Here is a 70,222-nt window from a genome sequence, read left to right as displayed (position 1 = left end):
CCGCCCAAATAATATTCTGATATATCGTGTAATCTGCGAATTCCCCCTCAAAACACTTTTCTTGAGGGAAAACAAACAAATTCGACATATTGGGAGCACATTACGCTGATACAAATGTTGTAATAAATTGCAATATGAAATTCTCGGGACAAATGACGTTTGTTTGTTTTACATTTTGCTTCATTCTAACCAATTATACCTATATTAAAATCTAGTTTTTATTTTCCATATTAAAGAAGGTGTGTTAAGAGAATGATGTTATGTAAGCAATCCGAGTCGTTATCAAAAAGTTTTGATTGAATGAAATGAAAGTGACTATTCAGTTCGTGGAATATATTGATTACGAGTGGCTTAAAAACAATATCATATTTATTTCCGATACAAATCCTCTCAATATTAAACAGTAAATACAACAGTAAATATATATAACAGTAAATACAACCAATCTGCATGACATAAACCTACCTTGGCCGTTCCCACCAACTGCTACTGAATTCAAAATCAGTATAATAGCTATAAAAATACACTTACCAAATAGAATGATTTGGAATCAAACATGACTTTATTGGAATCAATTAATCAAGTAAATTTACAACTCTAGCGATTCTGGAATCGAATGTAGGACCGGGTGCATCGGGACTATACGATCGCTATTTCTAATCGCCGCTCAGAAATAACGTCCGAGGAGATTTATTAGAACTCTACAAGTCATGTATGTATATCACTGTCCTTATTTCTATTGGATAAAAAAATGCAGTTGTCTGTATGTTTACCTACTTTTTAAAAAAGTGCACCAAAAATCAAAGTCGTTTTTTACGCTTAGACTTGGCGTGATATAGTAAGTTTCCACTGTCAAACCGTAGAAAAAAAAACATATGCATAGTTCTCTCTTATTCATGAACAAACTGACGTCTCCTAGTCCGGTATTCGCGCACATCGCCGCGAAACAAATACATCGACTTCAGGTGATTCAGAATAGATTCTTGCGTAGAGCCACGGGAGCCCCGTGGTACATGCGCAACAGCGATCTCCATATAGACTTGGACTTGCCCACCATTGCCCAACACCTGAAGTTGGCGTCGCGTCGTTATTTTGACTCTGCCGTCGGTCATCCTAATCCGCTAGTTGTAGGTGCCGCCACCTACAATCCAATCGCGCTCGGTAAGTTTCGTCGGGATTATCGTAGACCTAGGCACGTTCTTGACTTTCAAGACGATGCAATTACTATCGCCCAGGCTAAGCTCAAACATCACAAACAGATCACACGCCGCAGTCGATGTCGGCTGCGGCAATCATTCTCGCGATACGGCCTGATAGCAGGCAGGTTTTCTCCTATTAATAGTAGAAGCGTTGCTGGAGTTTCTTCCGCCACTTCTTCTCCCAGCGCTAACGCTTTCCGAAGTGGTAGTAATGTTAGCTGTATTAATAATAGCAATCAGATAATAGCAACCGATCAAGCCGAGGTTCGGCCCTCTCGGGCACCCTTGAATCGGAATGCTAAACGCGTAATGAGTGACAGCCCAAGCCGAGGTCCCTTCTCGGGGGCCCTTGCGCCCAGTCACTCTATGGAGCGTCCACCGAAGCGACCTAAGAGCTCGGTGACCTCCCAATCCGGTAATAATAACGAAGTAACAGCCCGAGCCGAGGCTCCTGAGGGAGCCCTCGAGCCTAGTTACTCTTAAACGAGGTTTAGGCTAAGCGCCATCTGCGCCCGGCCACCTCAAGCCCGGTGAAACTGTAAATGCCTCCTCAAGGCAAACAGTGACTACTCAGTCACAAAAAAAAAAAAAAACTGACGTCTCTCGGCAGAAGAAACTGACTGTTTTAATTCTAACATAAGCCAAAAAGGCGTCGAAAAATAACTAGATTAGAACTAGATAGTCTTTTATTCCATCGAAGTTATTTAAAGAGGGACAAAGTCGCGTATTTCCACTAGTATCAGTATAAAACGATAGTAAATCCCGGGTCGTCCACCGAGATACGCGTTCACAATTAGGCGGCCCAATTCGAGTCAACATAAGTAGCGTTAAGCAAACAAACTGAATAACATCCTTTCGGGAGCGATGAACGTCGACCGCTCATAGCTTACACTGACCGCTTTTATTTATAATCGAAGCACACAATAAATCCATACTGTTCACTCTATTAACAATTATTTTGTCAAATAGCAAATTTATAAACAAATAATTTTACCTTATCATTTATCTCTATCAGTGGTAGACGCCAGCAACAACAACATTAGTTGCACGAATTGGCCGGCTCGCCCGGTGACATACCACGACCAAACAGAAGACAGGCGTGAAGTGGAGTAATTCCAGGTTTCGTCTGATGAGTGTGTTGCCGGAGGCCTAATTTTAGTCTTCTTCCCCTTCCTACCCTTTTCTTATAAGGAAAGGATGGGAAGGGGAGGTGGATATGCATAGGAAGGTTAAATATTTTCTTTTTGTGCGTCTCCTCTTTCGTCGATTGAGGGTAGGCAACGCATCTGCAATTGTGAATGTCTATAGGCAGCGTTCGCTTCTCTATTTCGGCGAGTTCAGTTGGCCGCTAGCTCATTTTATGGCATAAAAAAAATCTACTGTAAAGTGGACGCACCGTTAAATAATATCTAGGTTTTGAATACCTGTATAGGAACAATAGACACCCGTGTCAGTCTCTGAACTGAACAGAGATACGCAAACGTGTACTTATAAATAGTAGTTACGACGATTGAAATTAAACTCTCCTTTATATTAATTTCGAGCATATAAATGTGTAATTCTTTAAAATAACCATAAAATTATAAATTAAAGAGTAATGAATTGTAAATAAATGCATATCGAGAAAGCGCATACATTGAGATAAAACACACATAAATATGTGGAATAAACGAAAAAAAGTGAATTGATTGCCTCCTCCCGTACGTAAACATGTCCGCCGCCCTGCGCCCTCGTAAACTGTAAGCGGATATTTTAACCGCATCGATATTTAATATTTATAGCGACACAGACATCCAATATCGACGTACGATTTACAACTTACAACCTCTCACTAATTGATTAGAAGTTCCTTGTAATGACCCCAAGTGTAAGAATTAAATACTTCATTGTTTTATATTTTAATGCGTTTTTTTACAGTTTTACAGAAAGCGATAATTACACAGAATCCTAAATTTTCAAATGGATAATTTAACTATTAATTTTTTTTTGAATTTTAAGCTAAAAACCATTGTATTGAAAAATGTACAAGCAAGATGTATCTGTTAATACTAATATTATAAGCAGAAATGATTTAATTATTTGATGATAATTAGAAAATTTCTGAATCTATTATAAGAATCTTTCACCTACAAAACATTTTCCATTAGAGTACATTGGCCAACTGGGAGACTAATATTTTTCATGACAGATAACACCACGACTCTTAGTAACCGAACAGAAATTAAATTCTAATAGAGGGTTGTTACAGAGAGGACGAAGGCAAATCCGCAGTTTAATTACGGAATATAAAAATAAGGACGTACCTTGCAACTTGTAAATAACTATAATATTGAGTGTTATAACTTTCCGGTAGGTAGAAACGTTTTGGTGTAACAGTTACCAGAACGCATTAGTCAGGTTTCTCACCTCGAGCTTACATATTGTTGGCGGGCATTTAAAGCGGCGTAAAGCGAAGGCGATAAATCCGGCGCGGGACGCCTACGACCCTTCAAACACGTATTAATATTTAATTGTAGGCGCGATATCATCAAGGCGCATAACTAACTATTAATAAACTGTATTGTTGACGTGAATTATCCTCATAACTCTACTCAACGAGCCCAGTTAACTCCCGGGTGGGTATTCTCAAACCATTCGACATTCATATAATTTATTTTCGTTATACGTAAATCCAGATATTAGTAGTTATTTACATATAATTTGTAGAATAGGACATACACTGAAACGCGGCCTGCCTTAGCGTGAATTTCCACTGCTGCTACACCTCTAAAACATATCTTTCTCATTCTCCTTGAAAGAAAAAACAGAGATAACGATATGTTTTTGTACAGGTGTTGTACAGTGGAAATTCACGGTTATTAGGGGATAGGTATGAAGCTGGTACATCTCACTCATCAGCCGAAATGCAAAAGCATAAATATCCACTTCCGCGGACTGCGGTGCTCTGAGATCCTGTTACAACAGTTATTGTGTATTTCTTAAAAACTTTTCTACGGAAAACTATCAACACATAGTTATTAATAATTTTAAAATCAGTATTATTAAAATAATAGTAAATAAATAATTTAGATTAATAATGAATAATTATTATAATGTCTTAGGCAAAGACTATATTCGATTTTCAAATATCATATGACAGATAAAAAAATGATTTACGTTGCTAATAAATTCAATTTATGCACGTTTCCTCACCGTTCAAGAACGAATAAAATGCTAATATGGTCAAAGAATCTATAATTTTTTATTTTTTTTTGATAAAATTTTATTTATAGAGATATCGTAAAATTACCACTCGATCACGAATTCAAATGAATTAATATTTAATACTAATGACAGCTGGATATAGACAAATAATATGACCAAGCAATATTTTGTAGTTTTAAAAAACACTTTTGAATTAGATAACCTAGTCGTAGTTACTGCGTAGAAAAATCTCTCTCAGAAGAGCTTACTATTGTTTTAATTTAAAAATTTAATACTTTTAAAGTAAAAAAAATGTTGCCAGAATAACGTCCCTGTAAAGCGCTAGAGTATGTCGCCTCGGGAAATTCTGGAGTCCAATAAACGTTATAAATAATAAAGTACCTATCGTGTGAGACTTGTCATAGGTAACAACAACTTACATTATCTGTTATAAGTTCGAGTAATAAAAAATAAATACGTTCGTATGTCGAAGTAACCGTAGATCACTTTTATTGGTTCTTGTAAATAAAAAGAGCAAGTATCCGGTGTGATCGGACCTAACGTGTTGTCGTATATTTATTATAATTAGCCCTCGGCCGGCGGCGCGGCGCTCCGCTCTCAGCGATCATGTGGCGAGACCATCAAATGCTTAAACTGTTTATTAAGAACTAATAATATTTGCATAATCGTGTTCAGAAACTATCGTCTATATGAAATTTAATATTAATCGCCCATTAAAATTGGAAATTAGCCTTAAGTTCAGGTTATTGTGATATTCGACTTCGATAGTTTATTGATTATGTATGATTTAGATTCATTCGTTTTCCGCTATGATAATATTTTGTCATGTTTTAATAGAAATTATTTTATTTAATTGGCCATATCAAATCATTAGTTAAGTTAAAAACTTTAGAAACAATTAAAAAGAATTAACACGAATATTTTCCAGAAGAAATTTTATTTTTATATACATTGACTTAATATTAAGCTTCCAGCAGAGACCTGTGTATAGTTATGTCATCAAATGTTTGTATCAAAAGACTTGCAGGTTACTTTCGCTCGAAGTACACGTCGGCAAAGCCTTTACATTCTGTGGAAACTACTTTAGAAGACCCTTTTACAGTTATAGGCAATTAAGTGCTTAAGCGACCCAAAACCTTAGAATAACCTATTTTTTGCTTATTAAGAGATCTTTCATTACAAAAGTCACGAAAACTTTAATCCAAACAAACAACATCGATTATTTTAAAACTACATTCACATTAAGTTCATTTAATAAAAACAAAACTTATAAGTAAGACTAATCGAGCTGATAACAACGGGTTATATGACTCTTATCTGTCAAATAAGACCCTTGAAGGTGTAGGGATCGTGCAGAATTGCAAAAAAGAAATATGAAAGTGGCAAAAGCTTGGTCCAGCGCAGCACGGCGTGGCTTTGCGCGACTAAATCACAATAAAAGTCCAGCGAGACGCCTGCGTGGCCGCGGAGGCTCTGTCAGGAGTTATGATTGCCGCAGGACGGCCGTAAACATCACACTGCTTTGTATGGTGTGCCCTCTTTACACTCATTATTTTTATTTAAGATTTTTCACATTACTATTCCGCTCATTGAACTTGAATTTTGGACCAACGATTTATCTATATTAAAAAGAGGTTAACTAAGTAATTAATATAAGCAATTTCGAAACACATCACGACCATTCACAGATCAATATTTTTATAATTTACATTTGTATTCGATAAAAATGTACTAAACAATTACAAAATATAAATTACAACTGTTTTGATAACAATAATTTGTTCCATTACATTAAAATATATTTGATGGGGCATTTGTATCGGAAATGGGACGTTTAAAGAGTAAGGTAATGGTGGCCCTACAAGGCAGTGGTGGGCGAGGAGGGAAGAGGGGGGGAGCGTGGTGTCCCGCGCAGCGTGCGATAAGGCAGGGCGCCGCGGGGTCCCTAGACCTCCAACATGGTTCAACCACTGAATATGTTAATGTGGACATACCATCTCTTACACCACAAATTCTTACTATTCTACATCTAAGCTTTACCTTCTATATTTTCTTTTATAAAGGACGATTAATATAGTAAAAGCCCAAATTATTGTACGTACTGCTTGTTAAGAAGTAATTACCAAAATTATGTTTTAAAAATTTTGCCCTGAGCATCATAACAATTTCAAAATCTATGTCAATTATTATAAATTAGCTTAATATTAACAAAGTCATGTCCACGCTACACTGTCTTGGCTCTGGGGTCCGGTGCACCGTGTAAATAATAATTAATTTTATTGTAAATGCTTATATTTTATTGCGGGATTTGTCAACAGAGTGCGCGATGTATTTTGTTGGCTGAGATATTTATTGTTGCTTACTTAACGTAATGCTTAAATGGCTACACTGGCGTACGTGAATGAGGCAACACAGGAACATTAGTTCGCATTTGATTGGTTATCTAAAATTTATTATCTTTGCAGCTGTTCCTGTAACATTGATGTTAGAAACCTTTCATATTGTATCTAAAAACATAGTTCTGATGTTATATGCGATTATTAAATAACGCACTTACGTATTGTTTTTATTACGGCCTATTTACATAATCGTAAATGAAACGAGAGAACATATTTCTTAGAACAACTTTTTCGGATTAAAGTCCATCCGCTTAACAAAAATCACGTTAAAATAAAATACATAACTAAACATAGTCTACATATCATTTTATATGATGATATAATTATAAAGGCTAATTAAAAACAAATAATTTCAGAAAATCACACTTGAATATTAATTTACCTTACATTTCGATGGGTCCTATGTATAAGGGCCAAAGTAACAAATTGATGATTTTTACTTTTATGTGTTAAAAGCTACGTCTTAGTTTAGGTAACAACATGCACTACACAAAATACACATTTATTTAAATGTTATTTTTTGCTGAAGTTAAAGGGCTTATGCGGTCTGTTTTCCTATATGGATGAAACTTTGAGAGCCTCTCCTGAAAAGTTGTAAATTTTCACATTGGGCCTTATTCGTAGGAGCCATCGATTTATATACTTCATCAGGCTTATCCACCATTACTCTAACGGTAGCTTATTAGTAACAATATTAGCATACCTCATGTCTCACATCGTTTACAAACAGCAGTAGGTACTAGAATATGTGAATATCTTTGCGTTTTAAGTCTGGTTTCGCCCTTGGTTTACTCCGCCGTGTGAGCATCTTACCTATAGCCCATTACAATATCTATGGCTAATTAATAGCTTGTTTGACTTTGTACACTGTAAATATGTTACTTCAATCTTTATAAGGTTGCTGAGATTTACTCACAAAATGACTTGAAACACTAACTAGCCTTGAACAATGAACTTTTCACAAAAATTTAATTACTCTTAAGGAAAATTGTATATAAACTCACAATACGAATAAAAAGCCTCAGTATGTGTCTATGAACTGAATTTATGTTGTAAAAATCCACTCATTTCAGCGCTATCTATATAAAAGAAAGTCGTGTTAGTTACACTATTTATAACTCAAGAACGGCTGAATCGAGTTGACTGAAAATTGGTGGGCAGGTAGCTTAGAACCAGGAAACGGTCATAGGATAATTTTTACCCCGTTGTCTATATTTTATTCCGCTCGGACGGAGTCGCGGGTAAAAGCTAGTTTTGAATAATATTCATCAAACAGTGTGACTATGATAATGAAATTAATATGGGAAATATTTTACAGGAATTCATTATATGTTTTTTTGTTTTACAAATACTACACAATAAATATAGTCAAAGTACAACTTTCATTATCGTAAAATACATTTTCAAAATAGAAAAAAAAGTTACTCCTTTTAGATGGTCTTCAAAGGAAAATAAAGTATAATCAAAAGAATAAAAAGCAAGAACAATTCGTTATCAATTTGACTGACTGATACCTATCATAAGGAAGTTAGTTCCTTTTTTAAAGGTTTGTGGTCACCCTACACGCGACAGCTTGAATCGTTCGACTGTAAAGACTCGCGATGAGTTCTTTTACGAGGCGATTTCGATTCAAATTCAATTTAGTTTAGAGAGTCGTCAATCGTAAACCTTTGACCCAAACGCCCCCACTCAGTCTTATCTTACTGCCTGATATCTGGTATTTATTGATTCCAATAAAACACTTCAATTGTAATTGCAAAGGTACGAAAGAACGGACTTAGGTCTTCTGTTATTTTGCAGTATCGTGACAATAAATTATTTCTATATATTTTACACTCCAACTTCAAAATCTTTTATCAAAAATGTTCAAAAGATGGTAAAGCTTGAATATAAATAATGCTAAAAAGTTGTGCAGTTCCCAGTGTAATAAAGCAATCGCTGCGAGACGTCATCGTCACCAACATGTGTAGTGTGTATAGTCCTTTATCTTACAGCCACCGGCGAAGCAGCCCAGGCCCACTGTTTTTTAAACTAAGCGTTAGTTAAACGCGGTTTAAAAAGTCACGGAGAGTTTGTCTATGAATACTTTAAACGTAAAACTACTCGTGTAAATTGTAACGGCCATGTTTATTCACTCACTACTCATTTGGTGCTTTCACATCTTCTTTTTAGTTCTTTTCTCATTCTTTCTATTCATGTGCCTTTGATTTTGATGTTCTTGATGGATTATTACTTGATATATACTTTTTAAAAATATGAAGTCATACAACTATGGATACAAGAATTTAATATTTAGTTTTTTTCTTAAACTAAAGAGTTACCTAACCGACAATGTATTAATAAACTAAACCTTTATACCCAATAGATGTAAGATTTTAAACAAAGTAAGTTATTTTTATAACAAATATGTTGAAGTTAACGAATTATGTTGGTATCGGGCGGTAAACAGTGGAACACTGCCGATGACAGATCTTAAACAGCACCCCTCATTACCGACTCTTATAAACAACACTGAATACTTACAACATACCAAAATATCATAAAAAAACTTACATACAACAAGCAATTTTACACTTTAATCTCTACACAATAGCAGTTATTATAGCAACGCATTATATCAAAGCGAATTATGAACGGGATTCACAATAGTATCTTTAAGACGAAGATACAGCTATTATTAGGTGCTAGCGTGATTATTTGACAGTTTGAAAACGTTTACAGATTGTAGGTATATTGAGGGGTAATCTGGTTTCCTGCTTTTAATATAAACACTGTTTTGTGGAAAACATTTTTTAAAAATAATAGGTATTTTGCTGTAGATGTGCTGTTTCCAGCACAATTGATTATCCTAACAATTAGATTACACTACAAAAATTCAGAAAATAATTGAACGCCGCTAAATTGAATGTTAGTCATTTATTAAACGATCAATAAAATAATATAAAATTTCGCAATCAATACAATTACAGAAGAAAACCTCTTAACTGACTCCATTCCATTTAGCATATCCCTCACATAGTTGTATCAAAGCTGTGAACAATTGTTCTGGTGGTAAATCAATTTCATTAGGTACTTCAGCTTCTCTTTTCTTTCGGCCGTATGATGCAAATGTTTGAGGTCGTTTTATCCCTGCATTCAATACAAACGTTGATTGTGGTACATTAGCCGCGCTGTAAGCATGCTTAGACTTCACAGCTTGCACTATCAAGCAAAGCAAGTAACCACCAAATGCGAGAAACGCTAAAGTTGTTAGGGACATCGAAAATATGTTACTTATTTTACTAACTTCTTTCTTATATCCATCTTCGTAATCTGTACGTTTGATAGGTGATCGTAAAGACATTGCTTGAGCTCCGAAGGTTTCAATGAACGTTGGTTCTATTACAGTAATGTTATCCGTTGTTGAAACTTCTTGTAAAGAATTCTTTATTCGTAAAAGCTTGTCTATAGGTAGTTCATTGAGGACTTGAATTTCTTCAGTCGTCATTTCGGCAAATGTAAAGTGAAATATTATAATAAAATATATAAATAATGTAGGAACTAACACAGTCATGATGCTCACAGTTTTGAATTAAAACTGGCGTACTATGATGACAGATCTTCATGGTCTACGAAGCGAGATAGTTATCTAACGGTTGGAAGCAGGTAAACTGGGACAAAAATATAGGAAAAATAACGTTTTAACACTTCACTATGTGATTAGAAATAAATAACAGTTCTCTGGTATTTTTAGAAATCACCAAGATTTCATCTAAATCAGTCCAGTCGTTTAGAAACATGTAGGGGTTTATAAAGAATAAAAAAAAAAATACTTTAACAAACGTCGAGAAATACATAAAGTTAAAATAGATTGGCTTACTAGAGATTCTGACTTTGATGTTTAAAAACTTTACAATAGTTTTGCAAATGTATCATTTCGTAAATACAAGTTTAAAACAATAGATCTGCTCGCTGTACAACTACTTTCTGTTCGTCACTTCACTTGTTTGTATACGGTATGATTCAAAATGTAAAAATTACTTACTTTTACTATTGTAAACAATTGATTAAAACTTTAAACTAGACATCTATAAAAATTAAAGGTATTTTAAGTACAAAGCGAAGGCATTGGAAGGCCGGGGATATTTTATCTCGGATAAGTAAAAGGAGAAGAGAACATAATCCATGCCGGAAAATCACAAGGAGCGCAATGAAGGGAGGAATGGAAATTGTTCCCATAGTTATGATTTGGTAAGACAACGCCATCTAGCGTCGACGAACTAATAGCCAAAATGTATAATTTGTAATATTTGAAATAGAAAAAACATAGGCAACAAAATAAAAAACACATAAAAACACATCATGTATCAATATATGAAGACTGTAATTAGTTATGAATTTAATGGTCTACTGCGACGGTTGCGTTTGCGCAGTCGTAGCCATTACGTCGAGAAACGAACCGTGCGTTTTGAACATCTCCACGCTCATTGTGTTCTCGGCCTTCTCCCCAAGATGGCGTCAGGTTCTCTGTTTCTTTTTATTATTTTAGTACCGCTAACTTTAGCCGATGAAAACTATAGAAGGGAAGGTTTTCTTGACAAATTGAGCACAGGAATGAAATTTGCACATGACTTTCTCGGTAAGTTGCGAGACTTTCTTTTGCCACATATGAAATTTAATACACATATAGTAAGTTTACGGTTGCTGCATGTTAGGTGTTACGGTGGTTAAATAGAATTTAAAATTTTCACTAACATTTTTTTCTTTTATTTTTTGTATAAAAGTAAGTATAACTTAAGGTTAAATTAACCAAGGAGACTTTACATCATTACGGCTACATAGCACAGTTCAAACACTAATATTAAAATGAAATCATGCGATTATCCGCAGGCGCTTCTATCACAGTCCAAAAAATTTTCAATAATAAAACAATAATGGCCAACAACTTCTAACAAATTAACGATTTTTTATATTAGAAAATACCTAATACATAATCTACGTTAATCCTAAAACTAGTATAAAATAATTCATTTCTGTACTTTTAAAATTACAGGTTCGGAGTCAGTAGCATTAAAAGTTGCCGATTTCGTAGTTCGAGCATTTAATACAGTTAACACTCCGAGTCCACATAGAAAACAACCACCAAATATGGCGTCAAATGAAGAGAGCAAAAGCGAAGAAAATTCACAAGAGGATCGACCGAGCGAAGCTTCAAATCCCATGTCACCGTTGCGACATGTAATTCGTCTATTGGGACTTCAACCAAACCAAATCAGCGCAGTAGCTGTAAATGCTCTAGTCTTTGTGGCTCAAATGGTAAGTAGGTACTCTAGGTTCTAGGTCCTCTACGTGTTAATAATTCGTAGAATATATTACCCATCTTAATACTATGTGTCAACACTAAAACGTGGTTCTATTTGTCTCTACAAAATTAGACATTATGGGAATACTAGCTGTCGCCCGCGACTCTTTCCGCGCGAAATTAAAACAAAAATGTTCTTCCAGACCATGCTATACCAAATGTCATCGAGATCCATGCAGTCGTTCTTAAGATACCTTCAAATAAACATCCATCCATCCATCTAAACATTCGTATGATATTTGTAAGATTATAAAATTCATGATACAATTTGATTTCAGATTTCAACGTTCTTAACTGGCACCCGAAGACCAGGCAGACCAAATCGTTCTGATGATCCCACAACATGGATTCTGAATAAAAATTCTCGGAGACTGCAAGATCTCATTGCAACGGCTAAAAAAGAATCTCTACCAGATCTAATAGAACAAATGATACAAAAACAAGAATCCACAGAAGAAACAAGCTGTATACGTTTATTAGTTTGTAAAATAACGCCTTTTATAAATAAAATGCAAAATACTGTTTTCGGTGTAGACGATCCAAACGACAATTCTAAGGAAACTTTAGGCGCCGCTTTTTTATATCGCCACCTACCGACATCAGAAGAAATTAATAATCGTAGCGATTTGTGCGAGAGACGACACAAGAATTGCAATTTGAATGAATAGTTATATAATATAATTGGTATTATACTAGTAGACAGTCTAAAATCGTTTCCAAGTATTTATTTTTAGCCTTCGTTGTATTAATATTTTTTATAGTTCACAAAAAAAAAGTTTTGCAATATTTATCAATAGTATTTAAGTACGAATCATATAATATGAAATGATACTTACTTTTAAAGTTACTAAAAATAAAGTTTGATCCATATAGCACCGCCATGTTACTGTCCTTAAAATTCCTGAAATGTACGCAAATTAAACTTTATAATAGAGTTCATGTTTTTACCAATAGTTTATGTACTTGTAAATATTATATTCGACCTTCACGATATTTAAACTAATATATAAGATATGTGGCAGTATTATTAATCAATCAGTCGTACGCAGGCGGTCGCCTGAGCTTTCCAATGGCCGCGCAACTTTCTTCATGTACCTATTTACGTTTTATGTAACGCCTCTCACATCCACAGCCACAGCGAACCACTATTACCTAATTATTGCATCACCTCTCACTATGACACATTAGTCTCTTTGTCTCTATTATCACTTTAACAAGCTGTTACAATTACATTGATTAACTTAGGACTAATACAATTTACCATTTTCCCCAATGATGAAACAAAGACGATAAAATACCCATAGCGTGGGTAGATTTAACTTAACCGTGAGTTTAGATTCATTCTCTCAAAAAAAAAAAAAAAAAAACTACAGGTGATGGAAAATCAATCCAATATTTTACGGCCTCTACTTATTTAAACGTAATTCTTTTGTCGATCATTGGAAAAACTATGTTCCTCCAAATATGCAGACGTCATTTGTATCTTTGAATCCGATTTGATAATAAAATCTAATTTCATACAAAAGATCTAGCTAAGTTGCTTAACAAGTAAATAGATGTCACAAGACAAAATGAATGTTGTGTAAAAATAACCCTTCTCATATCTATATTTTTAAATAACTACATCTGATGGACCTCCCGCCGAGCAGTCTCATGGGGCAGACGTGTTACATCATAATATTACGCAAATTAAATATTTAGACAGTCGATTTGTTGCCGGATATTAACCTTTGATTATATAATATCAGAAATACTGTCGAAAGACACTCATAGCAATATATCATCAACTTTGTTTCTAGTTATATTTAAAAATACATGGGACATAGTATTCATTTGACAGTCGCTTTGGTGAACTTAGTGTAGCACTTTTAATGAGTTTCGTTTCATGTTCACAAGTAATATTTTGTTATCCATTAAAGTTGAATAAAACTAACTATCGATATATACATGCATATATTCACAATTTCATACAAAATCAAAGGTAAAATGTGGCACCACGTCAAGTATTTATTAATACCCCATTGTTAATTTTGGGATCAGAACATGTAGTGACTACTGGTGTCAACCTACAGCGCCATACCAACAGTCTTAATCTTACTAATATTATAATGTGAAAGTTTAGATGGATGGATGAACTAATGGATGTTGGTTAGAAGCTATCTTAAGAACGGCTGAACAGATCTCGCTGAAATTTGGTGTAGAAGTAGACTGGAGTTGCTGGCGTCAGCTACGATAGTTGAATAAAAAACCACTAAAATGTATACTTAATAACCATTTTTTGCACTTAACCCATTTTGTCTCGTTTAATGAATGTAACTACTAGGGAGACATGACTATTTTAAGCCATGGATATAAAGCTGGAACTTTTAACAACGGACACGCCAGTTAAGTCGATTTGGGGTTGCACGCCATCTCTTGTCAAACAAGGAATTATTAAAATCGTTGTCATTTCGTTATCGCTAATAAACCGTTCCCAAAGGTGCGGGCTCCATGGAGGGTGGGAAGCTGGGGAAATGAAACCTTCTAAGACAGGCTATGGATAAAACAAGGCCAACTCAAAACAAAGCAAAGGCGACTGGTTCATTCCACGCCTCCACAAGCCAACCTGTAAAAGCAGGTCCGAGCAAAAGCTCAGCAACAACATCCAAAGGTGGCGGCAAAGCCTCGGCCAACCCAACACCTACAACATCAGCGGATGCGCAGAACAACGAAGCGGCACCAACAGCACCAGTTATGGCGCCGCCCTCGCCACCGCAAAGAATCGATGACGACCTATCAGCTGCCTGGCAGGTAGTCTCCAGACGAGCTAAGGACAAAGCACCGAAGCGTAATCTGGAGCCAACCAAGACCGGGACCACCGGAGAGGAACCTGCTGGCAAGCCAAAAAAATGGAAGCGGCCTACCAAGCTCCAACGGTACAGAGCAGCTCAACTCAAGGCACAGAAGGGTGAACTACCTAGGGTTACAGAGTCGCCAATCCCAGATCAGGTGTCGCCCCAAGCTGGACCTAGTGGCCAATGTGCAACTGGTTCAGGTCGTAGACCTCCAGAGCCGACCACTATCTCTGGCAAGGGAACGGCCCCTGTGAAAGGAAAGGCGCCTCAGCGACCTGGTAAGGAAACCCGAGCCGGAAAAAGAGCTTTGAATAGTTCAACGTCGCCGAGAGGAGACCATAAAAAACAGAAGGTTGAAAGACCTTCCAGAACAACAGCTATCAGCTACAGTGACGCAGTATCCTCCGACCTAAAAGTAGCGGTTACCTGCGCACGATCCGGCAACCTAACCAGGGAGATAGCTAATACCTTTATAAAAAACATGACGCAAGCCATGGTCAAGGTCGCGTGGAAGCCAGAAGGCGGAAGTAGTGACCAAATGCCGGTTTTCGTCACCAGACCGACATACGTCGAGGGAGCCATCAGGGTCACCTGCGAGGACCAGCTGACACTTAATTGGCTGAAGGGGATTGCAGCGGACCCCCAAATGTGCCAAGGAAACCAGCTGGTCGTCAAACCACAGGCTGACCTCCCACGACGCGTACGATGTGGCATGTTCGTCCCAGATCAGTTTGACCTTCTTACTGATACACGTGACATAGGGCGCTTGCTCTATAGACAAAATCGCTGGATAGACATCAAAGAATGGCAGTTCCTGGACGGTGAAAAACAAGCGGAGGGTTGGTTCATCAAGGTGACCATCCCCGAAACGCAGATCCCCACCGTCCTGGCTCACAACAGACGACTGGCCTGCACAATTAATCAGTGCTACCTTAAATTCCTGGGCAAAGGAGGGAAGTATTACGAGACTCCGCAGACCTCCACGCCAGCACAACCAACTGACATGCCCACTCCACAAGAACAGGAGCAAAACACCAGAGACAAAGTCGCCGACGATGCGTCGACCAACAGTTCTGCAGCAGAGCAAACCAAAGGGGATCAAACATCACAAGATCCCCAGGTAAGCATACCAGGCACGTCAGGCTTGCAACAAGTGTCCTCCCCTGCGGCTGGGGAGTCTCTCGGTACCCTATCGGGAGCCTCCCTCTCCGACGGGGATGATGCTGAAGCAATGCTGGCGAGCCTCTATCTCGACGAAGAAGGCAAGGACATCAAGGAACGTCAAAATGCCGTCCCTTTCGTCGAGTAACCACACCCAATTCCTACAAATCAACCTCCACCACAGCGAGACTGCCACGGCTCAACTACGTAAGTGGCTGGAGGCACACACCAACACCGTCGCCCTAATACAAGAGCCGTGGGTTAGGGCTGACAAAGTTCTAGGACTTTCTAAAATATCAGGTAAGATTAACCTATTCACAAGTCACGATCGGCCAAGGGCATGCATACTCACGTCTAAAGGTATACATGCCTTTCCGCTGACGGATTTCTGTTGCAGAGACAACTGTGCCATAAAGGTGACAGACACGCAGGGAAGCGAATTTGTAGTCGCCTCCACCTACATGCCGGAGGCCGATGAACCACCGCCGGCCAACCTCGCCAGACTGGTCAACTACTGCGAATCAGCCGGCCTGGAAATGATCATCGGCACCGATGCGAATGCCCATCATCAGCTGTGGGGCATGGACAAAAACAACGAAAGAGGTAAAAATCTAGTTGATTTCTTATTCACCACCAACCTAAACATTCTTAACATAGGTAATGAACCAACCTTCGTGACGAGGAGGTGCAGGACTATCATTGACCTCACTTTAGCAACAGACAACATTGCGTCTAAAATTGAAGCATGGCATGTCTCAAAAGAGGCGTCATGCTCAGACCACAGGTGGATACGTTTCACTCTCTGCGTTAACACAACAACCACCATGCAACCTAAAAGGAACCCTAGGAAGACAAACAAAAGTTTATACACTAAATCCCTAGCGGAAAAATTAAAAAAGTTAGACTCAACCGCACCCCTCAGAGGGTCAGAACAAGAGTACATAGAAACACAGGCTAATAGTATTTTGGAGAGCATCATAACCAGCTACCACGAAGCCTGTCCAGAAAAAATCGATGCTCCAAAACCTGGTCAACAACCATGGTGGTGCAAAGAACTGGACAAAAAGAGGAAGCTGGTTAGGAAAGCTCTAAATAGAGCCATGAACACTTCGTATGACACCGACTGGGACGCTTATAAAAAGGCAAAGTCGGACTACAAAAAGTGCATCAGAAAGCGCCGCACCGCAGGGTGGCGAAACTTCTGTAGCAACATAGACAAATGCGCTCAAGCAAACCGTGTTAGGAAAGTCCTTTCAAGCCAACAACTTGAAGGACCTCAAACTATACGCACCACGGACAATACTTATACAACCTCATCAGACGAAACACTAATAGCTCTACTTAATGCACACTTCCCTGGCTGCAAATTGAGCAGAACTACAGAGTGGTCTGATGACGTCAGTTCACCCACTTCCCATGATTGGGTACTTGCCGAGCAGGTCATTACAGAGTCCAGGCTCAAATGGGCCATTAATAGCTTTCACCCCTTCAAAGCTGCTGGACCAGATGGAGTTTTCCCAGCCCTGCTCCAGTGGGGGGAACGCCTTCTAAATCACAGGCTAGTTAAACTCATGCAAACTTGTCTAGCATGCAAATACGTGCCTAAAAGTTGGCGAGAAGTTAAAGTCATCTTTATACCTAAACCAGGTAAAGGCGACTATACCGACGCCAAATCCTTCAGACCGATAAGCCTAACGTCATTCATTTTAAAAACGATGGAAAGACTTATCGAAAGATACATCAGGGAAGTAGCCCTAAGGCAAAACCCCCTACACCCTTTACAACACGCATATAGTGTTAGCAAATCGACCGACTCGGCCCTCCATCTTGTAGTTAGCAAGATAGAGAACGCGTTGAATAATAAATCAATTTGTATAGGCTCCTTTATTGACATAGAAGGAGCCTTTGACAAAACCAACTTCAAATATATTGAAAAGGCCCTACTAAATCACGGAGTTGACTCCGCAATATGCCAGTGGGTCACACAGATGCTAAGTAAAAGGATCATAAGGACTAATGACTCTAAAATAGTGACAATTATGAGAGGGTGTCCCCAAGGGGGAGTCCTCTCACCGTTGCTGTGGAATCTAGTCATTAACGATCTAATTAGCATCCTAAACAAGAATAATTACTACACGGTGGGATATGCCGACGATCTAACAATACTGATCACAACTATCTCGGCTAGTGTCGCCTGCGACCTCACCCGAGCGGCGCTACGAATTGTAGAACGCTGGTGTAATAAATTCGAATTATCAGTCAACCCAAAAAAGACCGAGATAGTAATGTTCACCAACAAAAGGGTTCTTGGTGAATATAACCCCCCCTCGCTATTTGGCACAAAAATTCAAATATCAACTGAGGTGAAATACCTAGGCGTGATATTAGACAGTAAATTAAACTGGAACAAACACCTTGAAAGCAAGGTAAATAGGGCAACTATAACCTTCTGGCAATGTAAAAAGATGATTGGTAAAAGATGGGGGCTCTCACCAAAAACGGTGCTATGGCTATACACGTCGGTTATAAGACCAATCATCACATACGGAGCGGTAGTCTGGTGGACAAAAACCAAACAAACTACCGCATGCAACAAACTCCAAAGGTGTCAAAGACTAGCTTGCATGGCGATAACAGGCAGTATGAGGACGACTCCCACTACTGCTTTGGAAGCCCTACTAAATTTGACACCTTTAAACATCCATATACAACAAACAGCAACCTCAACGGCGCTAAGGCTGCGCACACTCAATCTATGGAGACAATACAGGATCCCTCATACGTCTATTTTGGACACGCTCACAGCAGCGCTGCCCATCGTAGATGCCAAACACGACCTGATCCCCAAACAATACATCTTTGACAAGAAATACAAAATACACCTCACTGAGTCTAAACACAATGACACGGGTAGGCACAACCACACCCACCTGATGATCTACACAGATGGGTCTAAGACTGACCAAGGTTCAGGTTCGGGAGTATTCTCGGAAGACCTGAACATTAAAATACACACATCCCTAGGTCAGTACTGTACCATATTCCAAGCAGAATGCATGGGTATAATCTTAGCAGCACACGCCATAGCTGCAAGGAAAGCAAAAGACGAAAACATCTGCATACTTACCGACAGCATGGCTGTGCTCCAGGCACTTAACAGCTACACAGTTAACTCAGGCCTTATATATGAGTGTCACCTAATTCTGAATGATTTAGGAGCAGTCAACAATATCAACCTTCGATGGATTAAAGGTCACAGCGGCTCCAGAGGCAACGACGCAGCGGACGAGCTGGCCCGCAAAGGTTCCGGTAGCCGAGCAATCGGCCCTGAACCCATCGTCCCCCTGCCTTTAGGATACTTAAGGTCGCAGGTAACAAGCAGAAGCCACGACCAGCACAGCGCGCTTTGGGATTGCATTAGTGAATGCAGGCAGACCAAAGAAGTTCTGCCGGAAATTAATAAGCGAATCTCAAACACGCTACTTAAATTAAGTAAGCCACAGCTCAGAATAGCTGTAGCTGCTCTGACAGGTCACGGCCACTTTAACAAACACCTTTTTAACTTAGGTATCACAGACAGTCCTTTATGCAGGGCGTGCATGGAGGAAGAAGAAACAGCATTGCACGTTATACAACACTGCCCGGCAGTGTCCGACTACAGGGACAGATACCTCGGTTCGCCGAGGTCGCCGCCAGAGATCACCAGCAACATTAAGGGATTGCTGGGGTTCTTTGGTGAGCTGGGCTGGCTGGAGTAACCTACAGCCTGCCTTCACGCAAAATACGCGCTTGTCGTGGAGTTGCGGAGAACTGAGCCCCTACTACTAACTACTACTAACTAACTATCGCTAATAAACAGCGTAGCAAGTATGAAGGGGGTAGATGTGTAAGAAACGTCCGCGTACTCGCGCAGTCAAATAGCGACTGACAACAAAAGAAGACAATCTTTTGATTATTGCCTTGTTTTTCAGCCTCTTTTGCAGACTGTGAATCTATGTTTTTAATATAATCGAAGTAGCTGTAATAATTTCAGTTAAATATCGACCATAATATACATACGTGCTTGTATATATAATACAATACAGTTTTATAGTTTCCTGTACTATTCGACCGCAGATCGATCTGTATTCGTACGGTCAAACCGCACATAACACAAACCTCCATACTTACTGGTGCATATAACTAAATAACAGGATTTCTAAAATGATATTAGATTGTGGCCTATGTTTAAATAAAAAAAGTCTTTTTAATATTAAAAAAAATTATTACAAAAAAAACTTGTTGCAATTTTAAGTATAAAATATTTGTAGCAATATTCAATAATTTCACTTTTTATGAGGTGAAAATATATAATAACGTTGTATTGATATTTTTTGTTGATTTATTGACTGAGTAATAAAATTAATAATAACGTGTCATATTCAGCGAAAGCAAAAAGATTCTTCGGGTTTGTTTCTTTCGAAAGATAACGTTGTGGATAAATCTATTTATCATAAACAATAAAAGACAACGCTTTCATATCCGAGGAATTTGAAAAGATAATAAAAATTCAAACGTTAAAACATCTCCTTATATGTACTTAAGAATACACAATTCAAATTAAAATAAATTCTATTAGTATGAACTTATTTCAGACAAATAAATCAATATTACGGTTTACATGCCAGCTATCTTCTTGAAAATTTAGGCCAAAGATTATTCTTTTTATATGATTAACCTATCGTCACATGGTAAGGATATATAATATGACTGGTGCGTTCCAATTCACATCGGGGCCAGTCTTCACTTTCTTGGTGACGGTAATTTGTGTAACATGAATTCGATAATTTGGTTAGTTTCAATTTATGACCTTTATTCAAGTATATAGAAACACGTAGTAGAAAATTATAAAATTTAGACATATGTACTAATTAAAAATATAAAAGAAGAACTGCCACAAAAGAGCTATTAAACTAAAAAAAGTTATTAAAATAATTTAAAATCTATGAAAATATTTTTCAAAATCTGAAACTAGTTTAGTACGCACCTGTAAGTTTGTGATTCGTAAAGTATCAAGATAGTGCGATATAATCGTAGTTAGAAAGCCGTTAGCAGTCAGTGGGTCAATCCGTTACAACGACCTTACATTTATTACATATTAAAATATTATAATTATAATAAAGTTACAATATAATTGAAATGCTAATGATCACCAACAGCAGACAACTCTACTAATGTTATGACTCTCGGAAGAAGCATATTACATGATCAAATGTATATAAAATTAAGACGGTTATGACAAAAACTTTATCATCGTCTCCATGTCCTAAGTCCTAGTTTAATTAAATTAAATTTAAACGAAAATTGTAGGCCGGCTGACAAAAATCTAAATATTGGTTTCTAAAATTGTTAAGTTAATTTAAGGCAAACATTTTAAAGTCTATGGGTTCTAAAGCAATGGCCTTGAGTAAATCATCTTTGTCTATAATGGTGATCGGAATGCGTGTCCTTGTAGGTCAACACGCGACGACCAAGCGGCAGGCCGCCATTGACCGGTGTCAACGAAAGCCAACATTTCGCTGTCCCACTGGCCCACTCGCGTCGCTTGAGTTTTACATTATTTTTGTTTACTATTTTATTACTAAGGTGTGGAACGCTGCTGTATTTTTTTAACGCTTGTATGTTATAAAATTTAAAATGGGTGTATTTTTATCACCAGTTGTAAGATATCAGTATCAATCACCAATAAATTACTAAAAAAAAGTAATTTTACATCTAAATATAAATTAAAAAACTATATTTTGTATATATGAATGGTAAAATGTTTTGGAAGTAATCCATCCAAGCGACTTCTTTTTTAACTATTTTTTTTTTCATTCACTTGTCTTATTTCTTCTATTTTTGCAATTCGAACTACATTAATACGTAACATATAAATTGTAATATTAATTTTAACAAGCGTATGAAAGTTTAATACATTATATTTAACATTTGTACATAAATGTAGGTCGTTTTAGGTGAAAACTGCGAGAAGCACGCATTCCAAGTTTACAGTTACCCTCAGGCGAAAAGATGCAAATTGACAAATATTATCGGACTCCGCTCTTCATGTACCAACTCTAAATAGAAAAAGTCTGACACGTGGTCACTGCTTGTCACTGGTCAGCAAATTGTGGAATACAATTGGAACAAACTTATCAACATGATGCTGAAACGAAAAAGGTATGGCCGAAATCTTTAGACGAGACGTTTGGCTTAAATAACAATAGTAGAGTAATAATCGGGAAGTACTAGGACTTCTTAAAAGCTTAAAGTACAATAGATACAATTTTCTATAGAGTTCTTTAATTCTGTTATCGTAAATATCTAATAATTATTTCTTTTTCCTTATTCTCCCCCTCTACATATCTATGAAACGTGAACGAAGAGAAAACAGCTGCACTTAATGTAATTCCAGTTTTCCAGTAAACCTAACGAGGACATTAGTCTACGAGGAAATAGTGTCTACCCCATCTTAATGTTTACCTGATAATTAAAAAATCTTTTCTCTGATAAAGGAAAATTAGTATCAATTATGTTGATATCAAATATTAAAACATATCGTTTATATAAATGGCACGTGGAATAACCCAAAAGAAAGTGTTGCATGAATCATTTCTCTGATAGCTTACTCACATTCGGATACGCGATCTCTCGATTTACCTCTCACAATATTATTATGACAATCAAAACTTTGAATAAGTATTTATAATGTTACTATTATTATTTAATTCATGTCATGATATATGTAGTACGATAAGAAATTAAATTAATACTAGTAATCATAATATTAATAAATAAAATGGCTTAAAAAAATAATGTGGCTAAAAGGCGAATTTACATTGAAGTCGATCAAATCAGCCCAAAAATATAAAGCAAGTAGAGCTAAAGGAAGCTATTTAAATCCTACAAATATTATCTTACTAATAGTATAAATACGAATGTTTAGATGGATGGAAGTTTGTTTTGAAGGTATCTCCAAAACGACTCAACGAATCTCGATGAAATTTGACTTAGATTTAGAGCATAGTACGGAAGAACACATAGGCTACTAATAAAGCTTTTTTTTATTCGCGCGGACAGAGTCGCAGGCGACAGCTGGTTATTCATAAAAACAAGTCAACTTATTTATTATTAGTTATTTTATTTTTTATTTATTTGTAAGATGATTAGCATGTGTTACATGTAAAGTCAATCCAGCGAAAGTAATTTCTTCGAGCGTTTTAATATTCGACTCACATTTTTAGTTATGATGTAATTTATTCATGTGTTGTCTTTATGACTTATTTAAAACGGCCACATATTTCACTTGGCAAGATATCTGTGGCATAAAAATTTAACCATCCAAACTTTAATTGTAACATCGGTGCTCAATTCGTGTAGTAATTCAAACAAACGAAGGGTTGCTATTTTCGAAACTCTTGCTAAAAAAACCTATTTTTATCCCTCAAAAATGACAAAAATGTATTTTACTACAAGTGTCTTGGTAACTGTTAATTATTTCTCAAGTAATCCTAACAGATCCATCGAAAGTAGGTAAAATAATAATACAGACAATTTTTAAATAAATTTATTTATTTTCAGCATTCAATGAAAAAACACATACATCTAAATACTCAATCTACTTACCTGAAATTTTACAGTCTGTATCCGTCGTATCTTGATAACATGTCAAGAAAGTCTTTTAAGTCAAATATTCATGCAGTAAGCTTGGAGAAGTTGCCCTAAACATAATGGGTGATGACGATGACTACAGTTAAAAAGCGGGAAAAGACAACAAAAAAGATTTAGTTTTACTGCAATTTCATAATGACCTAATACGAGACAAATATCTAAATTTGTTTTGAATAAATAAATTGAATTAACATACTCAGGATACACAGGAAGTCACCAATTACGTTCATAGTACGTCTGCTAATACAAATGACACGCATTTGTCAACTTTCTTTAACTGCGGACTTAATTAAAACTAATCCATACGGCTTAGAATTACATTTCTCTGTATAAATCAAATTATAATAGATTTCATTTTAATTGTAATTTCGATAAAGATGTCAAATATGTAGTAATAGTTGCCATAAATTGCGAGTCACTTATTTTCGGTGTAAACTTGCATTTCTTCAATACCTTGAATGTATAATATTGTCTCTCACACACGGCACTATACCTATATCTAAAATACTAAGTAAAAATCCGATGATTACTTTTATAGATACAGATCAACCGTTGCCCGAAGTGAAATCATAGCCTTATTTAATTCACATGTAACGTTACTAGTGCTTTACTTTCCACGGAATATAACAATTATTCTAGGAAAAAGAACTGTGAGAATGTCATATTAAGTGTTTTAACAGACAATAAGTACATCACGCACTTGGAGATGCAATTTTTTCAATGTCTCTTAGTCTCATAGTTTCGTATTTACTTGAGAAACTTTACTCAATAAATTAAGTAGACTGTTTCAGATACTTAAGAACTTAGAATTAGTAAAGTGAAAGAGGATATAGTTAGGTTATATCAAGTTTTAAAACAGAGGCATCGTTGAATATAAAGGAAAATGTTAAAGGAAGAAAGAATAGATAAATTCCTAAATAATAATTAAAGTGTACTTGCGTTTCGATGAGTATGGTGCAGTAGGTGCAATAATAGTTCTCCTCCCGGTCCCATCCTTAAAAATAAATATTAAAAAAACCGGAATGGATAGGATAAGGAATATGCTTTCTTCTATTTATGGTCTGCACAATCGAGTTAGGGAATATAACATCTGCAAGTCAGTGAAGTAATTAGCTTGTCGCAGGTGCCTATAGGCAACGATCGCACATCAGGTAACCTGCTTGCTCATTTTTTAAGTGGAACAAACACATTTTATAATAAATCAAGGCAATTGGCGAAAAATATAAAACATCACTTACCATTTCAATCTTATCAAATGCATCGTACCTGTAACAAGCAAACGATAAAACATTAGTACGAGCGTCCTCCAGCATTTCTTATTCGTGTAAACAAATGATGTCCTTGGCAAGGTCCAAGGGCCGGGCCGGGATCAAGACATTGAAACGGGATGGGGAACAGGTTGGAGACGCGGACAGACGGATACACAGTTAGCCGGTCGACGTAACTGGGTCATACTATATATATGTGAAGTCGAAGACGCAACACTCATTGCAAGTCGAACAGTCGAGCAAGCAACACGCACTTTCACTTCAGTGACGCTCCAACCTCGTGGAAGATAACGATCAGTGTTCAGTGATTTAGTGAATCCCAAAGCCGGTGCGAGATACAAGGTAAGGAATTCAATTCTGGCTAAAACGTCCCGATAGCGTGACCATCTTACAACCAAATCCTGGTGAAAGTTCCAGAAAAATGAATGTACATCTAGTTTCCTGGATATAGTGGTGAAAGATTTGATATAATATGTGAGAAGTGATTTTGAAGTAAAGCCAGCTTTTCCCGCGCGTTCGACTTGTGCGTTGACTGCATACTCCGGCGTGCGCTTGGTACGGCGAGACGAAAGTAAACAACTTTCTCTTTGATGATAACGTGGACTTGTATTTTTTGTTGACATCATTTTTTTTATGAGTCTACGGAATAACTTTCTATAAAATTATAAGGCCGATAGACGGACATTAAATGCCGCTTTTTGTATAAAGTCTTTATTATCTTGAATAATTAGGGTGAAAGCACGAAATGTGAATGGTCATTTTAAGAAATAAAGTGAATGTACGAAAAAAAGGAAGATAACTTTCAGGTTACGAACTGTGGGCAAAGACGCCGTTCAATATGGTCTAATAAAATAACTGTTTCATTGGACTTATGAATATGTCAAATTGATGGATTGTTTCGGGTATAATGTTTGTTGCAACTAAGTATCCTCCTAAAATGCTTTCGTATTAGTATAATATGTATATTATAAAGAAACAAATAATCACGGTAATGAGCTCAGTACATAGTGGCTATCAAATGATGTACTTGTTCAGGTATTTATCACTTTCACCGGCGCAGTGCAAAAACACAAGTTCATTACCCTGCCCCTTGTATACTAATCAAGTCAACAATTCAACGTCCGTTCTTACAAAAACTTAGATTACTATTTTTAGTAAGTATTGAAATACTGTTATTAGCATATTACTAGAAATTATGTAAGTTTGCCTAATTCATTGTAATGTTGAAGTTGTTGACACTTAAATTGAAAAAAGCACACAAAATACAACTAATAGTTACAAAATGCCTTGGATTAGTCACGAACATTTCACGGCATTTATCTTCAAAAGCGCTCTAGCTCGTCTCCCACAATGGACATGTTAAATAAACCTTCACTTTCTAAAATATGAAAAGAAAAGAATCGTTTAACCTTGCAAACACGACAAGTTGGATTTGTGACGGTAATGAAATTAAGTAAGAAAGATGTGAATTCAGTTACGACGGCTGTTAGAGATACACGGAAGAGGACATACTGTGCTAATTACCAACACTTCAAAAGATAGAGGGCAGGAACATGATTGATATTGAGTGAATTACAAAAGAAAATGCAGCCAATTTTGATAATTTCGATACTTCGATGCGGCAGCAATAATAAAATCTTACGGTTTACTTAGTTAATAAGCCCATTCACTAAATAGAGCGAAACAAATGATTAAATACCGAGCTATAAAAGCAGAACTTGAACTTGTACTTGAAAGTAAAGGTTAAAACGTTAGAACATTGAACTGTTGCTCGATATAAAGGATATAGTGCATCTTTCGTATCGTAGTTCTTAGAAAGAAGATTCAAAAGGAGAAGTTTTAATTAGTTAATTAATTAATTAGTTAATAAACCATAGTAAATAATATCAATCATGCAAGAAGTAGATGAAAAATATAAGACGAGGAATTTTTTGATCTTTTATGAACGATGGAAATGATGTAGTACTAAATTATTCTAGTGAATAGAAGTTCATGTATGATTAGATAACTTTTGTCAAAAAAAAACTAGCAAAAGGCGAGACTAAACTTGACTATCATCATAGTGCATCATCACCATCCCCCCTTATTCCACTCACGTGGGGTTGGCGCACAAGGCTTAGTCAACCTTAATGTCTTGGCCTAATTTTACGGCCTAACGCCTACTTGGTCCAAAACTTCATAAATAACTGATTCTCCTAGTTGATTTGAAACTTCTAGTTGGATTAGGTAGTCTAAAAAGTAGGTTTCCCTTTAAATTTTCATAATTAGATTATTTTGTTATGAGTTAAAATAGAGGCTAGTGTGGAAAGCGCGAAGAAAGCCGACTTCAAATAGTCAACAAACTTCTCGCGTGTCATTCTAGCAGCTTCCGTCCATCGCGTAGTTTCTTGAACGTTCACATATAATTATTGTCGTCCTCAACGATATTTATCGAAGAAAGTCAGTAATTGTTTAAAATTACAAACCACTAGGAAATTGCAATATGATTTTACTGCAATCCCAAACGAAACTAAATGACATTTAAAATTTAGTGAAAACTGATAAAAAGACTTCGATTAATTAAATTATATAAGAAAGTATTTCCGAATGCAAATATATTTGTGTATCGTCGTAAAAATTACGTCAGAGTATACTATTACGTATAATATTGTCATTTCGTATTATAATTTATCAGCAAATTGGTTAAGTTAAATTCTTCCGCATCCTATGATGTAAACTATACAGAATATTAATCAAAGACAACAAGTTCACATAATTTCGAAACATAACTTTAAAGGAACTTAATTTTCAAAAACAAGTTAATAAAACCATGACAAATTTTAAGCTTGTCACGGAAATTAAACATATTTGGAACTTATTAATATGTAATTAGTTTTATTCTAATAATAATAGTAACAAAAACAAACACAACATTTTATTATGCCTCTTTAAATCGGATGTCCCAGATTATATTTAGTTTATTTAATTTTTCGGATTACATTTTTGAAAAAGACTGATTAATTATTTAGGTATTAGGTGGGATCTCTACAAACGAGACACCTACAAAATAAAAAAATAAGCTACTATAAAAAAATTGGTTTGAAAACACGTTTGCTTTCAGATCATTAACTCTAGCATTAATTACATTGCCCCAGGTTGCTTCGAGTAACTGACTCACTGTTCCTTTCATGTCCAAAAAACTCGAAGTGAAAGTTGTGAGGCCGCGAGAGGAATCTAGTCATTCACCGGCCGGTATTGAGTAACGAAATATTAAACAGGTGATAGTGAACTTTTACCAGTACAAACTGAATGTTATTTTTTATTCTTACCGTAGAACTCCAATGTTTTGTTATAGAGAATGAACGATATGCATCAACAAGTCTCACGACAGTGGAGTTCTACGGTTAACTTTTCCATATGAGGTTTAATATTACTAATATTGTAGACGCAAAATTTAGATGAATGAATGGATGTTTGTTAGAAGGTATCTGCAGAATGGCTAAAGCGGATCTCGCTGAAATTCGACAGAGACGTTGAACATAGTTTAAAAGAATACACAGGCTACTAATTAAGTTTTTTAAACCCGCGCGTACGCAGTCGCGGGTAACATCTAGTTGGTGATAAACTTAATTCTATGAATCTATAACTAAAGTATGTATGCCTTATCCTAAGCCTTCTTAAACTATTGCAGATTTGATAGAAATGTTGATAGAAGTTCTGAGAAAATTTGTTCTATTCTGAGAAAAAATACAGTGGAATTGATAACCTCCTTCTTTTTGAAGTCGGCTAAAAATAGTACGAAAACATGACTGTGACTTTATTTGATATATTTAGACTTAATTCAACATTGTGTTAGCAAAACAATAAATGTTGAATGCAAGTTACGTCCATAAATAAATGTCTCTTGTTTCGAGGAATTCTATCTAACTGTACTAAAATTTCTAGCTAGCAGTCCTAAATCTAGATTTAAAGTTCTTTGAGCAATTTCGGTTGGGAGTTATTTTTTACATCACATATTCAAAATATGAAAGTCATCTCCAAAACAGTGTTTGGATTATTATTACAAGACAAGAATCATGATGAATTTCATAAAAGAAAAAAACATCACCTATATGACGAGCAAAATTACTTTCAGACTGTAGGTCCAACGAACCATATCAACGGCCAGAATTTTTTTATTAAGAAGCTGTCAATCTCTCCTCTATCTTACTAAATGCAAATGTTTGGATGTATGGATGGATGTTTGTTAATAGGTATCACCAGAACGGCTGCAGGGTCTAGCTGAAATTTGGCATATATGTAGAACATAGTCAGGAAGAACACATAGGCTACTTATTAAATTATTTATTTTAATCCGCGCCGCTGGCGACAGCTAGTAACTAAATACTTCTACAATCTTTAGTAGCGTAAATTTCAGAAGCAACAAGTACAACTTGACATGCGTGTCAAACTAGATCATGACCTGTTATCACTAGGTGACGTTAGGTAAAAAGTCGTGGATTAGGTTTAGGTTCGTGTTTGTTGTAATAACTCCTAAAGGTTATTAATACATCTCTCCTCACCATTTAAGCGAATATAAACCAGTGGTGGATAAGATCTATAAATTAAACATAAGTGAGTGCATCTCAATAGTACCGTTTGGTCCACATCAAGACTATGATAACGGTGTGCTAAGACATGCGCTTCAATGAATCGCGGTCATTATGTATCCGTTTAATACCGCTTGTGTTCACACAATTAATCGCTGAAATCAATATCCGATCTTTGAGATTGATCTGAAATTATTTTAAACTAAATGTCGCCCGCGTCTCTATCCGCGCGGCATTAAAAAAACTTTATAAGTAGGCTATGTGTTCTTCCAGACTATGTGTTGTTTTACAACCGTGCCCAATTTTATCAAGATCCATTGAGCCGTTCTGGAGATACGTTCAAACGAACATCCATCCATCAAACTAAACATTCGCATTTATAATATAAGTAAGATTTTCAGTTGAGTTTCATTTATTTCAATGAGTTCGATTACATTTCGTGAATTAATATAGATTACCAATCCATTATTAGTTATTATTATTATTCAACTGAATGCAAGAATGAGTTGCTACTCTACCTAACCGAAACTCAACTCTATCAACACAAGCTTCTGACAAGGCCAGGATGATGTTTAAGTTGACCGACATATGTTTAAGAAATAATGTAAATTATCAGATGTATTATAATTTTGAAGGCTTATGGGGCGGTATGGTCGCATTGCGACAAAGCCTCTTAAATAACTAAAAAACAAAATCTATACAAGCTTACTCGAGGCTTTGCATTTTTAATCTATGTCTCTCGTCCGTTTGTGCTTAAAAAAATAAACTTAAGTTAATCTATAATATGCAACAACAAAAACCATTTACAATATTTGCATAGTGAAATTCTGGGAGAGAAATCTTGAACACATGTTCCTATTAGTAATGTTGGTGTCAATGGTAAATTTGATACCAATACAGAGCCAACTAGTAGTAGACGATTACTTAAAGGCAATATTCTTTTATCTTTAAAAAACGGGCTGCATTCAAAGATTATTTAAAATAACTTTACTTATTATAAAATTTAATTTATTTTAATGTCCATCCACTACTACAATTTTCAAACATAATCCAAAAGCAGCGATTATGATTCAAAATGTACTAAAACCTATACATATTTCATCGGATAGCGGGTTTAATTTGAGTAGCTCAAATATTTTTTAATAACAAAATATGTGAATGTTCCGATGTATTCCATAATACAAGACATTATATCAATGCTCATATCCGTGTATGATGCACGAACAACGGAGCCGCTCGGCTTTAGAAAGCGGATCGCTGCCGGACCTGTCTCGGTGACTGGACTAAAATAAAAACAAGCCTAAAACAAGAAAATGACTCGATTTACGTAACTTTTTTATTCCCCATCATAAATTCAAGTAATAGAAAAAAAAACTAATTTGAAATCGAGAACTGTAGTAACCTGAGTTTCCATGACCGAAGAAACAGTACAGACATATATTGCGGTCTCTCTCACTCTCTTTCAAAATTCAGATAACAATTATCTTACTAGTCTTACTAATATTTAAAATGCGAAAGTTTAGATATATGGATGGATGGAATGTTCATTAGAAGGCAGTACCAGAACGGCTTTCCGAATATAAACTTTATTTCATTCCGTGTGGACGGAGTCGCGGGCGACAGCTAGTGTTGTACACAGGTTCGATACTGGAAACAGTAAGTGAAAATCGAAACTTATTTTTCTACGACGAATTTCCGATGAAAGTAGGCGGTGGTAGTGGTAGTAGGAGGCAAGGAACTGGTGTAGTTAGTCTAGGTAGTAGAGCAACTCTAACTCCGAAATAAGAAAAACGTTAACCTTGCAAGGCAGTGGCTCTCACGCGACCGGCCCGCGCCGCTTTCACCCATCGCCTACCGCGCCTCATATACGTACGCTCATGTGCTCATACTCGTTCATACACCGTTCTACCTTAATACACAATATAATTATACATACCTGTTCGTGCTTAAAGAGCTATCCAAATGAATTTATTAAAAAAAAATCTAAATCAGTTCCTGCAACTATACTATCACGTCATTTGAATATTCTGTTTACTTTCTCAAACAAATTTAATAAAATATAATGGTAACTATAGTATGTGACACTATGAAATGTTGTTAAGCATTTCTATGATAGTGTCTGAGATGCATCATTGTCTGAATTAAAAAACATGTAATTTATAATCTGCATTTGCAAAGATAAGTAGATATATAATAACCATAAGAAAAAGTGTAGAAAAGCAAAGAAAAAATTTAAAGATAGATCGTTGGGAGTAACAATAAGAATTCTTATTGTATTACCGATGTTCGAGAGAGTTATAAAACGGAGGCAAGTCTCTCTCGCGCGTCGACCAGCTTTCACCAAGTGTACCGTCAACTAAGGGTACGCCATACACGGAGTGATAAATGCCGTCATCGTACGGCTGCCTGCATTTTTAGTGACTGCAAACTACCATTTATGACGAACGTCAACTGCTGATCGCCTAACGCATACGGTTTAAAGCTGTCGGGACTGCTTACAACAGTACGTGTATAGCTGTCCTTAACGTGTAAAATTCACACAATACACTTTAAAACATTTGCTCTGCCAACAAATGTGACATTGTATTATGCGACAAGCTAATATAAAATAGGACACGCGTGTTGTATGGCAGTGGAACTGCGGCAAAATATACATAAAACATTAATTCTGAAACAACACATTTCACCAGAGAGAAAACACTAAATTATATACGTGCACGCATAGTCTAGAACTCTAGAATATATGAGAATTGCCATCCTTATGCAGTATATATATATACATGGTCCATAGACAGTTTGACATAAAATAACCTCATATTTGAGATATTGATCGAAGTAGCTACTTTGGAGGATAGACCGAATGCCATATTCAGTTAAAATAAAATAAAATTGAACCGGTTTATGATAATAAACCGTCTCAGTAATTTATAACCGACATAGCTCTAAGATATTTTCGATTCCTTTCGTCCTGATTTTTAAAAGTTTTGCTTAGTAATGTTTAACCATAATTATGCAATTGAGAATATTTTTTTATTTTATTGTAATGTTTAAGCCCTAAAAATTATAGCATTTGAGAAACAATATCCAAGTAAATGACCCTATACTCATATGTATTTCTATTGTTACTGCGCCAATAAGCGATCAATACCGTGCCGGGTGCAAAGAACTAGGTTATTCTATAAGTGTGAAATATTCACAATCTTAAGAAACATCAGAAATATCAATACAACAAACATAACAAAGATTTTAGTCGGCCAAAGAAAGTTGGCCAACGTGTTTAATATGTTGAAATGCATATTAACATCAATTTATAACAAGTAACACTTGACTTGGTAGAGGTGACCATCCAAACTACAGTTAATGTGACCGGGTCACCCGTATTAGAGCTGTACAAGACTAGCACAATTCCATACTGGACTTGAACATTCCACATCGCGTATTGCATCTCTAAGTTATAAAACGTATCGATTCGAAACCATCCAATAAATAATAAACTTCAAAAATCTCAATAGTCTTCGAGAGTTAGCTTCTTTAAATAAAGAAATCAAACTTTATTGTTTCCTTTTTTATATGTTTAAAGTAAAAAAAAAAAAAAAAAAGATTAAATCATTTTAGATAAAGTTTTGTGTTGAAAGGTCCCAACTGTTACCGGTTAATAGACCTTCTGTAATTAGTGTTTGCATCGAAGTAAAAATCCAACGAGACGAGTTAGCGGCCGCTTTCTACGAGCGAATCACTCATCAGAACACTTTCTAATCGACGAAGATTACGGCCCCAACAAATATACGAAACGTATTTAAAAAAAAAAACATTAAAATAATAACGAATTTTCACCATATATTTTATTCATTAATGATACAATAAGTTACGATTCGAAGCAAATCAAAACTTATAAATATTGTGACTACCCTAATTATACCAATAAAAATGGCATTTCAAATTTACCTAAGATTCCTAAGAAGAATTTACCTAAGATAAAAAAGAAAGAAATGAAAGAAGATACTAATCTTCTTTTTTATTTCCGAAAACCATATTTTTATAAAAAATAAAAAAATATATAAAATATTTTTTTTAAATTAAAACCCATTTGACAGATCACATAAGTTTTTTAGGTTAAGTATTTTATTATCTATTATATATTATGACTTACAATCTCATCTTGTTGCAGGATGCAGCAGAAATTGTCCGGATGGGCCCTCCTGGCCCTCATCAGCTCGTCGATGATCCTCCACACGATAGCTTACCCTCAGCAGCAGGCGTCTCTCATCTCAAGGGTAATTGTTTTGACGTACCATAAACATAGTTTACCATAGACATGAAATCGCAAGCGAATTCAAAATTCGAAAATATATTTATCGCTAATCATCGAATAAAGAGTTTACAATTTAGACACAAATTACCTAGTTTACATCTGAATTTTAGTTTGATAACTGTATTTTCTTCTCGTATTTTTTGTCCTTTACAATTTGGTATGTGGTCCAAAAAAATATTTATTTTGTTATCAATTTAAACAACGAAATTATTTCGTAATATAATGAATATTTCATTTATTTTCAGTCAACAAGTAACGTACGGTCACAAAATCCCGTATATTACAGTAATTCGTTGCCCGCGCCGCAAGAACAAATAGGCCAAGAGAGGAAATATGCCGAGAAACCGAATGCATTGAAGAAAGTGGTCGACGACATCGACGACACGCAAACAAATTCAATATCGGAAGGCGGTTTCTCCTGGTCAAACATGTTGGGTACGTTTCATAAAAATAATCACTGTTACATGTCAATACTTTTAATCTTTGCGCGAATTGTGACGGTTACTTGTTAAAATGTTAACTTTAATTATAAAACTTAATGGCTATTCTATTGTAACTTTGTATGTCTTATGCGTAGTGCCATAGACTACATACAATCAGAGCTTTGTATTTTTATAACTATAAAATAATTCCCACTCGTATTCTTTCCTATTGTCTGTGAAATCGAAACAAAAAATTGTTAAAAAATAGTACTTAGTAGTCGTAATAATACTTTAAATACAAACTAAATCGTAGTTTTAACAAGGAGTTTAATAATTTTCAGGTATGATAATGCAAATGATATTCAACCCTGGCGGCTCCAGCCCCAGTAAAAGCGACGGTCTCGATACCGATTCCGGTTCATCATCACCTTGGCCAAATCTCCTCTCCATGGGTCTCAAAATTTTGACCGCCGTGCTCGGAGGAGGCGCCCCCGTTGATGGAATCGACAAAGTCGACTCTTCATCACCAATGCAGGTAATAAATTATTAAATGAATACGCACGCAATCGATAAAATCGATAGATAATTTGTAAATTATGAAAACGACACAAACACAATATGCATAGAACACAAGAATTAAATTAATTCGCCTTACTGATCGACTAACAATTTTGTAGATACACCAAAACAAATTCCACACACTCCAGTATTGTAAAATATTCACCTTTAAAGTATATCCTCGCCTGCATTTTGTAGTATACAATAAAAGTTGTAGCTTTAGGAAGTAATAGATTAATAGACAACAAATATTTTACGGGGAATATGTCAAGGAATGCTATTTAGTTGCCATTTCAGATAAATTAAAATATTTGTAAAAACTTCCTTGAGGTACGCCTTGATAGTAAATGTAAATAGTAAAGTTTGGTTACGGAGATGGTATTGCTTCTCGCTTGCTTCAGGGTATATTGGCTGCGGTTCTTTCGACGGTGCTCGGTGCAAAAGATCCCGACCAAGTGGCCTCGATGGCAAAGCAGGCTGGAGAGGTACGGCACCTACCTTTCCTACTCCCATTTCAAACCGCCCTTACTAAATAAAAACAACAAATAATGCAAGAATTGCCTGTACATTAAATTTTCTTTTTTAATTTCTAGAAACTAATTTCTTGATTTAAAAGGGAAACTAACATTTAATATTATTTTTCCAGTTCATTAGTATCGTTGTGAATCTCCTCGATGCTCTTAAGACATCGTTCTCTCATCGGTCGCTCACTGCACGATCCATGGGTCGCAAGGATTCAGTCAGTGACGCAGCGATCGCTGGCATTTCCATGCTCAAGACCTACGTTCGGTCATTTGGTACTAATGACGACAAATGCCTTCAGAAGTATGTGTGCGATGCTAACAACGAATGTTCATCAGACATTGGACCGAAAAGCATCTTCTGTCAGCTTGGAACGTAAGTATTTTCTTCTTTCTGTTTTGGATCCATAATAATCGTTCGATCTGGAGCTAAAAGATGCGATCCCTTTAAGCTTTTAACAAAGCAAAAACTATTGCAACACGAAAAAACTTTTAAATAAAACTAATTACTGCGAAACGTAGACTACCGTAATTTTCCATTGAATCGCATTGACTTCATTACATAAGATAAAAGTTATTACAATGAATGATATAATTGTACATTTAAGACCAAGATTCATTAGTTTGTAAACTCTAAACGAGCTTTTCTTTCTTTACAGATACGCGGCAAGTTTCGTATTAGAAAGGCAGTCGGGAGGCACTTTCGAACAGTTCTATGAAGCCGGTCGTAGAGGTCGCTCCGGTATTGATTGTCGTCAGTTGTATCTTGAATGCAACGAAGTTTAGATAACAACCGCATTTCAATATACAGCCAAAACACGAACGTAGTAGAGAGAAAACAATACTACATTCTAAATCATCTAATTCAGAAAAAAAACGTCGTTATAATTTTATAAGCCAAATTGAAAATGTTTAAATTAAATTTGGTTTACATAATTCGGCCGATTCCTCTACAGGCAATCGGAAACTTTTGTGCAAGCTATCCCATCGCACATATTATAAAGAACATGTCATGTGTAGTGTTTTTTAAGTTTTAATTTATTTATTTATTTAACTTATTCTTTAGATTAATTACATAGGCATTACAAAGTATTACGTGAAAATAGGCAAAGACAAGAAAATTCCGTCCGGCAAATATGTTCAAAATGAAAGTCATTGGCAATAAAACCAACAATTTCGCCAATTTTGTAATAACGACTGATGTAAAATTTAATATTGTGTGATATAAAACATTGTATCACCTTATAGTTTAGTTATGAATATTATGTGTATATTTTTGTGATCATGTATGATTGAGGACGTCCTTGTGTGAATGTGATTGTTGAATAAAATATTAACTTATATAAATGTTTTTTTTTTTTACTTTGTAACCCACTCAATTAAAACTGGCAACCCTAAAAAAGATGACATAGGTCAAAGAGCAGGCAATGGTACTTAACAGAAAGTCAAACCTTCATTGAAGAAAAGGAATAAGTTTATGTAAATGAAAATAAAGAAATGAAAAGAACAAAGGATAGCGAGGACTTTACACTCATCAAGTTATCGTCGCTTTCTTGACAGCAAAAAAACAATAAGTGGAATAGATAGTCTTCTATTTAGATCGCACTTTAAATTATGCTAAAGACTTTGTTTACGATAAAGCGAGAACACCTAATACCAAAGCTTTCCAAAATTACAATGTATTTTTTATTTACAAAAATACATCGTTAATGGAGCTTTACGATTTTGTAGTAGTAAATATCAATGTGTAGTTAACCTGCTTGTATTTTTTATTTTGGCTTTAGATAAAAAAGTTCGTAAATGTTAAATTTAAAACATATTTTTGTTTCACATCGTAGCCAACCATCTAGTACAAAATACCGTTAAACTTACGCTTGACATATCTTATGGAACAGAACTTTGTAGAGCGCAATAATGGGATAAGTAAAAGAAAAGCACGATCCAACTTAGAAATATTCAGTTAGATCCGTAGCATTCGTGTAACTTGACGTCAGTGACAATTCAATGGCTTTGGACAATTTTCTATCCCGAATGGGTTTGGATACAAAACTTACTGACAGGTATTTTATTACATATATGTATGTAATTTGCTTTCTGTTAAGAACTTTCGCTGTAGTTGTAGCCTATACACCAATTTTAAAGAGGCATGGCTTATTACATAAATATTATTTTAGGTATTCAGAATTTACGGGGCCCATGCATGATCAGCCCTTATTTTACACATATGATCCGTCTGCATCACCGCACAGTCATGGCATCTCCACTAAACAGTAAGTAAAAGTTTTTAACGAAATAATGAAACAGCATTAACCGTAGGCACGAACTTACGGGATTCCGTAAAATTAAGAATGTATGCAGTAGAATTTACAGCCGAAAAAACCCTTCGCATGTTTTTATTATGTCCAATCCTTCAATACTCAAACGTAAACCAAATTATTTATAAATCGCGATAATTCGAAACCACTAAATTGGCTTTATTGGCAAAAACTCGTGCACAATATTTAAAAAAAAATACTAATTAAAAACTTTTCCATAATGTAGTAAAAATAAAAATAATGTTAGACACTGTTATTTTTTTCAGTCATCACTCGGGCGCTGGTCACAAAAGCAACGCAGCAATGTCCGCCCTAACGTTACTCGCATTTCTATTCTTCCTGCACATATTGCAGCAGTGCTTGAAGGACCACATGATAAACATGAGCACTCCGCAAGTTATGATAATGACCGCAGGCAAAGAAGGCGAAGATAATATCGCAAAAACGTCGCATACCAGCAAAATAGACAAAGCCGGTAAATCGAACGACGAAATCAATTCTCAAACAGAAATGTCAAATTTGAATAAAAGAAAAATAACCGACGACAAAGACGCGTTCGAAAACCAAAACATCAACAGAACACCGACGAAATCTTTGATGAAAATAAAAACCGAAGAACATCGACCACAAAACGGCGCGCAAAAGGAAAAAATTTTCAAAAATCACGGCGGTCGAAGTTCAATTGCCGCTAATTTTTACGATGACACCGATTACTAGATTTTTTTCAAAAGTTCAACGAAATCAATTTTGTATTTAAATAAAAATAACAATGTAAATAATACCGTTTATATACCAATTATATACAAACATGAATTTTTAAACACATACATCACAATCTTCCTTCGTTTCACTGACAAATCAGTAGTCTTACTAAATATAGAATATTTATTTCATATTGGTATTAAGATCATAAATGAACTAATAGTACGAACAAACCGACTACTTTTAAGATAAGATGTACTACTAATTTATCAACATATATCAATAGAGTTACAATATTTAAATTACATAGACATAATTCCAGTAATTTTATAAAACTCCTATTTCAGAAATGCATCAATATTTATCTAATAATTATAAAATCGGTCTGTCTAGCAGAAATCTAAAAAAAACCTATATCTTAATTAAAATAAAATTAGCTTACCTTAAAAACTATATTAATTTATCTTGCTAACAATGCTATATTGTTAATTTATTTATTATTGTGTTTTTAAACATGTTGCGTGATATAAAACTTTAAATATACTAAATATTGCTAAATCCGATTGGTCCTATTGCGTTAATGAACTAAACAAATATTAACACGTTCAGTGCCAACGATTTGGCTTGCGAGACCACTTAAAACAAAAAAAAAATTTGTAGTGGCATGGAACATGTTAAAAAAATAAATATGCAATTATTACAGGACATTTAATCAAATGAAACGATTATTATATTTGTATGATTAATTCCCTCAACATAATGCCACTTATAAAAGTTTAAAAAACGTAACTTAACAAGTATTCTAATATTAAGTTAGTTGCCGTTTGTTACTTAAAAAGACATCGTTACTTAAGAAACTTTTGAGGTTAACTGTATATATAACCTGTGGTAAATCTTGTCAAACCAAAGGTCGGTTTGGTAAAGAATTCCCTATCTATGGAAATTCTTAACAAATATTACATGCGAAGTATATTTTTGTGAGTTCGTCGTTTCACAAAATATGTAATAAAATCAGCTAATTTTCATTATAGTGGTTTTTTTTTGTTAATAATTAAATACATTGTACACTTTAGTTTACTTCATCTTTAGTAATAAGTTATTTTTCCACATGCAATTTGTTAATTTCAAAAATTCCACAACTAATCCAAGTATAAAGCGTGAAATGGAAATGTACATCTTTCATTTGTAGAACATTATTATAATTATTATAATTATTAAAAAAAACATAGAATTACATACCTCCAAATATCATGTTTCATAAAAGTTAACTTGAAAAAGTGACTTATTTTTCATAAAAGAATTCAATAGAACATAAAATAGAATATTTAACACTATTTTTTGCACTATGTTCTGGTATCGATGCCTTTTAAAACTTTCAATGCCACTATAATTTTTAATGTAGTAAACTAAACTCGCAGAGTTAGTCGGTGGTATTGAAGGTGTTAAATGGCTGTAAATATCTAGAGATATGTAACATCTATAAAATAATTAATTGCGTCGCACGCGCTCGATGTACTTAGTTTGTGTAAGTGCACTGGAACCCATTGTTGGATCAGTCATTCGATTCCAATCTGTCTGACCGACAACAAATCCTATAGCGCGCATTTTCTCTTGCTCTCTTCTCTCTTCTATATCTGCCCAACGCACCTGTTTTACATTACAATACGATAAAAAAAAACAATATAAGAAAATATGTACATACTCACCTTTTTTTTAAAATAAAATTTATAATAAACTAAACACAGACTTTATTGTCTATTGCAAGTATAAAATTCGGATTATTCATATTTTATTTGTCGATTACTAAATGATTTACGTATAAATCCATAAAGTTAGAAAACGTAGAATGTCTTAGGAGATTAGGTTAAAAAATTAACCGGTCCCCTTACCTTGTAACAGCCATAAAAAATTTGAACTAAAGCCGTTTTAAAATATATCAATTTCATTTTTTATTTCATTGTTATAAAGTAACAAAGTAGTAAGCAAAAAGTCGTAAAACCGATTTTTCATGTTGAAAAAGTGTTATAAAAATTTTTCCGGCATCACTACAGTCTATTCAAAAAGAAACTAAACTGGCGAGTTATTATTAAAAAATAATTAAAAACATAAAATGTGGTAGTTTATTATTTTTCTTTACGTACTACGTACATCACTCTTGCGTGCTTTCAAAAACTGTGACGTAATTATGAAATAAAAATATGGCTTTTCAATACAAGCAAAGAAAATCTTAACTAATCTCTATTCGTCCAAAACCTAAATAAAAACTTAAAATCCAGTGGTACCGCTAACGAAAGTGTTATTTTGAATCAAAACCATCCCGGAGCCATTTAAATATAAATGAAAAATTTCAAAATTAACCCAACAATTCACATAAATAATTTGAATATGTACTTACAGTTTTCTTTCCCGGCTTTGCAACGTTTGGTTTCCAATCGTCTATTTGGAGGTAGTCTTCCATGGAGAGTTGCGAAGGCCGGAGAGGTTTGTTGGTGCCGTCGAGCCGCGCTGAAACAATGTATCAAACAAATCAACAATATGAAATATATCTGAAGAAAAAAAAACTAGAACTATGACACTATTTCCTTAAATATACATGTATATCTTATATATAATACAGGTATATGTTATATGCAGAATGACTACAATATTTTAAATTAAAAAAAAAAACATAACCTCAAATCATCGACACGGCCAATGATCTAAGATAATCGTATAATAAACAAAATAATAACCATAAATAAAATGTCATATAAGAAACCTACCTAGTTTAACTGCGTCGTCCATTTTCTCCCATTTCGATGTAAAAAGATTTTCAACCTGTGTTAGAACTCTGCCGTTTTAGTAACAACGCTGAAATAAAAACTGTTACCCTATCCATACTAAAGCATCTAATACACGTAATTACAAAATATAATAAGTATGGGTATTTTGGGAACATTCGTAAAATATAAACAAAACAGAAAGATTTAAACATGTATAAAAAAGCATAATAAAGTATAATAACAATAGGTAAGTTGTAGATAGACACATTTGCTGCAAAATAATTATACCTGAAAATGTTTACAAATATCTCACCTCCGTTTCTTCAACTGCATCCTCCATAGTGACTGCATCATCAGCATCTTCCATTTGCACATCGGTGATAGCGGCACTCTGCAACAATGTGGTCGGGTCCAACTGTATGTGGTGCGTCGGTGTGGGGAAAAACTTGGCATTTAATTGTTCAATTTCTTCCAATGTACGATTGTGAATGTTTCTCTTGTAACACGTTGCTACATCTGCCTCCATGGTGCAAACATACACCTGGGAAAAAAAATACAGACAAATTAACCTCATATTTTTTTAAAGAAAATAGTAATAGACTTATCATTGGTTTCCGAGACCAAAACTCCTATCTTAAACGTCATATGTCTCTAATTAGCTTTAACAAAATAGAGATAACAATATGTTTTACAGGGATTTAAATATGAAAAATTTAAGGATAAACAGGTGGTGTTCCTGTTTTTCAGGTGACATATTAAAAAAGATACAAATTAAATCGGGAGATTCAATAAATAAAATTGTTGTAAATTAATAAAATAGTACACAAGTTGTTACCTGAAATCCATGCTGCCTGGAGAAGTTCCAAACATCAGCATAAGATTTTAAATATTCATTCACTGCATCAAATATTATAAACGTAAAATATCCATCCGTTATACTCCTTTTGAAAGCACGCCTCAATGAATTCATGTAGCTTTCCTCCATTTGTTGTTCATATTCATATTTTAATGAAGGTTTTTTAATCTAAAGTGTATAGGAAAACAAAAATCATATACTTAAAGTTTGAAATAAAAAAAATCTATAATTTTTTTAATTACTAACAGTTTTGCCTGTGACTGGATCATTGACTTCTACTTCTCCCTCTTGCATAAAGTAATCATCTATTGACATTATTCTTGCAGTTCCACCATATTCAGCTTCTTTATCTCTTATCAATTTAGCCAAATATGATTTACCACTACCTGGTAATCCTGCAATTAGGAAAAATTGAGTTAAATATAAACTCACTGGTCTTTAACTGTTACATGTTACAAAATTGTATACAAACCTCTTAAAATTATAGCAATTTTATTGGGTCTCATTTCTCGCCCTGGAGGTTCTAATATGTCATCTATCATCACAACATGCTTTGCACTGACGGTCTCTTTATTTTCTACCGTTTCTTTTCCTTTTTTAGCGGGAAAACTTCTATCATCATCACTGCTGTGATCTCTCTTTCGGTTTTCTTTTTCTTTGCTCCTACTACGATTTCTATTGTCATCCCTTCTATAATCTTTGTATCTATCCTTAAATTCGTCTCTACTTTTTTCTCTATCTCTATAAAAGTCTTCTCTTCGGGTATATTTATCAGAGTCATCTCGTCTCCAATCATCTAATCTATCATTCCTACGCTTATCGTCATATACATCTCGGATTGGAGGTCTAGGTCTATATGGTTCTCTAATAATTTCTCTAGGTCTTCGTTCATAATCTCTATGATAAGGTTCTCGGTTCATTCTCTCAGATGGAAAATTATCAACATTCGCAGTACGTGGATGTCTTACAAATAGTTCATCTGCTTCCCTTTCAAAATCTTTCTTTTTATCATCACTATATGTTGATTTATGATTATATTCAAATATATGCACAGGGTCAATAAAATCACGAGCTAAAATAAAGTTAAAAAAAATACAAGTAAATCATTAACTCTGAAAATGTGCAGTCTTAAAATATGTTAAAAAGTTCTAGAATTATTCATACATACATTTTGAGCTAAGTTTGTGAAAATTGAAATATCTGTCTACTTAAATTTAAACAATTTTATTTCAAAATATGGACTAATAGACTAGAGATTGCTAATTTTTTTACTCATGCTAACATTTTACGGGAGACCTAAATTTTACTTTCATAATAAACATGTTAATTACCTTTCAATCTCAAAGACTTGTGTTCATATTCAACAATAATTGATGGTGTAAACATAGGTTGATCAACCCACTTTGACCTAGGCACAGGGGTTGGAGTTGGAAGTACTGGATTATCAGGTATATTTCTACCTTCCTGAAGACCTCTGTGATAATTATCAACATTACCCTGTACAGGTTGACTTTGTAAAGGGTGGCCACCCAAGGGCATTGAGTTCATTTGATTTCTCGGTGGTACATTTTGAATATTGTTTTGAGAATAATTTCCATAATATTGATCCATTGGTAAATCCTTCTGAACTTGATTGTAAGGACTCTGTGCAAATTGCCCATTACCTCTGTTGTATAAGTCATTAGATCCAGTATTGAACGACATATTTTGTGTGCTACCAAAATCGGAATTATTATTGATTTGATAGGTGTTAGCTGTTTCTACATTACTCTGTAATTGATTACCAACAGGATCACCAGTTTTTTGAACAACCATTGAAAGAATATTCATAATTTTTTCATCTCCCAATATATTATTTATACCTTTAGAAATTGTTGTATAATCTGGAGTTTGTGAATTTAATCCTATTTTACCTCCTATTTTTTCCCCAGTTATATCAATCACATCTTGAGGTTTATTCAACAGTTTATCTTCAGGTATCAAGTCTAATCCTGGGATACCTTTAGAAGCTTCATTTGTAGGTAAAAATTTTGACTGTTCCATACTGGGATAGGAATAAGGATCAACATTTTCATATGACTTATTTGTATGTACTGCACCTACTTGTCCATAACTGTTATCACTATTATAAGAATGTTCAGCACCTTCGTAATGTTGGTATTGATTATGGTCAAAACTTTGATGAGTATAATTTGTATCTGGATTACTATTAGGTTTTTGTGTTTGTATATCACTTGAAGAGCAATTATTTCCAGAATTCTGGTTTAGAGGTGGTGGAGGCACCAGCATATTATTGACTGAACTAGTGTTACTCAGTGCCGGAGGAGCAATTCCAGTTAATCGAGCTCGCTTTTGTTTCATCTGTTGACGTCTCTCTAGAAGCTGTGCCCGACAAGCTTCAAATTTTTGTTCATATTCACTGTATGCTTGTTTATCAGGATGATTTACATTTTCTGCTTTCCATTTCTCAATCTCTTCCTCCCATTTATGAAACTGAATATCAAATAATCTCTCTTCCTCTAATAATTTTTTAAGAGCATCGGAATTCTGTGAAGTATTGCGGCTGTCTGCACCATTTGACCAAGTTTGGGTATTACTGTCCATAGGTTTTGTATTAATTATATTATCTGGCTTTGTAGGAGTGTTTGATGGTGGCGGAGGTTTGGGAGTATAGAGAGGCCTGTCGTTTTTATGTGGCGGCGGAGGTTGATCGGGCGGCGGGGGCGCAGGAGGGGGTGCACAATTAACTGGAGGTAAAGGAGGGCCAGCGCCCACAGCTGGTACAGTTTGCATTTGCTCCGCATACTGTAACAAAAGTTATCGAATTAATCCCTTACGATATTTAGATATATATACAATTAGAAAAGGTTCTTTATTCCAATCAAAAACAAAACCTAACCTTGTCTCCGTATTGAATTTGCCACTGGGCATATTGTTGTTGCCATTGTGCCCACTGTTGCCAATTTTGTTGTTGTATTAGAGTCCATTGATCAGGCGTATACCCCATGTTCATATTCGGAGTCATGGGAACTCCGGCATTCCAGGACCCAGATGGCATTGGCCAAGACATTTTGTATCAAAATTGTTTAATGTAACAGTAAAAATATTTCTTTTTCAATAAATATAGTATATTCTCATGAACACTACGCATAATTGAACGACTTATCATTACAATAATACCGCCATCTTAACGTAAGTTTTTATGTTATTTTTCAACCATGTTGTACCACCACAGATAAAAACATTTTTCTCTCTTTAAATAAAGTGGAGTGTCAAGGAAATAAAAATGTTTGTTTTTGGTACAAGCTTTTTAAACCTCCTTGGAACATCCCTATTGTACCATAGACATAAAGTGTCTTTGGTACTAAAGGGATGTACCTCCTCAAATAATATATCGAAATTTTTGATTCGCTTTAAGTTACTATCATTCGAAAAAAATTACAAGAGTTCCAAAAAAATTATTTTAATTTTTTATAAGAATTTCATTACATAACTTGTTAAAGGGACATTAAATTTTTCAACATTTAATTTAAAACATTGAACAGGTTGGCCTATTTTTAAGGCTAAAAATCAATCATTAGCTGAAGAGTAATCAATTTAAAACCTTCCTACGTTATTCAGTAATAGTCTGTTAAAAGACTATTCAAAATACTTTTACATTCGATAATCTATGAAATGCTACTCAATTCTATAAATAACATCAGAAAACCATATTTAGTGGTTGATAAGAAAAATACAACGCGCACTGGGACAGCTTGGATGACTATGGCCTAGTCGCCCCTAAATTGGGTAGGCTCTGAGCCCCTCGATGGGAGCGTATAATGAGCTGACTACAATGAAGAATAATATATCCTTAAGCATCTTGTGAAAGCGACCATCTTTGTAAATTTAGTCATAGTTAACTTAATTCTACTAGTCTAGCCATTTCAAACTTATATTGAGATCGATTTAGTATAGGAAGGGAGTCCAATTTAAATTACTAGTTTTAATCTAAATAAACAAACAAGGTAAGAAAAACTAAACCTTTAAATTAAAAGGCACTCGTTGTTAATTTACTAAATCAGCATTTTCACTATGAATCTGATTTACATTTATTCATTATTTGTCATAATTATTGTTGGTTCTTCTTATTAGATTAAATTCAACCAACAAAAACTTTCAACAAAAAGCTGTCTCTACTACAAGATACACATACATTTTTAGTTTAATGCAAATTAATTAAGGATGCTAATTAATATTAATGACAAAAAATTGTTTACTCGTTTCTTATATATATTGAAAAAAAAAAACATCGAATTTTGATCGAAATCGAGTTCGCATTTCTAACATTCATGTAGGCCGACGTCAATACATCACTATTGCGACGCCATTTTCGCTTCTATGAAGTATTGTTTCTCGACGGTGTCGTTTTTAATTTCTGGTAAAAACAAATTCAAATAAAGTTTTACAATTAAAATAACGTAGTTATTTGGAACTTGATAAATCAAGCTTTGTGGAAAACTAAGTTTTCAAAAAGTGTCTAATACACTCACAGTGATATCGTCTGCGCGGGAAATGTTTCTACGTTTCTTTTAATCCTATACAAATGCCTGTAGAAAAACATTTGGTATATTTGTCTTTATATTAGGTTATTTTTACAATGATTTCATTTAAAGGTCGAGAAAGTAAAAGAGGGCGTACTTACAAAATGTCCAAAAATTTAGAACGTTTATATAAAGAAGGAAAATGTCGAGAATGTAGAGTTCTTGTTACTCGAATGGACTTCGCTAAAATTCTCGGTAAATTTACCAAAGTAAAAATACAGTATGAAAGTAGTTCGTCATCCAAGCCGAAAAAGAATGTTGACTCTTTTTCGGTAAATGCAAATTCTAGGTCAAAGTGCAGTGAGAATGGAATTACACCGAAGAATAGCTACAAAAAGCAGCCACCAAAAGCATTGCGGACCCCAAAAAATTCAAAGGTAAATGAAGTTAACGTTGATCCAGATTCAGTAATTCCAGAATGTGATGAATCTAAAAAGACTCATCCTCCAAATAACATACTAAAAGAAAATAATGGATTGACAAAACAGTTAGTTAGTGATAAAAGCTACAACTATGTTAAAAAAGTGAGTTCTGGCTTAAAACAATATGGTATTATGTTTACTTCCCCAACAGTAAACAACAACAACACTAATGAATTGAAAAACAAATTATCTTTGCTTGATTTATTACCTAACCTAAATAAAAGTATATTGCCATCAGAAGATTGGAACATGGACTATTTTCCAAAAAATGAAGAACCCAAAGATGATAAAGTATATGATCGCATAGCTGCAGAATTAGAAGACTTAATGTATAATGAAAAGCCAATAGAAAAGTTAAAATCAGAAGAGTCTGAAGTGAAGGTTGAAGAATTTCCTTCTATAATGGATATACTAAATGACAATATTACAGAAAAAAACCCAGAAACTATTCAAAAGGAAATTGAACCAAGTAGTTCTGAACCTTTTAAAGACAACATTCAATCAAATGATGTTGAAGCGATGCTTTTAGGAAAGCCAAATGTTGAAAAAGACCCGGAACCAATTGCAATGGATGTTGACAGCACTGACGTCAGCAAACTAATAGAAGATATGGATCAATTTAACAATATCACTGACAGTAGTAAGGATAAAGATGAAAGCTCGGTAAAAACTGAAGAAAGACCATTCACTGAAGTATCCGATACCTTTATAAATCCAAACAGTCCCTCAATACTTGATGAGGCATTAAAAAAGGGTATTGAAGAACATTTACCCAATGAAAATCAGCAGACAGATGCTTCTTCTGAAGTTAGTAATCTAGTGGAAAATGATAATAAGGAAGACAATAAAAGCATTCCTCCTAATGACTTAAAATTGACTCAACTTGATGTGAATTTAGAAGAAAATGTATCTGATACAAAAACTAATGAACAAAACGCAACCATTTCTATTCCTGATAGCACAAATATAACACATGTTGTATTTAAAAAAATGTTAGGCAACAAATGTTTGAAATCTGTAACATGTCCGAAAAATTTAAAATATAACATTGAGCTAGAGGAAAAACCTGTTGAGTTTATTGGAGCACCTAAATACATTTCAAGTTTAGAAGACTTACAAGTGTTACTACAAATTGTGAATGAAAGTGAACTAGGAAGCTTGTATGTCTTATCACTGAATTCTTTATAAACAGATCAAATACTTAGACATTTACTGTATTTATGTGCATTGATAATAGGGTATTGTTAACATTTTGTTTAAATGTTGAATTTAATTAATTGACGGTAAAAAAGTTAAGATTTAATGTATAAATAAATTAAGAGAAAATTGCTTCGCAATACAACAGGTTATTCAATTTTGAATAAAATATATTGTACAATATTTCTATAATATATATTATATAGATTATTACTAAAATATCTGTTTCTAGATCCTCATGACCACCTTTAGTTCAAGATATATTGACAGGTAAAACAGAACACTGACATATTTCTAGGATTTCTGCAATGTCATATTGTTATAATTTTTAATTATTGCTTTAAAGTAATTTCCATTAAAAGTTTAGCATTTTAAAGTTAATAAAAACAAATCACAGTGAAACTAAAAAAAAATGGCACATTTATGTACTAAATGTAACACATATATGACTGATGTTCATTCACATAAAATACACTACTTGTAATTTTAAGAGTATATTAAAAGTTAAAATAATACAAGGTAAGTAATATAAACTTCTTCAATGATCATATCTCTAGATGAAACCTAATGTGCATTTTAGCAATTCGGTAGTTTTGGTGTTTCTCCACCTTTAATGAAAAAAAAAAATTCAAAAAAGCCAAAAAATATATTGATCTTAAATTGTTAGTGTTCAAATGAAAAAAATATATATTTATTTTAGTCTTCGTTTAGGGACAGGACAACAAAAATTACACTAAATGTATTTTTATTTCTATATTTTGCTCCTAAAGCAATACGATAATTCAAAAAACAGTGTCAAATAATACTCAGGTAATGGTCTAAAACTAAAACAAATATCTTTATCTCGAAAAGTTAAACAGAATAGTATCAAAGAGCAAGTCTTGTTTTTCGTAATTAAACTTTTTATTTTTGGATATACAATATTTTTCCAAATTTGCTATGTGAGATTGAAGGATGGAAATACAAAATACCTTATTAATTATCTTGTTGAACATTAAAATAAGTGAAAGTATATTAATTTATAATAAACTTTAAAATAGGTGGGCAACACAAACGAAACACCTAAAACATTCTCGGTCCACCCAAGACAGTTATGGCCCACTAAAAGGGTACAATTACGATCCATTACTTATATTACAAATGAAAATTTAAATTATTATTTCACATTTATCTTGGATTGTTATAATAAATTCTATATCAGAAACTACCATAATTATTCGAATCACATTTTATTAAATTAAAATAATTGGCCTCGCCTCTTATTTTGTTTTTGATCAAGTTAACCGCTAACAAAAATTTTTGTTTTATTTCCGTTACTGTCCATTAAAGATTTGAGCAAAACTAGAAAATACGACTTTTAGGTGGACCGAAACTGTATTTTTACCAATAACCACAACCAAAATCTGTTAAAATTTATAATGTGTTTACTTCAACTGGGCCATAACTGTACAGTAGGCGGAATTTTATGATTTTTTAAATCCAATTATTTATTCCTTAATTTTCATGATATGATTTGGGGGTAGATGTGAAAGTGATATGGCGACCCATCTCATGTAAAGTAGCGAAAACGGAAACTACCACATTAAAATCATTTAATTTTGTTATTCACTGGATTTTCCATAACAAAAGTTTTGTTCCCCAAAGCAAAGGAGTTTGTTATCTAAGAATGATCGAAGGAGAAAGCTGTTCAAATTAAACGATTACAATATAGACGTATACGGGAGTAAGCCAAAATAATTTACGGATAAAATACACCATTTTAAATTAAAAGACAAAGTAGTTTGAGTTATTGTTTCTAATCCTATGAAAAATCTTACTTTCTTAGCTTTCGCAAACTAATTTGGTTTATTATTACAATTATGATAACACTAACCATAAAGTCCTAAATTGTTTCTGAAAAAATCAGTCTCAAAAAATTAGTGTTGCAAGTTTAGTGATATAGGAAAAGCTACCAAACAATTTTAAAGTCTCGGGAAATCGTACACAGATAATACTCCTTCAAAGGTATAATGTGGTCATGTTGGATTCTTCTCAGATTAAACAATCGATGGTCAAGGGGGGCGGGGGCATTCCAATTCCAGATGTTTATCAACATGTCGAATTTTTTTAATTAAATAATGAAAAGTAGTTTTTGAGTTATTCATAGGAATTGTAGGCACTTTAGTGTTAGAAGTAGTTTCTTATGATTTTAATTTTTTTATATTCTTGGCGACGCCCTTTTCTTAAATTAAAATCCTGCAGGGTTATTCACCTTCTGTAAAACAACTAGATCCGACATTGAATGTTCTATTTATTATTAATAAATTAACTATTAATATTGTGTTAATTTCTGTCTTTCATTAAAATGATAAACCTAACATTTTGTAGTTCATTAACTTTTTTACATATTAATTTTCGAAATTTCCTTACCTTTAATTCATAAAAATATGTAGTTTCACCATTATTGTCGTAACACGATGAAATATTATGTAATATAACTAAATTTGGCTATATGTTACATAGTGCTTAAATTTTATTTTAGTAGTAGAAGATTGTATTTTTTTGTCTGATTAAATATTGATATATATATGTAAGTTACATCGATTTGCATAATTAGTTTTAACGAGAAATCTACCATTTATTTTCAAGTATCAGTTGGATTCTTCAGATGCGATTAAACTTAAGAATCGAGTAAAGTTGAAAATTCGTTGTCACGATATTTTAACGAAATGTTTGATTACATCTTCACGAATTCAGAATTTAGATATAGTTTTTCTCTTCGGAATAATATGCTTTAATTTGTCGTAATGGAGTGTTTGATTTTGTTCTGTATGAGGATTGTGACATATGGTCATTATGCCCACATACTTGAAACATTTTGTATATTAAGCGTGTTTAATTATGTTATAGCCTATAGATGAAAAGAATGTTTGCATTACTAGTTAACAAATAATTGTTTTATATGAGACCCTAAGTGTCAGGAAAATACCGACAAACAACGACCATGGACATCCGCAACAAGCCATTTTTAAAGCTCGCAAAGAAAGAAATGTTTGATAAAAGATTAAATACAATTATAACACACAAACAACAAGGAAGAGCTTTTATTAGGTAAACATGATAAGCTGTTGCATTTATCCATTTCAACATTGGAAAAGCGCTCATGTAATTGGTGAGCACGTATAAAATGTGTGTGAAATTATCAGTCACCTAAGACTAGGTCAACATGTTAAGGAATCAACACTCGAAATACATGATTACAATATAGGCAAGGCAACTTAACCAATATCCTTGTTTCTAGGGAAATAGCTGTAGTAAGCCCTTATGATCAGACTTAGTTATTTTAATTTTGATTAAGTTGCTTTTTATCATTTGTTTATACATCTAACTTACCATAGTTATTATTTAGAATCCTTGAAATATAATTAGATGTGTACAACTTATATAAATTTATTAAGTAATAATAAACGTTTGCTTTGGAATATTTTGTTTTTATTGCAAATATTGACCTTTTTAAAATTTGTCTTTAAGTAGTAGTTGGATCAAAAAGAGATAAAGGAATTAAGGTGAAATAACATTAGTAAATTAAGTTTTACAATTCCTTATATTCGTACTCATTAGCGAAAGCATCAAATCTTGACGGGTAGCTAGTTTGAGTGCCTTCTCTGATAACTGACATAGTAGCAACTGCGCAAGCCGCTCCAATAATTTGATGTAAAGGATAATCTTTATGAGTTACCAAATAAGTTGCTAAAGCGCCAATGAACGCGTCACCTGCTCCCTGTTTTTTTTTTTTTTTTTCAAAAAAATGTATTAGTTTTTTTTAATAAGGAGATAATAGATCGGATAAAAAAAAGAATTTAAATACTCTGAAGTACTTACAGTTGTATCTACGGGTACAACTTTTTCGCAACAAACGTGAATACATTTGCTATCGTATTTTGTGGAATAAATTGCACCCTTATCTCCGAGAGTTATTATAACCTTTTCACATCCTGATTCTAAAATTTTTTTCAACGCAAATGAGCCGTTCCTGAAACGGTACATGATATTTTAAATAAAAACCATTTAGCTACAAATTACTTAAATTTTATCAAATTTTTAACTTACGTTAGGTCAACCGCATAGCCAACATATAAAGAAGCTTCTGTTTCATTGAGACATAGAATTGAACAATAGGGAAATATGACCTCGGTATTTTTTATGGCTGGAGCAGCATTAAACAATTTCAGCTGAAATTTTAATTTAATTATTCAATGTTTATGGCAAACACCAATGGAGTTGCTAGAATATAAATAGAAATTATAAAAACATACACCCTTGCAACGTTTGAAAGCTTCGAGTGTTGACTCAAGTGGTGTTTCCAATTGTCCTATAACAATATCGGCAGTTTCTATTATATCCCCTGCTGCTTTAATATCTATACTGCTAAGGTGATTGTTAGCCCCTGGAACAATTACTATTTGATTTTCTCCGTTTTCTGCAACCATAATTTGAGCAATGCCTGTTGATACATTGGGTGTTAACGTAACGTGACAAACATCTACGCCAAGTTCTTTCAAATACTTTTTATATTCGACTCCCCATTTATCATCTCCGAGCTGAAAGGAATATATTAATGCTGGTTAATTAAACACGCAACGAACGAGATTACGCCAGTCCCTATATTTAAACACGTCACAACGACAATTGATATCAATGAGACATACTCTACTTATCATATATGTATTAGCTCCAAGTTTAGCCGCAGCCACACATTGGTTGGCTCCTTTTCCACCGTAACTAGTTACAAATTTATATCCATGAAGTGTTTCTCCAGGATTGGGAAGCCTAGGAGCGTACCTGTAACATATCTAAGATGTAGAACTGAATATCTTATTTATATTTCGTAACTTTTAGTTGATTCGTAATAAATTTATACATTATTATACATACGTTGTAAAATCAACACTAGAAGATCCTATAACCACAATTTTATGGTTTGATCTTTTTTCGTCCCCCGTATCCATTTTAACTGATTAAAGTAAAATTATCTATTGAATCTGCAAAAATACACTTGCTCTAACTTCTATATTGGTATAACAATCGTCAACCACTGACTGTTACGATCTACTCTACCTTATCAAATAAGCAGATACCTATAATGTATCTAATTCTTGCATTGCACATTTTGATAGAAACATAACCTCACTTTTCCTAATCACTCATTGTAAATTGAATTGGAGTCATTCATTAAGGATAAATTTTAAAACTTTGTTTTTTCAATTAAAATTAGGATACTTTTTATGAAGTGTTATATAATTTTTATAAAAACATGGTTGCATTTCAAGGTCTTCTCTGTCAGTCTTTTAAAAAATGGGACATGCCTATATAAACTCATTACCAGATTTATTCTGAGACCTATGTAAGTAACTCACTAACAATTTATAAATTGGTCCAGATGGTCACTTAACGTTAAGCAACAACTTTCCAATAAAACTTTTTTAATGATTTTCAAAGCAAGGAAAGGGTACACTGATCAGGACTATGGCCTTATGGTAAAGATGGAGTTATTACAAATGAAACTCAAATGCCTGAATATCATGAACTAGCTTTTACCCGCGACTCCGTCCGCGCGGAAAAAAAATTGGAAAACGGGGTAAAAATTATCCTATGTCCGTTTCCTGGTTCTAAGCTACCTGCATACCAATTTTCAGTCAAATCGATTCAGCCGTTCTTGAGTTATAAATAGTGTAACTAACACGACTTTCTTTTATTTATATAGATTACGATTTACAAGTTTTATTACAATCTTTGAATCAAGTAAATAAAAACATCTACAAATTATTAGTAATATTATAATTCATATTTTCTACTCCAACATAACTATCAAACATATTGTCTAAATAAAATAAAACTTAAAGCTTTAATTCAGTTTACTTATTAGGAGAATCATCATTAGAATGATTTTCAACATCCCCCATTTTGGTTGATTTTTCTACTTCTTGATCTGATCTCCCAATTTTATCAGCCATTTCTGCATATTTAGCTTGTCTATAATCATATTTAGCAGCATCTAGTAAAATATTTTGAATTAGATGCCTATTATTGTGTTGTTTGTTTACTAGAGGAGGATATGGGTTCCCTCGGAGTTCTAAAACAGCCTTTTCAGTGTTGCGACTGTATTGTGGCCGAGGTGCTTTATACATTCTAGTATAAGCTGTGTTGCAATTTTCATATCTCGGCACAAGAACTTTAAATAATTTATGTACAAGTTCCTTTTCAAGTAACCAATAATCTGCTATTTCCATTGTTGGTTTGTGACAATCACCATGTGTAATGGCCTCGGATATGAGCTGGAAAAAAAAGAAATCAATTTACAATACATACATTTATTATAATATCCATATCCATGCATTTATGAATACTAAGTACTAGTTTATCATTCTGATATGCTCTTAATATTCTGAATCTAAGTAAAGTTATGAAGGCTATACAAGACCCAAGTTTTGGGAAAATCTTTAAGCTTACCCTTTCGGCATATTGTCGAGCTTCATCCCCTCGGTTGTAATTTAACTCAATTCTTTCATATTTAATTAATCCAGTAACAGTTTTTCGTAATTTATTTAACCTTCCTTCGGGTCCTTTCGGACTTCTAAGCCGGCGAGGCTCTGCAGCTACATTTATCCGTAATTTTGAAACAAGTTTGGTAACTTGTGCTTGATTCATCTTTATATCTTAAAAATTCAGAGACAAATATATATTTTCTTTATAACAAGAACAGGAAATTCATTAGTATGTGAATCTTTATTGTAAAGATACTAAATATTTAGAAATATAAAAATAGTATCCTCTAATTTCATATTATCGTAGATAGACAGATTTTAGGTTACTAGAAAGGGATTAAGTCAATAAAATTTCAAAACTGAATCGTTTCGCATCCCAGTCAAATCGATTTTTTGTCGCAATAAGAATTTTTCTTGTCTTAATATTAGGCTTTATAATCTATTGCATTACTTTCATTCTCGTTTATAGTGGATATTTAAACGTGTAAAAGTAAATAGGTCTTTAAAAAAATGATAAAACGCGAAATGGCCATGAGCACGTGATTTAAAATCTGTTATCTGTACTTCTAACACGGAGCTTAAACTTATAGTCTATGTTTACAAAAATCTTTTGTCATATTAAATTTTATGTCAATTGTCATTATTCATGAATGTCAAAATGTTTATGTTATGTTTTAACAAGTTTGTTTTGTTTCAGAATCAGGATTTTGTAATTTTACGTTTCTGAACGAGCTTGAAATATTACTAATATTTAAAATGGTATAACCAAAAACATTTAATAATCCTAAAAGTTTTATATCTGAAGAGGAAACTTTAAGAAACATGATGGACATAAATTGTTCAAATGGAGTTTACGAACTCCTCTCTGAATTATGCCGGAAAACTGCTTCCTCATATACTTCTCATAGCCGTACATCACAAACTGTTCTTGCATCTAAAATGAGATCCTTGTCCTACGAAATAATTTTGAAAAAGTCTACTTTAAGTATTCCGAACTCACGAAACGAGCCAATTGTCGACTTACTGTCGTATTGTTTTGTGGCTCAAAATAACGCAAGCAATGTGGCGGAATACAAAAGGTCTGTAGAATTTAAGAATCTAATTAATAAAATATATAAAACTGATTTTGAGGACTACAAAGAACATTTCCAAAATGTTTTGAGACTTCTCATATGCTTACAAAACACAAGGAAGCCAGATTTGGAAACTGCTATGTTTCAGGTAATGCTTTTATGTTGTTTCTATGATCTTAGCAAAAATAATATAGAAACAAATACAGATATATTTCCTGTCCTTATTCATTACAAGAGTAATGGTTTAAAATGTTTTTTTCAGAGACCTTTCTCATTTGGAGCCCTTGATGATATGTTACCAAAGCCACCAAGACAAGCATTTGGTTCACCCCAGCCTTATTCGTATTATCCTTCATTTATTTTTGAGTTGCCATATACAATTAAAAAGGAAGCAATGGTTCCGGATAATGAGAAATCCTACACAGCATATACAGTAGAAAGTTTTAATTCTAAATCATGTAAGAATATTTTATAATTGTTGTTTGCAAGTTTTTTAATTAAATTAAATAATCACAAAACAACTAGATAATAAGGCTTATTTCAATGGCTCCTATGAATAAGGGGCATTATGCAAATTGACAACTTTATTGGAGGGGCTCTCAAAGTTTCAACCATATGGGAAAATATTCCGCATAGACCCTTTTACTTCAGCAATAAAATAACATTTACACCTGTAAATGTGTATTTGTGTTAAGTGGATGTTGTTCACTAAACTAAGAGGTAGTTTTTAACACAAAAAATTAAAAATCATCAATTTGTTACTTTAGCCCTTATTTATAGAACCCATTGATTTCATCATCATCATCAGCTCACTATACATCCCCACCCAGGGTCGGATAAATGTAATGGCGGGATTCGAACCCAGGACCTGCAGATTGCAAGTCAAGTGCTTAAACCCTGAGCCAGCGATTGATTTAGTAATTTTTAATAATTTAATTCAACAATTATTAAATAATTTTTAATAATTTTAAATGTTGGTATTTACAGTTATTCCAGAAAAAACAAATTCTGAAGTACCAGGACTGTATGATATTAAATCTTTTATGAGGCCAAATTCCCTGAGATCATACTCATCCACTGGCTTTGAATCATATACAGATAATATCTTAAATATTCCCAAATTAACAGCACCAAGAGATTTGGAGATACCCAGCACTATTGGATCTTTGGGTTCTAATGTGAAAGTAAATACTTATATATACTTATTTCTTTTTTTTATCCAAATACACATTATTTGTGGGATTGCAAAACTATAGTCTTCTACTACTATAACTTAGCTATTTTTTTATAACAGTGGTAGACGCTAGCAACAACATCAGTTGCACGAATTGGTCGGGTCGACTGGTGAAATACCATGACCACACAGAAGACAGGCATGTTTCGTCTTATGAGTGTGGTGCCGGAGGCCTAATTTTAGTCCTCTTTCCCTTCCCATCCTTTTCTTATAAGGAAAGGATGGGAAGGGGATGTGGATTTTGATGAAGGAGGAAATGCATAGGAAGGTTAAATATTCTATTTTTGTGTTTCTCCTCCTTCGTCGATCGAGGGTAGGCAACACATCTGCAATTTCGAATGTCTATGGGCAGCAGTCGCTTCGCCATTTCGGCGAATTCATGTGGCCATTATAATTTTTATATATCATTATTAGGTATCATTTCCATCTTCTAATGCTGGTTGTACAGTAGAAGAGATGTACAGAGCTGATAAAAATACTGTTGATATTTGGGAAATTGCCACACAAGTAGATAAAAATGTACCTGCAAATATATGGAATATTGTATGTAAGTAAAAAATTCAGTCGAATTGATAACCTCCTTCTTTTTGAAGTCGGCTAAAAATAGAGATATAAATGACATTAACAAGATATGTAATACGCAAATAATAAAAAAGAGCTTTGCATTTTTTTAGCTTTTCATATTAGTATGTTACTTTACTAAAATTTTTGCTTAATTTGTAATATTTATTTTTAATGATATTAATGTTTTTTTTTATAGCAAAAATGCCACTTGTGAATGAAAGACAAATAATTGCTACATCGACAAGAGAAGTTGCTTTATGGAAAAAAGTTAATAAAGCACAATTACCTCATTTAAAAGTTATAAATGAGAAACAATTTATAAGACATATCAAATATTTAATAAGTAAGTAAACATAAATAAACTGGTGATTCCCATTGGACCATTCGGTGTTCCGATCAATTGGACCAATGGGTTTTTCCCTATTGAACCGATGTCCAAGGGGAAAAACCTAAATAAAGTATTAAAAAAAAATTAATTATTAAAATATATTTTAGTTGGCATTGAAACAAGTTCATTTCCATTTAGTGAAGAATCAAATTGCTTTTATATGAAAGAAAATTTAGTACTTGAAGGAATTTCAAAGGAACGCCTAAAGGGTTATGTCTCGGATTTGCTTGTCGTTGGAACTTATTACAAAAGGTTAAGTCAGTTTGCGTTCAACCAAACTGTTGATGATAACTTTCAAAGCAAAGGACTTGTTCATGAGGTAAGAATTCTCTTTCAGAGTCAGCTAACTTAAAATACATGGTCATTCTGCCTACTGTCGAAATACTTGTACAAAAATATATTACCATCCTTCGAATTTAAATCAAACCTTTTTTTTCTTTTATGCAAAAATTAAGGATTACTTATTCAAAAAACAATATGTAGTGTGTTTGTTGATTACCGGGTTATATGCCTTTTTAAAATAGATGTGACAAGGAACATTTTTAAAAGTAAATCTGTCCCTTTTGTGGTAATCTTAAATTAATTTATTTAATCAAATAAATTGGTGACATATAATTACTGAGAATTTATCAGTAATTATGAATTTACAAAAAAAAAGGTGTGTGCTGAGATTTTGCGAATTGAAAATCAGTAATTTCTACCTACTCCTTATTGCTATATTCACATGTCTTGATAAATCCATGTCCCCTTACCACCTTTTTTTTTATTAGTAAACGATGGGAAAGGGATTTGGCATAAGATATTTACACATCATATCCCCCCTTCTTCTTCTCTGTCGACTAAAAGTGTGTAACGAATCTGATATTGTAGATTGTTATGGGCAGCATTCACTTCGCTATTTAGGCGAATTCAGGTAGCCTTATAATATAAAAAAATCTTCACCACGATATCCAGTACCTATTAAATCAAAAACTCAGGTCACTTCTCTATATAAGTATGTGTAATTTATACTTTTAAGGCTGCACGTGAAGTGATCAGAAGATATCTGTTAGACTTTCGTCTGTTAGCTACGGAGGTGTATGAAGATTGTAAAGACATGTCAGAGGAGTTGAATTGTATGCCGACATTATTGGATATTTTACATCACATTGAGCCATTAAAATACGAGATTGAAACTATCGCTTCCATTTATAAAATGATTGATTCAGGTAATATTTTTAATTTGTCTTCATTTTGTTTTAAAAAAAAAAAACTTGTCTTTAAACATTTCAAACTAGCTGTCGCCCGCCAATCTGCGCGGAATTAAGAAAAAAAAACTTAATATGTAGCCTATATGTTCTTCCAGACTATGTTTTATATCTATACCAAATTTCATTAAAATCCATTAAGCATTTCTGGAGATACCTTCAAACAAACATCATTATCCATCCATCCATCTAAATTTTTTAAAATTTTTCTGTCATAAGAATCCTTTCCTGACAATAACAAACAACAAAAAAAAAGTGAAATCGGTCCAGCCGTTCACGTGTGATGTCGTGACCAAGGGATATAGGGATTCATTTTTATATATATAGATTATGTATACAATTTATGTTATTTATTCCAGAAACAAAATCAACAATTCCTTATGGCGCTGAACTAATGTCATATTTGTTCAATGAAATATCACTTGACTTGACTCACAAAACTACCGCATTGACATTATTCAATTCACTATTCACTGTCTGCAAAGTTTACTTTAAGTAAGTTTTTTTTACACATACTCATTATCTTGTAATTGTGTAAATGTGTAAAACTATTTTCGTGTAATTCCACAGCTGAGAAATTTTTAACCAAAGAAATAACAGATTATTATAAGGAAAAAAACACAATTATTTTTACACAGTATAAAATTATATTTATACTATTTTAGTGTAAAAATTTGCTCATATCTGTACAATGTAATATCAAAAAATCATGTTCCAGGCAATTTTTAGCCGACTTCAAAAAGAAGGAGGTTATCAATTCGACTGTATTTTTTTTATGTGTGTTACCGCGATACTCCGCCCCTGGTGCTCCTATTTTGATAAAAAATATTTTAATCGAAAGGAAGTGCTTGCAGATGGGTCCCATTTTTTTTTTAAATAACTAGAAGACTAGTGGATTTTTTTTTGTTTAATTTTTGTCTATGCAACAGTTTTACTGGAATGTAATTGATGTTTGTGGCTGAATATAGGGCACTTTTTTTTAAATCTCTACTTTAATGAAGTTACAAGCAGCTGCAAGTTATTAAACTGATTAATTATTTTTTCCAGATTTATAGAAAGATTTATATTTGAAGGTGAACTGGACGATAGATTCAATGAATTCTTTATTAAAAAAGACAATCAATATGTTAATTTGCGATCTAAACGTTACTGGGATAAAGGTTTTTATATAACACTAAGTGTGGCTGTGCCAGACTTTCTGCGATCACTTGCCAAGTATATACTGCTGTGTGGAAAGTCTTTAAGATTATTAAAACTGTGCAATCCTAGTGTAAGTACAAGCCATTTGTACAAAAATTAATGTCTCTATATAGTTAAACTTATAGCAGAATTGATTGTTAAGAAATTATGCATTATAGTTTTTTATATGATAAACTAGTAGTTGCCCGCGACTTCCTTCGTGTGGAAAAAAAGGATCTAAGTGTAAATATAGCCTATGTTACTCCGGACAAGCGTAGCTTCCTAATAGTTAAATTATTTTTCTAAATAGCTTCAGTAATTTCAGAGCATATTAAATGCAAACAAACAATTCAATACTTTCTCTTTATAATGTTAGTAAAGATGTCCGTTAAATAAGTTATACATTATATTGAATTTTTTCAAAAATTATATTGAACTTAAAAAAAACAATATAATATTGTTATTGGTATTAATTATTATTAATTAAATAAGTAACTTTTATTTAATGCAATCTAAGAATTAGTCATCGTCTCCGTGACCTTGTCTCAATTACGTAGGGTCGGTGCACCAGGTTTCCGTCCTCCAAGTGAACCTGTCTGCCGTCATCTCCACCATGTCACCCCCTTCTTGATCATGTCATCTTTCACACAATGGATGGATTGGATCTCTTCCCAGGTCTACCTCTACCGGTGTACCTCCACACTCATACTTAACGTTCTCTTTGCCACATGCGATTCTTCCCTCATAACATGCCCATCTAAGAATTACTCTGAATACTTTAAGTGGTAATTTTATTTGTGTTCTAGGATCCTCTAGTTGTCCTCATATCATCTGATCACCCCACAGTGAAATGTTGTGCCAGTTTTGAAGAGTTGGAGCGTCAACAGCAAGTTCTAGATGTATACAGAACGAGATGTCTGTTTGTCAGCGGGGAACCGGTCACATTCGATCAGATTCTACTAAAGAAAGAAGCTGAAAGGAAAGCTTTCACGGAAATGGCGTCGTTGAAACAAGCAGAAACTATGGAAAAGATTATAGGTGAGTGGAAAAAATCTTAAATTTTATTGAAAAAATATACAATTTAGTATTTTAATAAGTAAGAAATATTCACTTAATATTTAGCATAAGTACTCATAAACTATTAGAAATATTTTCTCTGACCTGTAATAAGATTTATTTCTCATGTACATTTGAGAGACGGTGACTCAGGGGTTAAGCACTTGAATTACAATCTGCAGGTCCTGGGTTCAAATCCCGCCATATACCAATGTGTTTTGTGATTTACATATGTACATATAAAGTACATATATCCGACGTTCTTACGGTGAAGGAAAACATCGTGATGCTGCACATATCTGAGAAAAAATTCAATGATATGTGTGAAGTCAACCCGCACTTGGCCAGCATTGACTATGTCCTAGTCACCCTTAACTTGGGGTAGGCTCCGAGCCCCTCAGTGGGGACGTATAGTGAGCTGATGATGATGATGTACATTTCAGCGGAACGTAAAAGATTAGCACAATTAATAATAGCAGAAAAACAACATTCACTGAGAGTGCTCGAAGCTGCAATGGCGGAGGCTAAAGCCGCCAAGAATAAAGCGAAACAGCGCGAAAGGAAACGATATGAATTGGAAGAAGCCTTGGAAAAGGCCACAGAAGAAGTTGATTCCAAGTTGAAGGATGATGAAAGGTAAAAAAAAAAATAATAATTCAATACTAAATTGTCCATGTTATGTTTTTTTAATTATTTTATATCGAAAAAAAATTTTTGTACGCAATGATGTATTTGCGTTACTAATAACGATAAGCCAATTTTTAACCTTTTTGTTTGTTCGTTCTTTCGTCTTTCTGTCACTTCCCAAATCCTCGTTTGTTCCGGGTTGTGCAGTTGGGCCAATTTTGAGGAGGCATATTAAAGATTCCTTTTTGTCGGAGCTGATGAAATCGCGGGCGACTACTAGTTTATGAACATGTTATTTTACCTTTCAGGAATAAAATAATGGAATATTATTCGAAATTAAACATGGAAGTGGAAAAGAGCAAATTACACACGGAATGGAAAATAAAAAGACTTCAATTAGATCAAAGCAGAATTCAATTACTCTCTACAGAAGAGAGGAATTTAAAGAGAGAGAAATTAGAACTTGAACATAAAAGAAATGGTGAAATTATGGAGATGTCTATTGAAAGTCTAGATTTAAAATCTGAAAATACTGAATCTGGACAAAGCGACAACAATCAGTTGGAATTTAAAACACCGGATTCAATGCGATCTATGGAAATAAACGAAAACGAATGTAGTTCGAATACCATAGATAATAATCAAAATGTAGATAATACGAAAAAAGCAAACGTCTTGAATATAAATAAAACAGATTTAGAAGATAAATGTGATAATAAAAAAGCATTAGATTCTCAAGGCAATATATTAAATGTCGACAGTGAAAATAATAGAGACAGGAGAGACTTTACTACATCTAGTAATATTATTGGTGGTAAATTAGATTCTGCGATAGATAATAAAACATTTATGAATATGAGAGAGGAAGCTTTGAAAAATAAACAAAAAGTAATGTGTCACGAATTTTGTCAAACTGATGACGAAAATAATGAAATGAATTTACCCATTATTCAGTTAACTTCGGTTGATGAGGAAAATAATGATTTGTCAGCATTTTCGGAAGCGAAAAGGAATAAATTGAAAGTATTAGGAACGGAATTTGGTATGGATGAAAAGATCAAAGAAGCAATAGTACCGAAAACGGACGCACAGAAAGAAGCTTTGATAAATAAACGGAAAGTTTTAGGTGTCGAATATAATCTTCCTTTAGAAAATATACATAAAAAAGAACCAGCTAATGTGGCTCAGGAGGAGGCGGTACAGAATAGAAATAAGATATTAGCATCAGAATATAATACGAGATTAGTAAAAATAAGTAATCAAGAAAGTGGTAGAAAAGCAAAATTGACTTTAAATTTGAAGCCATTTGTTGAAAGTTCAGATCATTTAGCACCTAATACTGGAACTATCACACCAGGGGATTTTTTTCCACAGGTAAATCCAGATAAAATATAAAATAAAGAAATATTATGCCTAACATAATAATGTTAGTCATGTTTAAGATTTAAAAACTGATAAATTAAGCTTTTTTTTGTATAATTTTCAGCTCGATCTTGAAACACCAACAACTGGAGATGTGCCATTAGACAGTGGCTTGACTTGTGATATATTTACACCGAGAAGTGATGGAAAAGATATAGATTCAGTCAAAGTTAAATGTGATAAAGATTATTTAACTTCGGAAGGATTTGATTTTTCAATAATAGTTGATGAAGAGACGGCAGCATCAGAAGATACAACTGATGTAGCCATAGAAGAGACATCAGATATTTCCCCATCTAAAGTATTAGATAATTCTATAATAAATATAAAGAACAAATACTCATTTTACAACTTTATAGATGGATCTTACAATTTTGATACATTTGACCCATTTGGAGTTAAAAATTTACAAAATTATTCCAAAAATTATTTTTCAAATGAAATGAATAAAAATGTTAAACAATCATTTTACACCGATCCAGCCATTATTATGGAAGAAGTGAAGAAAAAACCCTTTCATAACATATTTGTATCTAATTTTATATCAGGCGAGGAAAAGGAATCGAAAATATCGACTAATAATATAGCAACACTGACAGCTTGTCTCCAAAGATCTGTAATGTTGCCATTAACCTATCAATTAGAAGTTGTTAATAATTCTATTTTAACACATTTTCTTGTTAATTTGGATATGTACGAACATTTGAGAAGTTTGAAGGACTACTTCTTTTTAATGGACGGGGAATTTTCTAGAAGTATTTGTCACAATCTTTTTACAAAATTAACTAAAACGTTGAATCCTCAAGAGTTATTGAATTTTGCAACACTACATAATATACTTGATAAAGCTTTGGGATCTTCTATATCACGTGAGTATTTAAAAAAATATAACATTGCTTACTACATTAAAATCCAGAAATATCAAATCTTTGATTCCAGTTAATTCTTAAGACATTAAAGTGTGTTTAATTTCGTAATTCCTTCCCAAACTGTCAAATAGACATAGTTAATTTTTTCAAATTAATAAAGTTCTATATTTGTTTTTCATATTTTATACTAGCTGTCGCCCGTGACTCCGTCCGCGTGACATTAAAAAAACATGATAAGTAGCCTATGTATTCTTCCAGATTATGTTTTACATATATGTCAAATTTCATCAAGATCCGTTGAGCCGTTCCAGAAATACCTTCAAATAAACATCCATCTAAACATACTCTACATATATATATAAAAGAAAGTCGTGTTAGTTACACTATTTATAACTCAATATCGGTCGAACTAATTTAGCTGAAAATTGATGTGGAGGTAGCTTAAAACTAGGAGACGGACATAGGAACTTTTTAAATCTTGTGTGCATTTTTTTATTCCGCGCGAACGGAGTCGTGGGTAAAAGCTAGTTAATAATATTAGTAAAATTACTTCATCAGTTAAATCTGATCATGTTTTGATGTTATTTTGTATTAATTTTTTTTACAGATGTGCACAAATTCTCAGAGAATCTATCATTTACTATTGCTGAGTCACCGCTCAGTTTCCAGCACAGCTCACCAGATGTACTGCAATGTCTCTCTCTCACATATACCGTCAGTTGGCCGCTCAATATCATACTGTCTCAGGAAGCTTTGCTCCGATATGCTAAAGTATTTCAGTTCCTAGTCAAAATGAGACGAGTTTTCTGGGTATTGAGTGAAGATTTTGAGGTATTTTTTTTTACTTTTTTATATATTTTTTTTAAATTAGACATGTAGTAATGTAGAATTTTTGTATTGTAGAAGATTAGACGAAGAGAAAATATTTGATTTAATAAATATATACTTGTCTCTAAAGATATTTTCTTAAGAGTGCCATTTTTTGTTATAAAAACATTCCAAAAGTTACTGTCAATTCATTGATTAAATTTTCAAATAATTTTTCTGCTACAAATATTTAATTCAGAACAATTAGTGGCTTTACTTTGACGAAATATTTAATAACATTAACATCAACACAATTTATATTAATATTTTTTTTAATTTACAGTCTCTTAAACTATCTGCGAAATTATCACGGGAACATTCTAGAAAATTGTTAAGATCACCTCAATATATATCTATACAGATATATCGCCATGTTATGGCTTCACTTATAAGAGCTCTAGACAATTATATTGTCACAACTTGCATTTTAACTTCGTGGACTGAATTTGAAAATGATTTGAAAAAAGCAAGGACTTTGGATGATCTTTATGAATGTCATGTCGTTTATATAAAGAAGGTGTTATTTAGATGTCTACTAAATAACAGATCAACTCCAGTTATGAAACTATTGAATGATATATTTACTGTTATTCTGAAGTTCAGTCGAGTACTAAAAGCTGGGTATGTATGTGTTGTAAATTAATTAAAAAAAAAAAATCTAAAATATTAACATTTTACTAAACGGTGACATTTTAGTTTAATTAATAAGTTTGTTAATTTTAATTTTTAATGATTTAATAATTTTGTTAATTTTCACTCTTAATTTAATTTTTAATTTGAATAATTTTTAATCTTAACTTTACTAACATAGTTATAAGTATTACTTTACTAACAATGTATGGACTTATAATGATCTGAATTAAATGTTTTTTTTTAAATTTATTAAACTTGATTTTTCTTTGAATTTTTTTTATTTATTTAATATATCTTATTACAGTGAATGGCAACAGAATGAATTCAATGGATCCTTTACGCATACAAATTACATACAACTAGAAGAACTTTACCATTTATTTGAAAAGTTGGCCAAATATCTTCATAAAGTGGTAACAAAATTAATGGAATGTGGATATCAACGTCATTTAGTAGAATTACTAACTATGGTCAATTTGAACGGATACTATGATCCTGAAAAATCTAAGGAAGATAATACAAATGCAACTACTAATTAAATATATTCATTAACTAGCTTTTGCACGCGATTTCGTTCTCGTGGAATTAAAAAATAATAAGTAAGTAACCTATATGTTCTTCCAGATTATGTTCTATATCTGTGCCAAATTAAATCTAGATCATCTTTTTTTAGAGATACGTAGTAACAATCATCCATCCATCCAAAGTTTCCCAATTATAATATTAGTATGGTTGTAACATAGTGTAATAAATAATATATATTTTAGATATATAATACGATGATAAGATATGTATATCAAAAAACCTAATATTGAGCAATACGGAAGGAAATTGAACTTTTGAGCAAAAAATTGAAATTATTTTCTGTAATCTCTTTTCTTCCAATTTTACCTTGATCTTTATTAGTATATTCATTGTATATTTAGAGATTTTAAATGTATTATAAAAAATACTGGATCTGAAAAATTTTAGTACCGAATGATTGTTTATTAGGATTTAATTTGTTTAAAATGTTTCCTTTTGTCCGAGGTCTTTGGATGATTGTTTAGGAATCATTTAAAAAATAAATATTTTTGAGAAACTGTTTTGTTTTAAAAGCATATTTTAATATTTATTATGAGGTTCATTATTCATTAAATATTAATATTTTAATGTTACTAAATGTTGCTGCATTTAAAAAATAACAAGTTAATACTTTGATACTAGTTAGATGTGTGCATTTAATATTTTTAGTCTACATAAATATGTTTTTTTAGATATTCATGTGATATGAAAAAGACATATCTTTTAAAAAAAAAATCCCACCTTTTATTGTTAACTATGAGCTTAGACAATTTTTAAACGTTATCATGTTTTTTTAATAATCTTGTTTTCTTAATAATCATCTTGTTTTTAATAAACTAAAAGTATATCCAAATAATGGGTCAATTTTATTCGCTTTTGTAAATTGTAAATATATAAAATTGTTTCCGCCAAATCCTTTTTCATTGTTTTATTATTTTAACAAAAGACTAATTATAATATTGAAATTAAAATTCGTTTTTTTTCTGTACCCCGAACTTAATGTCCCGTAATCCTTTTGTTGGGCTGCCAAAATATTTGAAATAACTGTACAAATATTGGTCCAAGTTGAGTTACTGAAGGAAGTCAGTTCTACAGTACATACTTTACTATATTCGACGTTATTTCGAGACTTCGAGTCATCATAAACTTATAAATATTACGACCAGTATTATTTCTATAATAAATGGAATTTCGTCTTTGAAACTTTGTTAAATATATGAACAATAGATGTCACAGTTTTTAATTGCTTGGAACGACATCTAGTATCGAGTGGCACAAGCTTGACAGCCATCTGTTGAATAATAGAAAAATTCTAATTTCTTTCAAAGTATTAAAATTTGGAAGTATATAATAATTCAAAGTTAATTCGTATTTTATTTTTTATGAATTTCCTAATTTATAATCCAAAATTTCTAATTTATAAAACATTTTTAAACCAATTTGTTAAATTTGAAGTTGTCTCTAAACGCCGTAGCGACGTCAGCGCCAATATTTTCCATATATTCAGTGTGTTTTCATGAAATCTTCATTCTTCGGATAATCGTCCTAGGGTTAACAACTCTTTGCAGCCAGTGCGCGTGACATTGAAGTGAAAGCCGGCGTTTTTTCCCAAGTCATTTTATACGTTATCAAAATTATCTTGTTTATTATAAACATAGAACATATAAAATCTTAAAAGAACTATAAAGTGTGATCAAAGATACAAGGTGATTAGTATCGATTGCAGAGCTACCTATTCTCGGGATTTCTCACCGCGCCGCACTCGGTACTTCTCCAAAAACGTTAAAGCACAAGAGGAACCGTTACCGTCGCCGAGATGGCGTTTATGATGCCAGTAGTGAAGAACGATTGGGACATTTATCACACGCAGCGTTCTCGCCGCACCTCGGAGTCGGCAGAGAAGGTGGTTGCCGGCGTGGGGGGCCGCGTACGGAAAGTGTCGGAGTCGCGGTCGGAGGGGCCGGCGCTGTCGCCGCGTATGGGCTCCGCGCTCAGCCCACACCGCAGCGCGCCCGCCATGCGCTCCCTGTCCTACTGCCGCGCGCCGCACTCGCGGGTCTCCTTGCGGGCCCAAGACAGCCCCAAGGGCTCGGCTAGCCCGCCCAGCGCTGCGCGCGACACGGAAAAGTTCCACAGCAGGTTGGTGGAGAAACTAAGAAGGGCTCTCGGCCGCTCTGAGCCCCGGCGCGAGGAGCGCAGCTCATGAGCTAACGAGGCGTGCTTGTGTGCAGGGCGCGCGCGGAGTCCCCCGAGCGCTCGCGCTCGCGCTGCGCCGCCTGCGTGCCCTACCTGTGACTGTGACCAAGCTGTGGTCATGTCGCGCCCGCCGCAACACAAGCGCCGACACACTATCTGTGATACGTACGGGATAGTGCCGATGCAGAGTTGAGTAGAGAACCTATGAATGTGCTAACTTTAACCGCCTAATGTTTGGGAAATCCAGTCTAATCGATCATATTTGTGTTTTAAAGACCGCCCAATGCAATAGTTTGTAGCCGTCATATTCTGGTCCGCTTCCCCTAATTGTTGCATGAATGTTTATTTGACCGTTTATTCTGTAATAGCGTATTGTAATAGCACTCATCAGTATTCGATCGTATTATCTGGTCGTTGGAGGCAGTAATTGTATGTTTCAAGACTGTATTTAGTTTAAGGACATGCACCGGGTATTTTCCAACTAAACATGACATTGTATACTATAACTATAAGCCCGGTTATTACTTCGTTTAATATGTTGTATACTAGTATTTTAGTAGTTGTGTTTGGCAGTTCGCGATTGATATCTGTGATTTGTTATTAATAAGCAATAGTGTTATTTATTTGGAGGCGAATATAGAATAGTTCAAAGTAAGCGAAAACTTAAAATAATTGTTATTATATTTAGTTTCGATGGGTTCAATTCCTTTCTAAAATGTACAATTTATCTGATTAAATAAAAAATCTAACTTAAATTATAACAATTAATTAAAAAAAATTGTCTCTAAATTAAATTTGCTATCAAAATTTTTCGGTTTGGCAGGATTAGTTATAGTAAAATTGTTCTAAATACGATTGTACTAAATATATATAAAATAAATTTTACTGTTTGTAGTAATAAGATAAACGTGTTGTAGTCATCGCGAATGAGCAAGTGATAAATTATCCTAAATTATCGACATTTGTCGTAAATCTTTAGTATATTTAAGCTAATGAAGTACTTTTTGTTGATTATTTTGCATGATTTTATGTAATGTTAAAATGACTGTGTAAATGGACCAGCTTTATTATATTGTAGTAGCGATAGAAAACAGTTAAACTGCAGACTGTCGTATTAAAAATAATGATTGTGTAATTTGTATGTAAATGAAAGACATAATTGAATGGGATTGAAAGAAGTGACAATTACTTAACGACTAGCATTTTCATACTTTTAGAAAAAAAAATCTTGCGACAATGTATTTTTTTAAATAGTCTGCCTCGGGTTTAAATGTTGAAAGTATGCTTTGTGCGGGGATTAGAAAAGAATGAGTTTACATTTCTGAACTGCCATTTGTCTTAATGTATCTTTTTCACAATAAAAATGAACTGTCCTAATTTAATAAAGCACTTTTAGAACAGTGGTTATGTAAACATTTACGTCCGATTTTACATTGCATGATAACAACTGCGTTGTCTGATCT

General features: G+C 33.7%; 10 protein-coding genes across 14 annotated transcripts; 6 read left to right on the top strand and 4 right to left on the bottom strand.

The window, feature by feature from the left end:
- Positions 1-9,782: 9,782 nt before the first annotated feature.
- On the bottom strand, positions 9,783-10,355 carry LOC123721672. Its single transcript, XM_045681082.1, has one exon. It carries the CDS (start codon positions 10,353-10,355, stop codon positions 9,783-9,785), a length of 573 nt encoding a protein of 190 aa, XP_045537038.1.
- Positions 10,356-11,285: 930 nt separating this feature from the next.
- On the top strand, positions 11,286-12,811 carry LOC106719791. Its single transcript, XM_014514233.2, has 3 exons — positions 11,286-11,420; positions 11,835-12,097; positions 12,422-12,811. The coding sequence occupies exons 1-3, from the start codon at positions 11,294-11,296 to the stop codon at positions 12,809-12,811; spliced, it is 780 nt and encodes a 259-aa protein (XP_014369719.2). The 5' UTR covers positions 11,286-11,293.
- A 12,493-nt stretch (positions 12,812-25,304) lies between these two features.
- On the top strand, positions 25,305-36,810 carry LOC106720073. Of its 2 annotated transcripts, XM_014514655.2 has the most exons (7): positions 25,305-25,440; positions 33,835-33,940; positions 34,224-34,413; positions 34,742-34,935; positions 35,360-35,443; positions 35,605-35,855; positions 36,139-36,810. In XM_014514655.2, exons 2-7 carry the CDS (start codon positions 33,836-33,838, stop codon positions 36,263-36,265), a joined length of 951 nt encoding a protein of 316 aa, XP_014370141.2. In that variant the 5' UTR covers positions 25,305-25,440; position 33,835; the 3' UTR covers positions 36,266-36,810. The 2 variants fall into 2 exon arrangements, with proteins under 2 accessions (XP_014370141.2, XP_014370142.2); XM_014514656.2 differs by lacking the exon at positions 35,360-35,443 and having other exon boundaries at positions 36,139-36,809.
- Positions 36,811-37,354: 544 nt separating this feature from the next.
- Positions 37,355-38,675, top strand: LOC106719963. Its single transcript, XM_014514458.2, has 3 exons — positions 37,355-37,539; positions 37,654-37,749; positions 38,061-38,675. Exons 1-3 carry the CDS (start codon positions 37,484-37,486, stop codon positions 38,509-38,511), a joined length of 603 nt encoding a protein of 200 aa, XP_014369944.2. The 5' UTR covers positions 37,355-37,483; the 3' UTR covers positions 38,512-38,675.
- A 1,239-nt stretch (positions 38,676-39,914) lies between these two features.
- On the bottom strand, positions 39,915-45,344 carry LOC106720041 (YLP motif-containing protein 1). Of its 2 annotated transcripts, XM_014514601.2 has the most exons (9): positions 45,014-45,344; positions 43,446-44,919; positions 42,587-43,186; positions 42,361-42,509; positions 42,094-42,282; positions 41,572-41,799; positions 41,259-41,313; positions 40,892-41,001; positions 39,915-40,143 (listed from the first exon to the last, which is right to left on the bottom strand). In XM_014514601.2, the coding sequence occupies exons 1-9, from the start codon at positions 45,182-45,184 to the stop codon at positions 39,985-39,987; spliced, it is 3,135 nt and encodes a 1,044-aa protein (XP_014370087.2). In that variant the 5' UTR covers positions 45,185-45,344; the 3' UTR covers positions 39,915-39,984. The 2 variants fall into 2 exon arrangements, with proteins under 2 accessions (XP_014370087.2, XP_014370088.2); XM_014514602.2 differs by lacking the exon at positions 41,259-41,313 and having other exon boundaries at positions 40,068-40,143.
- Positions 45,345-46,463: 1,119 nt separating this feature from the next.
- LOC106719861 lies at positions 46,464-48,458 on the top strand. 2 transcript variants are annotated; one of them, XM_045680899.1, is made up of 2 exons: positions 46,998-47,074; positions 47,358-48,458. In XM_045680899.1, the coding sequence occupies exon 2, from the start codon at positions 47,369-47,371 to the stop codon at positions 48,305-48,307; it is 939 nt and encodes a 312-aa protein (XP_045536855.1). In that variant the 5' UTR covers positions 46,998-47,074; positions 47,358-47,368; the 3' UTR covers positions 48,308-48,458. The 2 variants fall into 2 exon arrangements, with proteins under 2 accessions (XP_014369814.2, XP_045536855.1); XM_014514328.2 differs by having other exon boundaries at positions 46,464-48,458.
- Positions 48,459-51,772: 3,314 nt separating this feature from the next.
- On the bottom strand, positions 51,773-53,493 carry LOC106719903 (ribokinase). 2 transcript variants are annotated; one of them, XM_014514383.2, is made up of 7 exons: positions 53,414-53,459; positions 53,231-53,337; positions 53,005-53,137; positions 52,612-52,896; positions 52,406-52,527; positions 52,178-52,328; positions 51,773-52,076 (listed from the first exon to the last, which is right to left on the bottom strand). In XM_014514383.2, exons 2-7 carry the CDS (start codon positions 53,302-53,304, stop codon positions 51,888-51,890), a joined length of 954 nt encoding a protein of 317 aa, XP_014369869.2. In that variant the 5' UTR covers positions 53,305-53,337; positions 53,414-53,459; the 3' UTR covers positions 51,773-51,887. The 2 variants fall into 2 exon arrangements, with proteins under 2 accessions (XP_014369869.2, XP_045536895.1); XM_045680939.1 differs by having other exon boundaries at positions 53,231-53,493.
- A 666-nt stretch (positions 53,494-54,159) lies between these two features.
- Positions 54,160-55,140, bottom strand: LOC106719935 (39S ribosomal protein L17, mitochondrial). The gene is made up of 2 exons (XM_014514424.2): positions 54,806-55,140; positions 54,160-54,630 (listed from the first exon to the last, which is right to left on the bottom strand). The coding sequence occupies exons 1-2, from the start codon at positions 55,001-55,003 to the stop codon at positions 54,211-54,213; spliced, it is 618 nt and encodes a 205-aa protein (XP_014369910.2). The 5' UTR covers positions 55,004-55,140; the 3' UTR covers positions 54,160-54,210.
- A 435-nt stretch (positions 55,141-55,575) lies between these two features.
- Positions 55,576-66,585, top strand: LOC106720059. The gene is made up of 16 exons (XM_045680820.1): positions 55,576-56,061; positions 56,176-56,371; positions 56,901-57,097; positions 57,562-57,694; positions 57,908-58,054; positions 58,207-58,418; positions 59,118-59,307; positions 59,706-59,841; positions 60,394-60,616; positions 61,332-61,563; positions 62,025-62,217; positions 62,517-63,582; positions 63,695-64,499; positions 65,107-65,330; positions 65,650-65,987; positions 66,304-66,585. The coding sequence occupies exons 1-16, from the start codon at positions 55,663-55,665 to the stop codon at positions 66,536-66,538; spliced, it is 4,926 nt and encodes a 1,641-aa protein (XP_045536776.1). The 5' UTR covers positions 55,576-55,662; the 3' UTR covers positions 66,539-66,585.
- Positions 66,586-68,081: 1,496 nt separating this feature from the next.
- On the top strand, positions 68,082-69,474 carry LOC106719866. The gene is made up of 2 exons (XM_014514336.2): positions 68,082-68,702; positions 68,795-69,474. Exons 1-2 carry the CDS (start codon positions 68,380-68,382, stop codon positions 68,856-68,858), a joined length of 387 nt encoding a protein of 128 aa, XP_014369822.1. The 5' UTR covers positions 68,082-68,379; the 3' UTR covers positions 68,859-69,474.
- The last annotated feature ends 748 nt before the right edge of the window (positions 69,475-70,222 follow it).

This window comes from Papilio machaon, chromosome 14, assembly GCF_912999745.1.
Source record: "Papilio machaon chromosome 14, ilPapMach1.1, whole genome shotgun sequence".
Taxonomy (NCBI): Eukaryota; Metazoa; Arthropoda; class Insecta; order Lepidoptera; family Papilionidae; genus Papilio; species Papilio machaon.
The sequence above is the reverse complement of the archived record's forward strand: the minus strand, read 5'-3'. Positions and strand labels throughout refer to the sequence as shown.

Coding starts and splice junctions, on each gene's coding strand:
- LOC123721672 (XM_045681082.1), bottom strand. CDS start 10,355: ATGACTGTGTTAGTTCCTACATTATTTATATATTTTATTATAATATTT.
- LOC106719791 (XM_014514233.2), top strand. CDS start 11,294: ATGGCGTCAGGTTCTCTGTTTCTTTTTATTATTTTAGTACCGCTAACT. Junction 11,421..11,834: donor ATTTGCACATGACTTTCTCG/GTAAGTTGCGAG, acceptor TTAAAATTACAG/GTTCGGAGTCAGTAGCATTA. Junction 12,098..12,421: donor TAGTCTTTGTGGCTCAAATG/GTAAGTAGGTAC, acceptor ATTTGATTTCAG/ATTTCAACGTTCTTAACTGG.
- LOC106720073 (XM_014514655.2), top strand. CDS start 33,836: ATGCAGCAGAAATTGTCCGGATGGGCCCTCCTGGCCCTCATCAGCTCG. Junction 33,941..34,223: donor AGGCGTCTCTCATCTCAAGG/GTAATTGTTTTG, acceptor ATTTATTTTCAG/TCAACAAGTAACGTACGGTC. Junction 35,444..35,604: donor TGGCAAAGCAGGCTGGAGAG/GTACGGCACCTA, acceptor TTATTTTTCCAG/TTCATTAGTATCGTTGTGAA.
- LOC106719963 (XM_014514458.2), top strand. CDS start 37,484: ATGGCTTTGGACAATTTTCTATCCCGAATGGGTTTGGATACAAAACTT. Junction 37,540..37,653: donor GATACAAAACTTACTGACAG/GTATTTTATTAC, acceptor ATATTATTTTAG/GTATTCAGAATTTACGGGGC. Junction 37,750..38,060: donor CATGGCATCTCCACTAAACA/GTAAGTAAAAGT, acceptor TATTTTTTTCAG/TCATCACTCGGGCGCTGGTC.
- LOC106720041 (XM_014514601.2), bottom strand. CDS start 45,184: ATGTCTTGGCCAATGCCATCTGGGTCCTGGAATGCCGGAGTTCCCATG. Junction 44,920..45,013: donor AAATTCAATACGGAGACAAG/GTTAGGTTTTGT, acceptor CTTTTGTTACAG/TATGCGGAGCAAATGCAAAC. Junction 40,144..40,891: donor CAAAGCCGGGAAAGAAAACT/GTAAGTACATAT, acceptor AATGTAAAACAG/GTGCGTTGGGCAGATATAGA.
- LOC106719861 (XM_014514328.2), top strand. CDS start 46,754: ATGATTTCATTTAAAGGTCGAGAAAGTAAAAGAGGGCGTACTTACAAA.
- LOC106719903 (XM_045680939.1), bottom strand. CDS start 53,304: ATGGATACGGGGGACGAAAAAAGATCAAACCATAAAATTGTGGTTATA. Junction 52,329..52,405: donor GGCTATGCGGTTGACCTAAC/GTAAGTTAAAAA, acceptor GTACCGTTTCAG/GAACGGCTCATTTGCGTTGA. Junction 52,077..52,177: donor TTGTACCCGTAGATACAACT/GTAAGTACTTCA, acceptor AAAAAAAAACAG/GGAGCAGGTGACGCGTTCAT.
- LOC106719935 (XM_014514424.2), bottom strand. CDS start 55,003: ATGAATCAAGCACAAGTTACCAAACTTGTTTCAAAATTACGGATAAAT. Junction 54,631..54,805: donor CTCGACAATATGCCGAAAGG/GTAAGCTTAAAG, acceptor TTTTTTTTCCAG/CTCATATCCGAGGCCATTAC.
- LOC106720059 (XM_045680820.1), top strand. CDS start 55,663: ATGATGGACATAAATTGTTCAAATGGAGTTTACGAACTCCTCTCTGAA. Junction 58,055..58,206: donor ACATATCAAATATTTAATAA/GTAAGTAAACAT, acceptor AATATATTTTAG/TTGGCATTGAAACAAGTTCA. Junction 60,617..61,331: donor TAAAACTGTGCAATCCTAGT/GTAAGTACAAGC, acceptor TTTGTGTTCTAG/GATCCTCTAGTTGTCCTCAT.
- LOC106719866 (XM_014514336.2), top strand. CDS start 68,380: ATGGCGTTTATGATGCCAGTAGTGAAGAACGATTGGGACATTTATCAC. Junction 68,703..68,794: donor ACGGAAAAGTTCCACAGCAG/GTTGGTGGAGAA, acceptor GCTTGTGTGCAG/GGCGCGCGCGGAGTCCCCCG.